Genomic DNA, 72,089 nt, shown 5'->3' with positions numbered 1-72,089 from the left:
AAAAGATTGGATTTTACGGCCTAAACAATGGTGTTTACGGCCATAAACCCCAAGGAAGGGGGTATATAAGTGACACTTAGTCATTTATACCATTTTTCCACCTTTTCAAGAACAAATCTCAAACTCTCTCAAGTATCTTCCAAAGATTTCTCAAGATCTTCAATCTAGTAAGTGTTTCTAACCCTTTAAAGTTAGTATATCACTTAATCTAGTGTTTTAACACACTTCTATCCGAAAAATTTGTCCAAAAGGCTTGATCTTCAAGTTTCACCAAGAACACCAAGAACACACACTAGTGTTCTTGGACTTTTGGCTCATTTAAAGCTTCTATATTGTAAGTACTTCTATCCTAGAGTATCATAGAGCTTGTTATACTTCCATACATCAAGAAAACACCATAGAAACCCAATATCAAAGGTGTTTACGGTCCAAGAACACCTTGGACCGTAAACCCTAATTTAGGGGCCAAAGTGACCCTAGTCCCTTCCTATGCCTTGGTAACTATCATGGATCCCTTCATTGATATGTTAAGGACTTGAAAACATCAAAATACCATAATCCATAGGGGTTTACGACCGTAAACCCAAAGGGAAATGGTCTTAGGACCGTAAACTCCATTTAGGAGTGAAATGGTGCCCTAACCTCTTCTTTAAGCTTATACTTCAAGTGGAAACACTTCTAAGGACTTATAAGGCTTCAAATCAACAAATGGTCAAAGAAGTATGAGTTTACGGCCGTAAACTCATGGGTTTACGACCGTAAACTCAATGAGTTGAGGTCTCAAAACCGTAAACTCATGAAAGGGGTTCCCTTGAACCCTAAACTCAATGGCTTTGTCCTACAACACTTAGATGCAATCCTTAGCACTTATAACACCTATATAAGGTGTTTAACATGTCCTAGGATGTCTTAACTTTGTTATTTAGTTGTTTAAAGACTAATTGGATACATATATGTACTACTATATGTCAACTAGGATCATTGTGTGTGTTCAAGTCTTCACTTAACTCCTAGCAATCCTACTTCTTCAGTTCATCCAAACTACTCACTACAGGTGAGTTCATACCCCTTAATTAACCTTTTAAGTGTTTTTTTAAATGTTCTTATGGGGGGGGATACAAGTTGATCTATTATAGTTATTATATCAATCACATGTGATTAATAACTACCAAACAAGTGGTTTTCTTACTTTTCAACTATTTTACTAAACTGTTTTACATCAAAATGTTTTACAAACTCTTTTACATAACAAATGCTTTTACTTAGACTCTTTTACACTTATATCCTATCAAATGCATGCCTATATATGTATAGTTATATAAGTAATGTTTAAAGGACTTAGAACGGCTAGCTCGCCTTGTTTCCTTTTCCTCGTTGGGATGTGGCTTTAGGGTATCGGTTATCCGTCCGAAGGTCGTCTAAATATTAGTTATATATATCATGTATACATATATAGTCATAAAAGTTCCTTCCAGTCAATTCAATACCCTTGGGTAGCAAGGGTATGCATCCACAACATATTACTAGTAAGCTACAATAGGCGTAGTTTAGGAAGTTACAAATGCTATTACTAGAATAATGAATCATACAATGAGTCAGTTCATTCATGAGTCAATACACGCTAGTTAGAGAGAGAACACACAATACAGCTAGTACACACAGTACATTACAATACAATACAGAGTGATGAGAAACAAAACATACAGGCTAGACAGGGGGAGAACATACAATACAGCTAGCACATTCATTACATATACAGTTTTTTTTCAGTTATGTGAGCCACGTACGGGGCATGGCACTACCTGCCATGACCGTTCATGTATCCAGAATCTCCTTAATTGGGGAGCGTATGGTCTATACTAAATGCTATATGAAGAGATATACTTACATGGATCCTCTTACATGGATACACTTACCTGGATACTTTATCTAGATACTATATAATGAGATATTATTACATAGTATACGTGTAGATTAGATCTGTCTATCCTAGTACTAAAGGATACTCTACGGGACTAACGATTCCTACACCCAGTTGTTAGCAACAGAGGTAAATACACATCTACGGATGCCTACGGTTAATACTTTTACAAGTGTACCTTTACGGGACTAACCATTCTACTCCCTGTTGTTAGCTACAGAGGACAATGCACATCTACGGATGCCTACGGTTAATACTATTCGGCATTTACTATGTCGTGGTTATCCTATTACCAAAGGATAATACTTAAATGATTATATTTCCCTATTACTTTTATTTTGTGATACGTTCACATAAACGATGAGGTAGACTATATATTACTAATAGTAGTCATATATGGGAAAAACCATCTTTATTACAGGAAGACTACTTCCAAAACATCACGGTCTTGGTAGAAGACTACTTTCAAAACATTCAGGTCTGGGTAGAAGACTACTTTCAAAACATTCTGGTCTTGGTAGAAGACTACTTTTATACTAGTAGGAAATATGGGATTTTCTAGAGTTTTCACACTTATATCAAATGTTTCATTTAAAGATTTACATGGCATTCATAACAGCTTTCCAAATCAGGGTAATGACATTAAAATACTTATGAATTCACCAGCTTTATGCTGATCTACACTTTCAAAATAACTTGTATTCTCAGGTCACCAGTAGACAGGTACGATGACCAGGTTTTGAGAAGACGGAGCACATACAAGACTCGTCTTTTATTTTGATTACATATTTTGGTGTCTTATTACTATGAAAGAACACACATGTGAATATAGTATATCAACCCATAAAAGATATACTAACTATAAATACATTGGGATTAAAACACTCTGACCAAGAGTTTATACTTTTAAATAATAAAATATTTAAGTAAGTATACGTGCCTGCATTCATACTAAAATCAGTGTCACAATGACAAGAACAAAAGTATTACGATTGTTGAATATCACAAGTGAGCTTGGGGATGTATGGTCAATCCTGGGAATGGCATAGCCTGATCAACTATGCTGGTCCGAGGAGTGATTAGCCCATGCCCAAGAATGGTTGTGATGTGGCAACAAGTCTAAAAACTTACCAACACAACCACAAAGAAATACCATAGGGGTATTTGGTCTTACAGTAATTACTTATCTGAGAACTAAATAGATTTTTATTAGTATGTCAATAGTCGTTTAGTGGATACACTAAGGTTATATGTATTAGGATGCCATAGACTTAGAATATGTGCATCTTTGCTTTGTGTCCTGTCCTCGTTGGGTTGGGGGCTTAGGGTTAGGATCACTTATTCGAAGGTCTATCCTATCCTAACTACATATAACTGGTATGCACTAAACAAGTATTGAAGCAACTGATAAAGTGTTGGATTAATGTCTAAGTCCATAACTATAATTGGTAAGACTTGACCCGACCCGGCATGGTCCATTTGGGTTGCATGGCATCATGCATTTGGATAGACTATAATGAGAGAAATAACACTTAAGGTTGGTTAATATATTATAAGTTCTAATATATTAATAAGGTTATTTAATTAGTATTGATCAAGAATTAATTTGGAATTAATTAAGTGATCAAAAGGAGACTAATTAAATATATGGGTTGATTGTGTAAATCGTTCATTCTTATATATGTGGGCTTGTGATCCAAGATTCCTTATGTTGGACTAAGTCCATGGGGTGACCCATGGATACTCCATGGAGGTTAAAATCCATGGAGCATAAGGAATGGGTAAATTTATGAGTTACATGGTGTAACCCTAATAGCCACCATATAAAAGAATCTCATGGCTCAAGAAATCGAGCACTAATGTGTGAGTGTGAGGGCTAGACGATTTCAAGGAGTGTTCAAGTTTCTCTCAAGTTATTCCAAGTATATTTGGTGTTGTGTGAACCATTTGAGGTGTCACACTTGGGGCACTAGGCACTCAAGCTTCATGAAGACATTCTACATCAAAGAGGTATGTATTCTATCTTGTTATATTTATTATTTTGTATGCTAGATTAGGATAATACCTTGGATGTTCATAATTGTATGTATAATAGAGAAAACATAGATCCAAGGTATTTAGGGTTGCATGTACACTTAGGAGTGTTAGAATGCTCATAACTCAACACAAGTGTACGGCCGCACACACCAAGTGTGGCCGCACACACACACCCTGGCCGCACACACACAAATAGTGTGTATTTGGACCATACACTCCCTTGTAAAGACATATACCCCTTATATACAATCATATATGGTTGTAAAACTTCAAAATAAGTGTTTACTAGTCCCTAAGGTGGTTTCAATTCAATAATTAGTGGTTATAATCACTAATTATATTCATATATGTTAAATAGGATCCTTGTGTGTGTACAAGTCTTCACTTGACACTTAGCATCCTACATCATTCAATACATCCAAACCACCAACTACAGGTGAGTTCATACCCCTTAATCAATGTTTTAAATGATTTTAAATGCTTTAATGGGGGGGGGGAATACAAGTAGAAAACAGTATGTTATAGTATCAATCACATATGATTTATAACTGTGTTTTCAGCCAACTGATTTCACATACTTCAAAATGTGATACACGAAATGGTTTTCTGTCCTGATATACTTTGTTATCAAAGGATTTACTTCTGAAATGTTTTATAAACAATGACATCAAGTCATTGTTACTTATTGTTTCAAAACCCTTAAATGTTTTACAAAACCTCTTTCAACTTATTATTCAAAACAATATCTATACACTTATGTTCATATATATATGTATTGATATGAAAGCATTCATTCTTCGTTCCGTTCCCACACTCTTGAGTAGCAAGGGTGTAAAAACCTTCCTGGACATCAATTACTTTCCAGTAAACTATTATAGGGATAGTTTAGGGGATACAAAACATTATTCCTATTACAAGGAATTACACCAGAGTCAGTTCATTCATGAGTCTATACTAAATGCTATATGAAGAGATATACTTACATGGATCCTCTTACATGGATACACTTACCTGGATACTTTATCTAGATACTATATAATGAGATATTATTACATAGTATACGTGTAGATTAGATCTGTCTATCCTAGTACTAAAGGATACTCTACGGGACTAACCATTCCTACACCCAGCTGTTAGCAACAGAGGTAAATGCACATCTACGGATGCCTACGGTTAATACTTTTACAAGTGTACCTTTACGGGACTAACCATTCTACTCCCTGTTGTTAGCTACAGAGGACAATGCACATCTACGGATGCCTACGGTTAATACTATTCGGCATTTACTATGTCGTGGTTATCCTATTACCAAAGGATAATACTTAAATGATTATATTTCCCTATTACTTTTATTTTGTGATACGTTCACATAAACGATGAGGTAGACTATATATTACTAATAGTAGTCATATAGGGGAAAAACCATCTTTATTACAGGAAGACTACTTCCAAAACATCACGGTCTTGATAGAAGACTACTTTCAAAACATTCAGGTCTGGGTAGAAGACTACTTTCAAAACATTCAGGTCTTGGTAGAAGACTACTTTTATACTAGTAGGAAATATGGGATTTTCTAGAGTTTTCACACTTATATCAAATGTTTCATTTAAAGATTTACATGGCATTCATAACAGCTTTCCAAATCAGGGTAATGACATTAAAATACTTATGAATTCACCAGCTTTATGCTGATCTACACTTTCAAAATAACTTGTATTCTCAGGTCACCAGTAGACAGGTACGATGACCAGGTTTTGAGAAGACGGAGCACATACAAGACTCGTCTTTTATTTTGATTACATATTTTGGTGTCTTATTACTATGAAAGAACACACATGTGAATATAGTATATCAACCCATAAAAGATATACTAACTATAAATACATTGGGATTAAAACACTCTGACCAAGAGTTTATACTTTTAAATAATAAAATATTTAAGTAAGTATACGTGCCTGCATTCATACTAAAATCAGTGTCACAATGACAAGAACAAAAGTATTACGATTGTTGAATATCACAAGTGAGCTTGGGGATGTATGGTCAATCCTGGGAATGACATAGCCTGATCAACTATGCTGGTCCGAGGAGTGATTAGCCCATGCCCAAGAATGGTTGTGATGTGGCAACAAGTCTAAAAACTTACCAACACAACCACAAAGAAATACCATAGGGGTATTTGGTCTTACAGTAATTACTTATCTAAGAACTAAATAGATTTTTATTAGTATGTCAATAGTCGTTTAGTGGATACACTAAGGTTATATGTACTAGGATGTCATAGACTTAGAATATGTGCATCTTTGCTTTGTGTCCTGTCCTCGTTGGGTTGGGGGCTTAGGGTTAGGATCACTTATTCGAAGGTCTATCCTATCCTAACTACATATAACTGGTATGCACTAAACAAGTATTGAAGCAACTGATAAAGTGTTGGATTAATGTCTAAGTCCATAACTATAATTGGTAAGACTTGACCCGACCCGGCATGGTCCATTTGGGTTGCATGGCATCATGCATTTGGATAGACTATAATGAGAGAAATAACACTTAAGGTTGGTTAATATATTATAAATTCTAATATATTAATAAGGTTATTTAATTAGTATTGATCAAGAATTAATTTGGAATTAATTAAGTGATCAAAAGGAGACTAATTAAATATATGGGTTGATTGTGTAAATCGTTCATTCTTATATATGTGGGCTTGTGATCCAAGATTCCTTATGTTGGACTAAGTCCATGGGGTGACCCATGGATACTCCATGGAGGTTAAAATCCATGGAGCATAAGGAATGGGTAAATTTATGAGTTACATGGTGTAACCCTAATAGCCACCATATAAAAGAATCTCATGGCTCAAGAAATCGGGCACTAATGTGTGAGTGTGAGGGCTAGACGATTTCAAGGAGTGTTCAAGTTTCTCTCAAGTTATTCCAAGTGTATTTGGTGTTGTGTGAACCATTTGAGGTGTCACACTTGGGGCACTAGGCACTCAAGCTTCATGAAGACATTCTACATCAAAGAGGTATGTATTCTATCTTGTTATATTTATTATTTTGTATGCTAGATTAGGATAATACCTTGGATGTTCATAATTGTATGTATAATAGAGAAAACATAGATCCAAGGTATTTAGGGTTGCATGTACACTTAGGAGTGTTAGAATGCTCATAACCCAACACAAGTGTACGACCGCACACACCAAGTGTGGCCGCACACACACACCCTGGCCGCACACACACACAAATAGTGTGTATTTGGACCATACACTCCCTTGTAAAGACATATACCCCTTATATACAATCATATATGGTTGTAAAACTTCAAAATAAGTGTTTACTAGTCCCTAAGGTGGTTTCAATTCAATAATTAGTGGTTATAATCACTAATTATATTCATATATGTTAAATAGGATCCTTGTGTGTGTACAAGTCTTCACTTGACACTTAGCATCCTACATCATTCAATACATCCAAACCACCAACTACAAGTGAGTTCATACCCCTTAATCAATGTTTTAAATGATTTTAAATGCTTTAATGGGGGGGGGGGGAATACAAGTAGAAAACAGTATGTTATAGTATCAAGTATATTTGCATGGTTATTCACACCTTGTTTTGTGATCCTCGGCATCCCAGTCACAAAACCTGAAGGGCACACTCGAGATTGAAACATGCCTTTGAACAGTTCAATGAATCTCAAAGATCTAGGACTTTCAAATCCAATTAAAACCTAATAAATTATTTCGTTTTTCATGGTGGAAATTGGTGAATCGTCATTCACCTACCTTCAATATTTTATAGCTTGGATTACGGCATCCCTCTTCTAAGTTATAAAATAGTTTGTTGGGTCCTAGCCTTAATATTTCATATTGGGTGTCATATTAAGGACTTTAAATCAACTATCTTGAATATCTCCCAAAAAGATGTCTGGTCTAGACATTTATGATCTTCCCAAATCTCTTGAAACAAGCTTTCCTAAATGAAGATGATGTCCCATGGATATCATACTTCTTTCACCTCCTCCAATTATTCTCCCTAACCCACAAGTTCCTAAAAAGTTTTAGGTCACTCAAGCCCTATTGGCAAGGCAAGGTCTAGGTGTGATCACATCTTGGAGATGTAGTCACATATTGACAAGTCGGGAGAGTTGGGTGTCAAAGTCTTGAGAAAGTTGGTGGCTCAACTACTTTCTAAGTCACATAGTGAGTTCTTTTGGGAATCCTATGAAACAGACTAAGACAAGACCCTTAATGATCTTATCTATTTGCTAAGATCAACTTCCTAAAACGCTATGGACATTGAAAATGATGACATTGGATATCCAGTAAAGCTCTCTCTTCCCAATGGAAAGGGATCGGCCATAGTCAACTCGGTTGACCCAATGGTAAAGAGAGAGGCAAAGTCTGAGATAGTCTCATTATCAAGGGTCCATAGGTAACTATTGCCAAAGGAAGGGGCATTGGTTACGAAGCTGCCAAATTTACCTAAGGATGTTAAAGTCAATAAGTTTGGCTCTACTTTAGGTAAAGTCCATTGTCTAACTCTATTAAGTACATGCTGATTCTGATCGCGAAGATGGATTTCAATCGCATGGTTCGGTGATCAGAATTTTGGGCTATTACTTAAGAGTTATGATATTTATATTGCTTAGGAATAGATAACAACAAGGTTTTCATATGGATTGTAAGGATAAGTTTTTCCGCAAAGTTTTAAAATAAAAGAAAAAGGTTTTGATTTTATTTATTTTAAGTATCCTTACAATGGCATTTGTGAAAAGTTGTTGCTTATAAGATTCCATTGATAGCAATATTGGAAAAATGGATTTGATTCTTTCGGTTGTGGTAGTGTCTAATATTACCAAATAAGGAATGATTCTCATCACCCAAGGTTCAATTGGACCGAAACTTGGAATCATGCAAGTTGTACAGTATGATGAATGAGAACTTTCAGCTTGGAAAATTAAGACTAATTCCTTATGTGAATAAGGAAAGGACTAAGGGATCGAGTACACATTCTTGTGCACTGGTCAAGTCCACCACAAAAGATCAAGAAGACTATTCGTCATGATTTACTTAAGTTCAGTAAATATGGTTATACTTATAAGTTTAAGTATAAGTCTGTAGCATTGGAGAAGTTTCAATGTGAGACAGAACGAATAAGAAGAATCAAAGTATGGCAGAAAGATAAAAGTTTCTCAAATCTGAAAAGATGGGAGAGTACTTTAGTATCATGTTTATGATCATCTTAATGATTAAGATACCATATCACAATTGGTCCTCTAAAGTCATCTTAGTGCATTCTTATGACTAAGAAGAGGAGTCATGAATTGTTGAAATGGTTAAATCAAAAAGATGAGTCATACTTCGTTCCAAAACAATTCTTAGAGTCATACTCCAAGATTGTAACTTGAGTGACATATCTTAAAGAGGGTTTGTTAACACTAGTCAAATGTAAGAGTAAAAGGTTATCTACTCTTGTACATTTGAAATTGGTAAGTTGTGATGTTTTGGATAAAACAGAGACCAACTTAGGCCAATTGTGTAAAGTGTTAGTCTTGATAAAGAATCCGCACTATCTCTTGAATATTTGACAAGGGAGTCTTATATGTCAAGAGGACAGTGGGAGTCTTAAAGCTCTTGAAAGTTTCAAGACTTAATCAAGAATAAAACCTAAAGTCCTTCACTAGCACACGACTTGAGGTTTATAACCTATCGTGTTGAAATTTTTGTGCCTATTCAAGTTGGCTTTGCATAGGAGTTCTGAGAGTTCTCAATTGGTTGCACAACTACTTGGAAGCAATGGCAGGCACCTGAGCTGCCAAATGGCAAGAATTTAAGATTGCACAAGTTTAATCAATATGAGTTTGGATTTGTCACTAACCTTGTCTTGTGATTATGGTTTTGACAAATTCACATGGATAAGAACACATACACTATTAAATCTAAGTGTCATAAGGTTTCTCTCCGATTCATGAAAATGATGGTGAGGAAACACTTTCACTAAGTAGATTTTAGCTAGATAGCAATTGTGATATTTGCATTCTCAAAGTCGTTATTGGAGCGTGTGTGGTTTACCGGCACACTAACATGCACTTGTAAGAAGTGGCAAAGGTCTAAACAATTGAGACTATGATTACGGCATCCCTTTTCATAGTTCTTAAATTGTTTAGACACACATGTGAGCTATCTAAGAGAGGTGTATGATTTTGATAAAGTTTTATCAAAACAATCTAGTATCAGAAATCTGAACTTTGGTAAGAAAGTCAGCTGATTTCTGAGTACATGTCAAAGCTAGTGGGAGCATAAGTGTTATGCTAATAATCATCATGTTAGTGGGAGCATGATAATTATGACAAAGGTTGCAAGTTAGCAATGTTAATTATAGAAAACAAAAGTTTCAATTCGTGAGGTTGCACGGGTTGAAAAAGTTGTTTTGCTATAATTAAGGGAGAGGAAATTATACTTCATTTCAATTCTAAAAGCTTAGATTGAGATTTTAATCGTATTTAATCAAGGATATATATATGAATTTCATGTTGGAATGGCTCAACATAAGGAAATTCTATATATGGGTCCATTATTTGCGTTCTAAAATTCGATTATGATTACGGCATCCCTTTTCATAATCTGAATTTTGAGAACTTGGCAAATTGAAATGGAAATATTATAGCAAAAGACTGGTTTAGTCTTTATGTGAGACATCATGAATCGTGTCCCATATGCTTCGGATATAGGATCGATTACATGTGTTATATTCATCCTTTCTAAAATTTTCCAAATGCCTGGGGCATTATGAAGGGAAAAGGTCTAGAATTGGATATGACTAAAATGATTAAGCAATTGTCGAGGACAATCTAAGGTTTACCAAAGATTGGTTGCTCAAGGACAGTTGGAAGTATAATGTTAATTCTGGAAGGACCATATTGACATAATCTGTAAGGAGGCAACTCTTGTTCAGAAGTGATAGTCAAAATGGAATATGGAAATGTTTCAAAGTTAGAAATTATTCAATCTGTGTAAGATTAGGAAACTTAATGAAAGAAGGATGTTTCCAAGGAGCTGATCTCCTTTGGAATGCTCTGTAATGATTGTTGTCAAGTCTTTCTGACTTCGTGCATAATCATTAAGAGGATCAATGCATATAAGTTTAGAATCTAACAGATTTCAGTAAATGCCATGAATTTGGAATTCTTGCATTTGCAGTAAGGATTTGGGACTGTGAAAAGAGGATCATTGGAGTGATGTTCAATTGATCTATTTTACAAAGTAAAGATCATAGACAAACATAGTATGCATACTTGGTGTATGGCATGACTAGTGTTTAGAAAACATAGTGTACATGCTTGGAGCATGGGACAACTATTGTTTTAAATTCAAGTATAAAGTTGATAAAACCGAAACAATGAATAATGAGTAATCAGTATGGTGATAAATAAAAGTGTTTATTTATATTCATAGGGTTTGATACCATATTTTATTCATTTATTCTTGTGTTTCACTTTGCATGTTTTGACTTCCAGAATAACTAAGTCGCTCTTCCTGAATGATTAAGTTATTCAAACCATCCACAGTCGGTCATATGTTGGAAGTATATATGAATCAAGACTGTCATGGGTTGGTTTGTAGAGGTCCAAGTTGGTGGACAAAAGTGGTGCTACAACACTCATGAGTGCTCATAAGTTCTGAGTATTGGATTCAACCCGCGCTCATTTGAATCACTTCATGGATTTTATCACGAGTGATCATGAGACGATAATATCTTATATTCTTCAAACCTAGAGATATGAGTTGTTACTATGAGTTGGTTATACATTGATTGCACGAAAACGCATTGGTAACTCGATGTTATAAAACGTGCCTTTGTGTATGATTCAACAAGTAGTAGAACAAGCGATAGGAGTCGAAGTTTATCCATTCCTTTTACCTTCGGGATAAAAGCGATATCTGTGGGCCCCTCGATGATTTAAAGATGATACATGTGAGTGCTTGGCCAAGCCAGGACTGATTTGATTTGTTCAATCAGTCAGTCATCATGAATCGGAAATCGGGAAACAACAAATGGACAGAGAGAATGATTGATAATCCATGTCTCAGTCCATATGATATCTAGAATGGAGGAATATATGATCCCTTATCTAATGGACAAGTCATTGACAAAGGTCAGAGTTCATCGACAAGGTCAGAGTTCGACAGAAGCTTTTGAGAGCTACGATTGCTGATCGGTTCCTGAAGTCATACGCAATAATAGTTTTAGACTTATCCAAGTGGGAGACTGTTGGATTAATGTCTAAGTCCATAACTATAATTGGTAAGACTTGACCCGACCCGGCATGGTCCATTTGGGTTGCATGGCATCGTGCATTTGGATAGACTATAATGAGAGAAATAACACTTAAGGTTGGTTAATATATTATAAGTTCTAATATATTAATAAGGTTATTTAATTAGTATTGATCAAGAATTAATTTGGAATTAATTAAGTGATCAAAAGGAGACTAATTAAATATATGGGTTGATTGTGTAAATCATTCATTCTTATATATGTGGGCTTATGATCCAAGATTCCTTATGTTGGACTAAGTCCATGGGGTGACCCATGGATACTCCATGGAGGTTAAAATCCATGGAGCATAAGGAATGGGTAAAGTTATGAGTTACATGGTGTAACCCTAATAGCCACCATATAAAAGAATCCCATGGCTCAAGAAATCGTGCACTAATGTGTGAGTGTGAGGGCTAGACGATTTCAAGGAGTGTTCAAGTTTCTCTCAAGTTATTCCAAGTGTATTTGGTGTTGTGTGAACCATTTGGGGCACTAGACACTCAAGCTTCATGAAGACATTCTACATCAAAGAGGTATGTATTCTATCTTGTTATATTTATTATTTTGTATGCTAGATTAGGATAATACCTTGGATGTTCATAATTGTATGTATAATAGAGAAAACATAGATCCAAGGTATTTAGGGTTGCATGTACACTTAGGAGTGTTAGAATGCTCATAACCCAACATAAAGATCATCTTATAATTATCTAATTAGATCGTCTACTTAGTTATATCTTACACCTCTTTTCTCGCGTAGATTAAATGGCTGGATTCCATCTCCCCGGAGACCCGTACTTTCCCAACCACGGCAATGCTGGATGGCTTGGAGGAGAGCTAGAAGATGATCACCCAATCCCTTTGGATGATCATGAAGCTGAAGGATTTTCTGATGGTTCTGACTCGGAGCCAGAAGTCAACAACCAACCCCCAGCTGATTAAAACCCAAACCCTCGTCCAGCATTTCAAGGACCCACTCCTTTGTGGGCGATAAACTTGAATGGGTGGATTCAGGAACAGGGACAACCAATGCCCTACAATGGAGACAGAAGCTTCTACAACCTCACTGAGGGAGGTTCTGCTGACAGAGTCCTACCCATCATGGTTCGTAGGATTGCTCGGAACACAGAGCAGGGTTGAGCAGCTATCGCCCAAGTCGTGGAGGTTGATGCCAACTCTGGCGTTAACACTGTCCGCATTCGCCAACTAGAGTCTGCTCATGAAAGGACTCTGGTCCAAAATGCTGCTCTTCAGAGAGAACTCACTGAAACCCGAGCTGAAGTCAGGGAACTTCGAGCTCAACAAGCAAGATCTGATAGGCGTGTGAGAGACATAGAATGCCTTCTGTCGAAGTCAAGAACTCACTCTGGTAGTTCTCGTCGCCGATAGATTCTCATCAACTTCTCTTTTGGGTATAACCTAGTTGTGTAAAAACTCTAGTCTAATTTCCTATCTTTGTAAACCTTAGACCTGTTAAAGTCTTGATTAGGTTGTAGTTCTGTCAAAATTTTCCCATCTTGGTTGATGTAAAACCTACTTCTAGGTCATTTTTCCCGAACTTGTTACATCTGTAATTCCAGTATCTTTGACAGATATCTAATATTGTGGAAATTATATCTAAATGCTTTCAACTTCAATCAATCGTGTTATTCATTTGTGCTGTTCGGCTATGGAGAGTTAGTCCAGGAGTCATTCTCATCATTTTCCTAATTAAATTCTTATCAATGTTTTCATCTTCTTAAATTATAGTTCAAACATGCCTCCACGTAAATCAACAAGACGTAATCCTCCCATACCAACACCACCTACTCCTCAGTTCGACACAGCAGCCCTAAATGTTGCTGTAGCTGCAGCTGTGGCTACAACCATGGCACAATATCAGGCATCAGGTTCCACTGGAGGAGGAACCCATGTTCATTCTATTCAGGTTGAAGCTCATGTGCGCTCGAGAGAGTGCTCCTTCAAAGACTTCACAAACTGCAAGCCATTGTCCTTTAAAGGAACTGGCGGGGTCCTTGTCCTCTCGCAATGGTTCGAGAAGACAGAGTCGGTCTTTGAAATCTGCTCGTGCCCAGAGGGAAGCAAGGTCAAGTTTGCCGCTTGTACCTTCGAATCAAAAGCCCTAACATGGTGGAATAGCCATGTTAAGTCACTATCTCTAGTGGTGGCTAATGATATGGGCTAGGATACCATGAAAGACCTCATGATTGAGGAGTACTGCCCGAGAGGCGAGATCCAAAAGCTGGAGGAGGAACTGTGGAGCCTAACCATGAAGGGCTCCGACATCGTCTCGTATACCGCCAGGTTCTGTGAACTGGTGGCCCTCTGTCCCAATATGATCCATACGGAGGGAAAGAAGATCGAGAGGTATATATGGGGGCTGATACCACCATACCAGGGGAATGTTTTGGCTTCCCACCCTACTACATTCGATAGTGCCAAGCGATTGGCATAGCGGCTCATTGACCATGGGGTTTGTACCCCATCCGCAACAACGACCCTGGCCATCTCAGAACCCGCCAGAACCGCTGATTCCAAACGGAAGATTTGGGATGACAAGAAAAAGAAGAAGGCTGCCAAGAAGCAGCGGGTCGTAGCAGTTCATGCTGCGATGGCACCTGCCACTGCTGCTACTGCTGCTCCGGCAAGGCAGTACTCAGGAAGTTTGCCTAAGTGCAATCAGTGCAACTTCCACCACGTTGGGGCCTGTCGTGAAATGCAGTGCTCTAACTGCAACAGGAAGGGGCACACTGCCCGCTTCTGCAAGGCTCCAGCAAAACCAATCACCCAAGTCCCCGGAGCTGGTGTGGGCCAAGCTTGCTGCAACTGTGGCGAGGTGGGCCACTACAAAAAGAACTGCCCGAAGGCAGGAAATGCAGGTGGAGTGGCAAGGGTTCTGGCCATAGGCCACGAGGAAGCGGTTGCCGACCCCACAGTGGTCACTGGTACGTTTGTCCTCGACAACTCTTATGCATGCATTCTATTTGATAGTGGAGCGGAGAGGAGTTTCGTGAACCAAAAATTTGCTCATTTACTTAAGCAAAAATCCCGAGCACTTAAAGAACCGTTCACAGTAGAAATGGCTAATGGGAAGACAGAGAGCACTAGCTGCATATTCATAGGGTGTACCTTAACTTTAGATAACCATTCATTTTCGATCGATCTCATGCCGGTCTCAATTAAAAGTTTCGACGTCATCATCGGCATGGATTGGTTGAGTCTTCAACGTGCCGACATCATGTGTTACGAAAAGGCTGTACGCCTAAATCTGTCGTCTGGCGAAACTCTAGTAGTATATGGCGACAAACCCGGCACGAACCTTCGTATTATCTCGAGCATTCAAGCTCAGAAGTTCTTCCGAAAGGAATGTCTCGCATTCCTTACTCATGTGGTCGATGTGAGCCAAGAAACGAAGGACATTCAAAACATTCAAGTAGTACGCGATTTTCCCGACGTCTTTCCAGAAGAACTACCAGGATTACCTCCGCAACGACAAGTCGAGTTCAGAATCGACTTGGTTCCAGGAGCTACTCCCGTAGCTAAATCGCCTTATCGTCTAGCACCTGCAGAGATGCAAGAACTATCCTGTCAACTTAACGAACTGCTCAGCAAGGGTTTTATAAGACCAAGCTTCTCACCTTGGGGAGCTCCAGTCTTGTTCGTCAAGAAGAAAGACAGATCGTTTCGAATGTGCATCGACTACAGGCAGCTCAACAAACTGACCATCAAAAATCGTTATCCTTTGCCTCGGATTGACGATTTATTCGATCAACTTCAAGGCGCGAATTTCTTTTCAAAAATCGACTTAAGATCCAGATATTACCAACTACGAGTGCTAGGGGAGTATGTTCCGAAGACAGCCTTCCGAACTCGTTATGGGCACTACGAATTCGTAGTGATGCCGTTCGGATTAACAAACGTGCCTGCAGTATTCATGGACTTAATGAATAGGGTGTGTCGTCCTTACTTGGATCAGTTCGTCATCGTCTTCATCGATGACATACTAATCTACTCTCGTAGTAAGGAGGAGCATAGTCAACATCTGCGACAAGCCTTAGAAACCCTGCGCGTGGAGAAGCTTTATGCGAAGTTCTCGAAATGCGAATTTTGGATCCGACGAGTCGAATTCTTAGGGCACGTGGTTAGCGAGGAGGGAATACACGTGGACCCTTCCAAAATTAAATCCATTGAGAACTGGTCAGCACCGAAGACGCCTACAGAAATTCGTCGATTTCTAGGTCTCGCTGGCTACTATCGCAGGTTTATTCAGAACTTCTCCCGTATCGCGAAACCTCTTACAACACTGACCCAGAAGGGCGTAGCCTTTGACTGGGAAGAGAAGCAGGAGAGAGCGTTCCAAACGCTCAAGCGAGCCTTGTGCACCGCACCAATACTATCCCTCCCCGAATGGATAGAAGACTTCGTTGTCTACTACGATGCGTCAAATCAAGGACTCGGATGTGTTCTGATGCAGCGAGGTAAGGTCATCGCCTATGCCTCGAGACAGCTAAAGACACATGAGGTCAACTACACTACCCACGATCTTGAACTAGGAGCAGTTGTATTTGCTCTGAAGATCTGGAGACACTACCTGTACGGTACGAAGAGCACAATCTTTACTGACCACAAGAGCTTACAACATATATTCGACCAGAAAGAGCTCAACATGAGACAATGACGGTGGGTCGAGCTACTCAGTGATTACGAATGCGAAATTCGTTATCATCCGGGTAAAGCCAATGTAGTAGCTGATGCCCTAAGTCGGAAATAATATTCTGGTCGTAGAGTCAAATCTTTGACTCTAACTATCCATTCACACTTGTCCACACAAATTAAGGCTGCTCAGCTCGACGCTTTGAAACCTGAAAATGTGGCGGGTGAATCCCTGAGAGGGATGGATAAGAACTTGGAGGTTAAGGGTGGCGGAGCTTATTATCTCATGGACCGGATCTGGACCCCGAAACTTGGTGGTTTCAGAGACTTAGTCATGAACGAGGCGCACAACACTCGTTATTCCGTCCACCCAGGTTCAGATAAGATGTATCTGGATCTTAAAAAGTTATACTGGTGGCCTAACATGAAAGCATAAATTGCTACCTTCATAAGTAAATGCCTTACTTGCGCGAAGGTCAAGGTCGAATACCAGAAACCCTCAGGCCTCCTACAACAACCTGAGATACCGGAATGGAAGTGGGAGCGGATCACTATGGATTTCATTACCAAGTTGCCCAAGACAACGGGTGGACTTGATACCATATGGGTCATCGTCAACAGATTGACCAAGTCTGCACACTTCCTGCCTATCAAGGAAACAGACAAGATGGAGAAACTTACAATAACTTACATTAAGGAGATTATACGACTGCACGGTGTTCCCATATCCATTATCTCGGACAGAGATAGTAGGTTCACTTCTAGGTTCTGGCAGTCGCTACAGAGTTCCTTAGGAACTAGGCTGGACATGAGTACAGCCTACCATCCGCAGACAGACGGGCAAAGTGAGAGGACTATCCAAACCTTGGAAGATATGCTACGAGCCTGTGTGATCGACTTTGGAAAAGCATGGGATACTCATTTACCCCTTGTAGAATTTTCTTACAACAACAGTTATCACACGAGCATAAAGGTTGCTCCATTCGAGGCCCTCTATGGCCGCAAGTGCAGATCCCCTCTATGCTGGGCTGAGGTGGGTGATACCCAGTTAGCTAAAGGACGAGTTCCTGAAAGCACTCTTACAGGTCCGGAAATCATACGGGAAACGACGGAGAAGATCGTTCAGATCCGTGAACGATTGAAAGCCTCCAGAGACCGACAGAAAAGCTACACTGATAAACGAAGGAAACCATTGGAGTTCCAGGTGGGCGACCGTGTTCTATTGAAGGTCTCACCCTGGAAGGGCTTGATACGCTTTGGAAAGCGTGGAAAGCTAAATCCAAGGTACATAGGGCCTTTCGAGATTCTCGCAAGAATCAGCCCTGTAGCTTACAAACTTAACTTACCGCGCGAACTCAGTAACGTACATTCTACTTTCCACGTCTCGAACTTGAAAAAGTGTCTGTCCGACGAGACTCTTGTAATCCCACTCGACGAGATCGAGATCAACGAGAGCCTCAACTTCGTGGAAGAACCTGTAGAGATCATGGACCGGGAGGTCAAGCAAACGAAACAAAGCCGTATCCCGATAGTGAAGGTTCGCTGGAACGCCAAGCGAGGACCCAAATTCACTTGGGAGCGAGAGGATCAGATGAAACTGAAATATCCTCTTCTTTTTACTTAGTTATTTGTAACTACTTATTTGCTTAAATTCTAATTTCGGGACGAAATTCCTTCTAAGGAGGGGATGATGTGACAACCCGAAATTTCTATTCTGTCTAACATTTCAATTCATTAGAAGTCAAAACAGTTACTGCTAATTTTCAGACTTTTTGGAATAAGTTTGAGTATTTTAGGATTAACACTTTAGGAGATATCAGGAGAGAGGATGTCCTAGGGTTTATTGTGCAACAATAAAGTCCCGACACATCAAAAGATTGGAGTTTACGGCCTAAACAATGGTGTTTGCGGCCGTAAACCCCAAGGAAGGGGGTATATAAGTGACACTTAGTCATTTATACCATTTTTCCACCTTTTCAAGAACAAATCTCAAACTCTCTCAAGTATCTTCCAAAGATTTCTCAAGATCTTCAATCTAGTAAGTGTTTCTAACCCTTTTAAGTTAGTATATCACTTAATCTAGTGTTTTAACACACTTCTATCCAAAAAAATTTGTCCAAAAGGCTTGATCTTCAAGTTTCACCAAGAACACCAAGAACACCAAGAACACACATTAGTGTTCTTGGACTTTTGGCTCATTTCAAGCTTCTATATTGTAAGTACTTCTATCCTATAGTATCATAGAGCTTGTTATACTTCCATACATCAAGAAAACACCATAGAAACCCAATATCAAATGTGTTTACGGTCCAAGAACACCTTGGACCGTAAACCCTAATTTAGGGGCCAAAGTTACCCTAGTCCCTTCCTATGCCTTGGTAACTATCATGGATCCCTTCATTGATATGTTAAGGACTTGAAAACATCAAAATACCATAATCCATAGGGGTTTACGACCGTAAACCCAAAGGGAAATGGTCTTAGGACCGTAAACTCCATTTAGGAGTGAAATGGTGCCCTAACCTCTTCTTTAAGCTTATACTTCAAGTGGAAACACTTCTAAGGACTTATAAGGCTTCAAATCAACAAATGGTCAAAGAAGTATGAGTTTACGGCCGTAAACTCATGGGTTTACGACCGTAAACTCAATGAGTTGAGGTCTCAAAACCGTAAACTCATGAAAGGGGTTCCCTTGAACCCTAAACTCAATGGCTTTGTCCTACAACACTTAGATGCAATCCTTAGCACTTATAACACCTATATAAGGTGTTTAACATGTCCTAGGATGTCTTAACTTTGTTATTTAGTTGTTTAAAGACTAATTGGATACATATATGTACTACTATATGTCAACTAGGATCATTGTGTGTGTTCAAGTCTTCACTTAACTCCTAGCAATCCTACTTCTTCAGTTCATCCAAACCACTCACTACAGGTGAGTTCATACCCCTTAATTAACCTTTTAAGTGTTTTTTTTAAATGTTCTTATGGGGGGATACAAGTTGATCTATTATAGTTATTATATCAATCACATGTAATTAATAACTACCAAACAAGTGGTTTTCTTACTTTTCAACTATTTTACTAAACTGTTTTACATCAAAATGTTTTACAAACTCTTTTACATAACAAATTCTTTTACTTAGACTCTTTTACACTTATATCCTATCAAATGCATGCCTATATATGTATAGTTATATAAGTAATGTTTAAAGGACTTAGAACGGCTAGCTCACCTTGTTTCCTTTTCCTCGTTGGGATGTGGCTTTAGGGTATCGGTTATCCGTCCGAAGGTCGTCTAAATATTAGTTACATATATCATGTATACATATATAGTCATAAAAGTTCCTTCCAGTCAATTCAATACCCTTGGGTAGCAAGGGTATGCATCCACAGCATATTACTAGTAAGCTACAATAGGCGTAGTTTAGGAAGTTACAAATGTTATTACTAGAATAATGAATCATACAATGAGTCAGTTCATTCATGAGTCAATACATGCTAGTTAGAGAGAGAACACACAATACAGCTAGTACACACAGTACATTACAATACAATACAGAGTGATGAGAAACAAAACATACAGGCTAGACAGAGGGAGAACATACAATACAGCTAGCACATTCATTACATATACAGTTTTTTTTCAGTTATGTGAGCCACGTACAGGGCATGTCACTACCTGCCATGACCGTTCATGTATCCAGAATCTCCTTAATTGGGGAGCGTATGAGTTTGCGTATATCTATACTGGATTGACTATCCTACACCTTGCTGCTAGCTATAGTGAGACTTTCCAAGTCTACGGGTGCCAAACATCATTTTTCTCCGACATCTTACATTGTCGCGTACTATAGTCGGTAGCAGGATACAGGCCGATCACATGGTACTTTAAATTATAGTTGATTTAAGGTAGTTAGTATAGAAATAGTTATTCATTATAATACTATAGTACTATTTCATTTTCCCATTGCATTCACTTTGTGATTTTCACACAATAGACAGAATTGCTAAAACTATATTTTTTGATAAATGATAGCCAGATTTGGGAAAATACACATTCTTACAAGAGACACACACAGATACTAGATGCCTTGGTAGAAGGCTACTTTCAGTAGGAAACATAGGGTTTTCTAGGATATTCAAAACTTTCATATATTCACACTTCACATACTTACAAATTCATTCTTACAAATATAGACACTAAAATACTTATGATCTCACCAGCTTTAAAGCTGATACTCGCTTCCAAAATAACTTGTATCCTCAGGTCGTCAGTAGACAGGTACCGATGCAAGGTTTAGAGAAGATGGAGCTAGTTCAAGACTCATCTTTCATTTTGATTTATATTTTGGTGTCTATAAACTTGATAGAACGCACTTGTATGAAATTATATTATTAATGCAATGGATGATGTTGTTGCTTGTTTACTACTTTGCATTGTTGTGATACTGTACATGACGTCCTCCACCCCAGAACATTTCTGCCGTTCATAGGTTTTGGGGGTGTGACATCCTTGGTAACACTCCACCGGATTCGTGAGTGTAGGACTACCCCTTGTAACCAGAATCTCTTGTAGGGAGAGCGTGACTATTGTGTATATATCTATACGGGACTGACTATCCCGCACCTCACTGCTAGCTACAGTGGGACTGTCAGGTCTACGGGTGACAAAGTCATAAAAAGATATTGGCCATGTTACGTGCCATATCAAGTCTAAGTACGGTTATGACACTCACAACCTAGATAGCGGAAATTTACTTTTGTAATAATGAAACAAGTGAACTAACCTCAAAGTAATAACCGATTTGATTACTAGAGGGTATTAATAACACCCTTAGGATTTAGTTCACTACTTATTTATTAGTTTTATTTATGTAATAAGGCTAATACATCTCACAGAGATCAAACAGGGTTTTTCAAGGAAACTACATCTAACGATACAAGTATGGTAGATACTTGTACACCTCAAACAAGAACAGATAACCAACCGTCAACTTTTAAGGAAAATATAGGATTTTCCTGGGATAACACAACTTTACATACACGAACTGTTTAACATACAACTAATGGTTAATCATACATCTTTCATAACAAAATACAAGATTTTCTTGGGAAACACTTTTCAAGGGATCAAAGAAACATTTCTCTCACCAGAACTAAACGCTTATGAACTCACCAGCTTTATGCTGATATTTTAAAACTGCTTGTATTCTCAGGATAACAATAGACAGGTACTCTTACCAACTTTTGGAGAAGACGGAGCATTTCGGAGTCTCGTCTTTATCTTTTGCTACTTTTAAACATACTGATATGTACAAACCATGTTTTCAAACAATGTAAATATTCTTATTATAATGTAATGGTTGTGTTTACTTCGCTTACTATGATACAACTGTTGTGATACTACGCATGACGTCACCCCGCCCCCGGACGTTTCCGCCGTCCGTTCGACGGTTCGGGGGTGTGACAGATTGGTATCAGAGCTATTATTTATACTGAACTAAGTATACCGAACCTTACATGGTATACAACTATAAACACAAAGGGGCTGAAGTGCTCTGAACTAATAGTATACTTTTAAAAATATAAGTATTTTTACGAAAAGTATACAAGTATACCTACACACCAGAAACAATATCATGAGTAGAACAAAACAAAAGTATTTTGGATGTTGAACACTGCGGTTAAACCTGGGCAGTTATGTAATCATGTCTAAGGTCAATATAGCCTGATCAACTATATTTATTCGAGACATGACCAACATGTGCTTGGGAGTGACTGTGGTATTGCAACAGGCCTAAAACTTACCTAGTATCCATATAACAAAGTATCAAAAGAACAAAACATACAACTTAAAATACTATAGGAGTATTTTAGCCAGAGCCGAATACATTGTAGAAATTCATTTCTAGTGTTGCTACCTATTCGTTTCTTAGCGATAACTTACTTGCATTAGTAACTTTTCTTTGCTTATCGCTTGGTAGAACACTTTATTATCAGGATGTGATATATTTTGTTTCATATATCTTGAGGACTTACCATCCTCTTCTTCCTGATTGTTTCTAGAACAAGATGCCTCCCCGAAAAAGACCCATCAGAAGAAATGACGACACTCCACCACCACCACCGCCCCCTCAGTTCGATACCGTTATGTTCCAAGCAGCTGTTACTGTTGCTGTGGCTGCCGCGATATCACAGATCAATCCTGGCGGATCTGGTGGGCAGGGAGGTGGTACTCATCCCCAAAATCAGGAAGGTGGTCAGGGGCACCAGAAGGAATGCTCTTATAAGGACTTCATGAACGCGAAACCCACATCTTTCGACGGCAAAGGAGGGGTTATTGCCCTGACTCAATGGTTCGAGAAAATCGAGTCCATTTTCGAAATTTGTTCCTGTTCTGAAGTCAACAAAGTAAAACTCGCCGCTTGCACTTTCGCCAACAGAGCACTGACCTGGTGGAATGGTCGGGTTAAATCCCTAACCCTACCAGTGGCAAATGCTATGGGTTGGGAAAGTTTAAAGGAACTCATGCTAGCTGAGTACTGCCCACGGGGCGAAATATAGAAACTAGAGCACGAACTCTGGAACCTAAAGATGAAGGAATCTGACATTGCTGCCTACACTTCTAGGTTTGAAGACCTAGCACTTCTTTGCCCGGGAATGGTCACCCCGGAAAGCAAGAAGATAGAGAGATACATTTGGGGACTGACACAACCCACCAAAGGAAATGTCTTGGCTGCTAGGCCAAACACCTTTGACAGCGCTAAGTGTCTGGCGCAGACTCTCATAGATCACGGAGTTGATCTTGGTAAAGTAACAACCGCTCCTGAGCCAGCAAAAGGGAGTGGTGAGAAAAGAAAATTCTGGAAGCAGCGAAAGGGCCAGTCTTCGCAGGAGCCCTCAAAGAAACAGCAAACGGTGGTAGTCCACGCTGCTACTACTCCTGCCGCTGCTCCTGCCACTCAAGCACCTACTAGTAAATATGATGGTACCCTTCCTCGGTGCGACAAGTGTAACTACCATCATAATCCCGGCCCATGTCGTGAGATGTCATGCACTAACTGTGGCAAAAAGAGGCACACGGTTCGATTTTGCAAGGCACTAGTTCAACCAACCAATCAGGCATCTGGAGCAGGCGTCGGTCAAGTCTATTATGGTTGTGGAGAAGTCGGGCACTATAAGAGAAACTGCCCCAAGGCAACAACAGCAGGTGGCACGGGGAGAGTGCTAACGATGCGTCAAGAAGAGGCAGTTGCAGATCCCACCGTTGTTTCGGGTACGTTCCTCCTCGACAACTCTTATGCATGCATTCTTTTCGATTCTGGTGCGGAGAGAAGTTTTATTAGCCATGCATTCAAACATCTTCTCAAACATAAACCTCAACCACTAACTGAAACATTTACCGTCGAGATGGCTAACGGTGAGAAAGAGAGCACTAATGATACATACGTAGGTTGTACCCTTACCTTGAACAATCATTCTTTTACTATCGACCTTATGCCAGTCTCCATAAAAAGCTTTGATGTCATCATCGGCATGGATTGGTTGAGCCCCAATCATGCTGATATCCTGTGTTATGAAAAAGCTATCCGTCTCAATCTTTCCTCTGATGAAACTCTCATGATTTACGGCGATAAACTCAGTTCAAACCTCCGTATCGTTTCGTGCATCAAAGCCCAGAAACTTCTGTGAAAGGAGTGTCATACATTCCTAGCCCATGTCATTGACGAGAAGCAGGAAGTTAAAGACCTCGAGAGCATCCCCGAAGTCTGCAACTTTCCCGATGTTTTTCCCGAAGATCTCCCGGGAATCCCTCCTGAACGCCAAGTCGAGTTTCGCATCGACTTAGTCCCTGTAGCTACCCCCGTAGCTAAATCCCCATACCGACTAGTGCCGGCAGAAATGCAGGAGTTATCCAGTCAGCTCAATGAGCTGCTCAGCAAAGGATTCATCAGACCGAGTTCCTCACCCTGGGGAGCCCCGATCTTGTTTGTGAAAAAGAAGGATGGATCCTTTCGGATGTGCATCGATTATCGAGAGATGAACAAACTCACAGTCAAAAACCGTTACCCTCTTCCTCGAATCGATGACCTCTTCGATCAACTTCAAGGACCCAGTTACTTTTCCAAAATAGACCTAAGATCAGGGTACCATCAACTGCGAGTCCATGAGAGTGATGTTCCAAAGACAGCATTTCGGACTCGGTATGGTCACTACGAATTTATACTGATGCCCTTCGGTCTAACCAACGCACCGGCGGTATTCATGGACCTGATGAATCGGGTGTGCCGTTCTTTCCTGGACAAGTTCGTAATCGTATTCATCGACGATATACTTGTTTATTCCAGAAGTGAGGAGGATCATCGACAGCACTTGAGATTAGTGCTGGAAACTCTAAGGACGGAGAAGCTGTACGCGAAATTCTCAAAGTGCGAATTCTGGATTCGAAAAGTAACCTTCCTAGGTCACGTGGTAAGCGAGGAAGGCATACACGTGGACTCTTCCAAAATCAAAGCGATAGAGAACTGGTCAGCACCGAAGACGCCCACAGAAATCCGTCAATTCTTGGGTCTCGCTGGCTATTATCGCAGATTTATCCAAAAAATTTCCAGAATTGCCAAACCCTTAACCACTCTGACTCAGAAAGGCGTACCCTTTTGCTGGAGTGAAAAACAAGACACTGCGTTCCAAACGTTGAAGCGGGCCTTATGCAGCGCACCTATCTTGTCTCTGCCCGAAGGGACGGAGGACTTCGTTGTCTACTGTGATGCATCCAATCAGGTCCTAGGCTGTGTGCTCATACAACGGGGAAAAGTCATTGCTTATACCTCAAGACAGCTGAAAACACACGAAGTCAACTACACAACGCACGACCTGGAATTGGGAGCAGTGGTCTTCGCATTGAAGATATGGAGACATTATCTCTACGGAACCAAGTGCACTATCTTCACTGACCATAAAAGTTTGCAGCATATTTTCGACCAGAAAGAGTTAAACATGAGACAACGGCGATGGGTTGAGCTACTCAGCGATTACGAGTGCAAAATCCCCTACCATCCCGGAAAGGCCAATGCGGTGGCAGATGCCCTCAGCCGAAAGGAGTACTCAGGTCGTAGAGTGAAGGCACTAACCATGACTATCCATTCCTATTTATCTGCGCAAATCAAGGAGGCTCAGTTGGAAGCCTTGAAACCAGAGAACATGCCGGGTGAAGCCCTGAGAGGAATGGAAAAGAACCTAGAGATCAAGGGAGACGGAGTCTATTATTTCATGGACCGGATCTGGACCCCAAAGTTCGGTGGTTACACAGAGGTTGTAATGAACGAAGCTCACAAGACTAGATACTTCGTTCACCCAGGTTCGGAAAAGATGTACCTCGATCTCAAGAAACTATATTGGTGGCCAAACATGAAAGAAGAGATCGCTACCTTCGTGGGCAAGTGTCTGACTTACGCCAAGGTGAAGGTCGAATATCAGAAGCCCTCAGGTCTACTCCACCAGCCGGAGATACCTGAGTGGAAGTGGGAGAGAATTACTATGGATTTTATCACTAAATTACCCAAGTCTCCGAGTGGGCACGACGCCATTTGGGTAATTGTCGACCGACTGACTAAATCCGCCCACTTCCTGCCGATTAAGGAAAACTTCAAAATGGAGAGACTCACGAGAATCTACATCCGAGAGATAGTTCGACTGCATGGTGTGCCTGTGTCCATTATCTCCGATCGAGATAGCAGGTTCACTTCGAGGTTCTGGCAGTCACTACATAAGGCTCTTGGAACTAAGTTGGATATGAGCACAGCTTACCACCCTCAGACAGATGGGCAGAGTGAGAGAACCATCCAGACCTTGGAAGACATGTTGAGAGCATGTGTCATTGACTTCGGTGAGTCGTGGGACACCCATTTTCCCTTGGTCGAGTTTTCCTACAACAACAGTTACTACACCAGCATCAAGGCTGCGCCTTTCGAAGCCCTATATGGCCGCAAGTGCAGATCCCCTCTGTGCTGGGCTGAGGTGGGAGACACACAGCTAGCCAAGGGGCAAGTCCCTGACAACACTCTCACTGGCCCAGAGATCATCCGCGAAACCACCGAAAAGATTGTACAAATCCGGGAACGACTCAAAGCCTCACGAGATAGACAAAAGAGCTACGCCGATAAATGACGAAAACCCTTAGAGTTCCAGGTTGGAGACCGTGTTCTGTTGAAGGTCTCGCCCTGGAAAGGCATGATACGCTTCGGAAAGTGTGGAAAGCTAAATCCAAGATACATAGGACCCTTCGAGATCCTCGCTAGGATCGGTCCCGTAGCCTACAAACTTCGTTTACCGCATGAACTTAGCAACATTCATCCTGTATTCCACATTTCGAATCTTAAGAAATGCGTATCCGACGAAACCCTTACGATTCCTCTCGACGAGATTGAGATCAACGAGAACCTGAACTTTGTGGAAGAACCAGTCGAAATCATGGATAGAGAGATCAAACGAACGAAACAAAGTCACATCCCGATAGTGAAGGTTCGCTGGAATGCCAAGCGGGGACTTGAATTCACTTGGGAGCGCGAAGATCAGATGAAACAGAAGTATCTGCATCTCTTTTCTAATCCATGATTTGTATTCTATGTTCGAATTTCGGGACGAAATTCCCTCTAACGGGGGGATGATGTGACAACTCGAAACTTTTTCCGTTATCCTTACTCAATTTTCGTTAATCAAATTTGGGTTTTTATTTAATTCCGTCAAATTTGATAGTTTGGGGAAGGACTTTACGTTTAAATAAATCAATTCGGATTTATTTCCGTTCACGTTATTATTATTTTTGGTCTAACGGAATATTCTAAACTCAGTTCAATCGAGTTTCGTATTCGAAAACGAGGTTTTCTAAGTCAAAACATAGCATTCGGGCCAAACAACCCTTCGAGAGGAGTTTACGGCCGCAAACTCAGTTTACGACCGTAAACTCTGTTTACGACCATAAACACTGTTCACGGCCGTAAACCCTCCACCCCACCCCTTGTCCGTAAACTCACCCCTATATAAGGGATGAGTGGCCTTCATTTCTCACTTTATACACTCCAGAAGCTTTCTCTCTCTACTCTCTCTCTCTCTCTCTCTCTCTCTCTACAAACTTCGATTTTGCTCAAGGATCCTCAAGAATGTAAGTGATTCTTCACCTTGATTGTGTTTCTATCTCACTTCTAGTGGTAAATCCATGCTCCTATCTCATGAATCTCATCTTTTTCTAGATTTTCTCTCTCACCAAGAACACACACTTGTGTTTTTGGACCCTAACCACCCTTTCAAGCTTCCACTACGTAAGTACACTACCCTTAGCTTGTTGGATACAAGAATCTCTTGTTAAACATCTAGAAATCGTGGCCAGAAGGGTGTTTACGGCCAAGGCAATCTCCCTTGACCGTAAACTCTATTTATGTGGTGCAAAGTTGCCACAACACCCTCCTAAGCCTGGAAACGAGACTTAGAACACTTCCAGAAGGCTAGAAAGGACCTTGAAACACCAAAAATCGCATCTTTCACAAAGTGTTTACGGCCGTAAACACATGGGTCGTAAACACATGGGCCGTAAACCCATGGACCGTAAACCCATGGACCGTAAACTCCTTTTACGACCACAAACTCTCCATTTTCAAATCACATGCGATTCTAACACTTAGTTTTAAGTGTTTCCTAGTCCCTAAGGTGGTTTCCTTCCATAACGAATAGTGTTATGCCCTCACCTAATGTATATATGTACTTCTACATGCTAAATAGGATCCGTTTGTGTCCGAGGCTTTATTTGACACTCAGCAATTCCTAGCAACTTACACTCGAATCCCACGTCAAACAGTGAGTTCTTACCCCTACGCTTTTTCCGAGTTTTTCATGTTTTCAGGGGGGAATACAAGCAAAAGTACAAGGAAAATTGTGCTCAAAATATGTTATTTTGTTAAAATAGTTATATTTTCAGTATGCTTTTAACAAGGAAAACAGTTTTACCAACCGATTAAGAAATCAACTCGTGGAAACAGTTTTCAAAACTAGAATAATGAACTTGTGAATCATGTATTAATATGTATTATTTTATAAAGGATTCATGCAAATCATAAACAGGATTTTCAGTATTATTACTTGTAAATTTGTTAGGCTAAGTTTGAGACACGTCCTTGGTAACACTCCACCGAATTCGTGAGTGTAGGACTACCCCGTGTAACCAGAATCTCTTGTAGGGAGAGCGTGACTATTGTGTATAGATCTATACGGGACTGACTATCCCGCACCTCGCTGCTAGCTACAGTGGGACCGTCAGGTCTACGGGTGACAAAGTCATAAAAAGATACTGGCCACGTTACGTGCCATATCAAGTCTAAGTACGGTTATGACACTCACAACCTAGATAGCGGAAATTTACTTTTGTAATAATGAAACAAGTGAACTAACCTCAAAGTAATAACCGATTTGATTACTAGAGGGTATTAATAACACCCTTAGGATTTAGTTCACTACTTATTTATTAGTTTTATTTATGTAATAAGGCTAATACATCTCACAGAGATCAAACAGGGTTTTTCAAGGAAACTACATCTAACGATACAAGTATGGTAGATACTTGTACACCTCAAACAAGAACAGATAACCAACCGTCAACTTTTAAGGAAAATATAGGATTTTCCTGGGATAACACAACTTTACATACACGAACTGTTTAACATACAACTAATGGTTAATCATACATCTTTCATAAGAAAATACAGGATTTTCTTGGGAAACAATTTTCAAGGGCTCAAAGAAACATTTCTCTCACCAGAACTAAACGCTTATGAACTCACCAGCTTTATGCTGATATTTTAAAACTGCTTGTATTCTCAGGACAACAATAGACAGGTACTCTTACCAACTTTTGGAGAAGACGGAGCATTTTGGAGTCTTGTCTTTATCTTTTGCTACTTTTAAACATACTGATATGTACAAACCATGTTTTCAAACAATGTAAATATTCTTATTATAATGTAATGGTTGTGTTTACTTCGCTTACTATGATACAACTGTTGTGATACTACGCATGACGTCACACCGCCCCCGGACATTTCCGTCGTCCGTTCCGACGGTTCGGGGGTGTGACATCAACTTTGGCCTGGAGACTGAGAAATTCCTTTCTTGAGACTGCAATCTTGTTCTTTTTCTTCGCTTTTGGTTTCGAGGTGGAGTGTTGGCATCCACTCGACTCTTCATCTTCAAAGACCATCATAAATTCTTCTGAGTGGGGAGGCTGTTGAACATCTTCCAAATCAATGTCATCAAATCCGAACATTGGGCCTGAGCTTATCTTGATTGCGGTGTCGTCGTCGTTCGAATCGTGTTCTTCTTCATTTTGAGGGGGCTTTGATGGACCAGCACCACCTTCCATGACTTGGGCTTGTTGAACGGTTGCTTCCATCTGGGACATCCATTGTTGAATCTTCAAGATGTCATGAACTGTTTTTGCGTTGCTGAATGTGTCTGCCCAATATTTTGCTACAATTTGAAGATCCTTCTCTTTTTGTTGTTGTTTTTGGACTTGTTGACCTTTTCCTAGCTTCCACTGCCCTCTTGAACGCTTCAAATTTTCTGATTCCAGACTCAGTACTTGGACGGTATCGAGTCCATGAATCATCAGTGTGGTATCCGTCAAATCCTTGTCTCGCCGAGGTGTTCCTTGGATTCGTGGTTCTTTGCACAATTGTGCTCCCCACACCTAGACCACTTGTAAGTAATGGTGGTAGAATAGGATTTTCTGAGCTTCCTCGGTCTCCTTGACCTGAAGTCAAGTTTGGCATCGGCTCAGTTCTGGCTAGGGCTGAAGAAGTGTCATGCGGTGCAACAGGTGTTTACAGTGTTTATGTGACACGAAGAAGAATGAAGTTCGACTCCTCAGGATCAAAGACGTGAAAGTGTGATGCCCTGGAGACCTTAGGGCGACTCGAACCAATAGGATCCACTTGGGATCCGACTGGGGGCATGTCTCTATGATGTGATGAAACATATACACTTACTGTATCTAAGTGGTGAGATTGGGTGTGAACGGGTGAGCCTGCAGTGGCTCCAATGACTACCAGAGTCTTTTGAGAGACTGCGGTATTAGTCGTGGTCCGCATCTGGCTTTGACTAAGGGTAAGTTTGAGTTTCTTTCTTCTGAAGACATCTCCAGATCTTGAAGGCTCATGAGGAGTGTTATCTAAAACGTTTACTGGGGGATCTTATGTAACGCGTGGTTCCTAGTATGTATTTAAAATCATAATTTGTTCACTTTTGTAGAGAAACTCGACGAGTTGGGAGCCCCAGACTCGTCGAGTAGAGATGATTTGGGATGCGGGTTAAGAAACCTACTCGATGAGTTGGGAGGCCTCAACTCGACGAGTAGGCTGGCAGAAATGAAACCCTAATTTTCAGGGTTTTGTACCCTATTTAAAGGCCTTAATGTTTCATTGTGGCCTCCCTCATCGTTCCCTCCGTCCAGTAAAACCTTAATTCGTGTTTTCTATCATTTTGAGTGTGTGTGAGTGTAAAGGGTGTTTTCTTTGGTGCTTTCTTGAAGGAGATTGAAGTTTGGTGTTGCTTAGTTGAAGGGAGAAGCTTTGGATCCGGGAATTCCTCTGTTGTGGCAGCCATATTAAGGTATAAAGTCGATACCTTGACCATTTATTTGATAGATCTCTTCATTGAGAAGTTTATGGCCTTTAGTAGCTTATTTTGGAGTCATTCTTGGATTTGATCATGTCTTGAAGTTATGACTTCATATCTAGACATTTCATGGCCTTTTGAAACTTAAAGTTGCCAACTTTATCAAGTCTTGGCCCTCCTCCATGCCCTAGGTCTCTTATGAAGCTTAGTTTTAGTGTTTTAGCCTCTTGATATCATGCATGGACATAAAGTTAGCAACTTTATGTGGTATCTCAGCTCTAGGGGACCAGATCTATGGTTAGCAGGCATTAGACGCGCTTGAAAGTGACTGAATGAATTAAGACTAGGAAAACTCGACGAGTTGCTTATCCAACTCGGCCAGTTGGAGCGTGGTCCCCCGACCTTTCTGATTACTGAGCAAACTCGGTGAGTTGTTGAGATGACTCGGCGAGTTGGCTAGGGTTTTCTCGGTTTTATGAAGACTGAAGGAACTCGACGATTTGGGTCAACATGGATTGTTGACCTTGACTTTGACTTTGACCATGTTTGACCAACTTTGACTTCTGAGGGCATTTTGGGTATTTCGGGATTTTGATGGATTGATCACTTGGTTCAGGGATTGAGTAAAGTCGATTTCGGGACAGAGACGTTTCAGCTTTCATCCGACATTCGAGGTGAGTTTTCCTCCTGTAGGAACGGGTCGAAGGCACCAATGTCGGCCCGTATGTATGATTATATGTTCCGGATCTGATGTCGGGCGGTGCCCGAGGAATGATTATATGCTTTCCGGACTACGGTTCGATGTAGGGAAAAGCCCAAGGAATGTTTGTATGCTTGATGTCTTCGTGATTCTTGTATGTGTCTATGTTTATATGCTTTCCGGATTTCGGTCCGATGTCGAGCGGGGCCCGAGGAATGTTTATATGTTTATGTTATGTGATTATCCTATGTGTATATGTTGATATGTTATATGTATACTGAGCTTTGCTCGATGCTGGGTGGGGCCCGATGCCGGACATTGTCCGATGCCGGGCGGGGCCCACGATATGTTTATATGTCAATATGTGATTATGTGATTATGTGTATGGTATGTGGTAGTTTGGGGAGACTCACTAAGCTTCATGCTTACAGTTTTTAGTTTTGGTTTCTGGTACTTCCGGTAGCAAAGGGAAGAGTCCGGGATGATTGCATTGCACACACCACGATGTTTTAGCCTGGGATGTTTACTCTGATATATTGACATATGTTTTGATACGGATACTCTGATCATGATGTTTTGTGATACTATGACTTATGTTTTTGACGGATGTTTTGATAACTATGGTTTTATCTAATAATTAAAAATGAAATTTTTGGACCGTATTTTATGGGTGTTTCAAGTTGGTATTAGAGCCTTGGTTTGAGGGATTCGGGCACACTCCCGGGTGTGTCTGAACTCAAACTGATGACTTGGTATAAAAAAATTTCAAAAGAAAACCATTTTTATAAAAAGGATTTTGAAAAGAGAAAAAGGGTGTGGTGCATGCAATCAGCCGAGCTCGGGTAAGTTCTCCCAAATGACCCATACATGTTTGTTATGATATGATATGATTATGAGAACTGCATGCTAGATTAGGGCTAAGGATCTAGGAAGGATGCCTTGTATGCCTGTTGTATGTGTATGAGAACTACATGCTAGATTAGGGCTAAGGATCCAGGAAGGATGCCTTGTATGTCTGTTGTATGAGCTTATTGAAATGCATGCTAGTACTGATTAGTTAGTGATATGATGGCATGTTTAGGATGTGCCTGGTTTTGGTTACTCGATGCTCGAATGCTGCTTGCTTTGTGCTTTTAGGAGTTCTAGTTATCTTTAATTAACTACTAAACGAATACGTTAAGTTAGATATTACAAGGACTAAATAATTTCAAAAGGTTAGGTCTAGCCCTATTTCGCAGCTCTTGTCTGAGTCCAACCGTTGTAGGGTAGAACCTCTCATTCGAAGAATTATCCGGTCTTAGTAATATGTAATGGATATGTCGTTCTCTAGTCGTCTCTTCGACGATTTTCTCCACCTCTTCCTCCCAAATCTCCAGAAATGTAGTTGAACTTATGATCTATGGAATAGGCTAGGGATAATTTGAAAACCTAGTCCTTAATCTCACTGATTCTTTTTTTAATGACTCGTGTATTCTGCTCTTGAACTCCATCAATGTTCCTCCTTTTTTCCTTGCGTTACTCGGGTTCTTAGATTCTAGGAGGAGTCTAAGGCTTATTATACATATGAGATATAAGGTAAAAAGGCTTGGATTCCCCTCTTGGGGTTGAAGCTCGTTTTCATGCAAATAGACACACGTTTGACAACTTTGGTCCCATTGGTTTAGGTTTATAACATAATAGTATTTATCTCTAGTACTATAGCATTAATTGTTGGGAATTTGTTCAAGTTTAGGTATCAAAAACTTGTAAAATGACAACGAAAGCTTAAAATTTATTCCACCAATGATCACTTTACATGATATTTGCAAAGATAAAATAAACAATTGTAGAAAGATTGAAGGATTACAACCTTTGAAGCCTTTGGATATTTTGACATGTTGTTGTAGATGGCAAGAACTCAAACAAGAGCTACTCTAAAAGTATCCACCATAAGCTCCAACACCTATTAGTATCCTAGTTCCACTCTTGTAGAAACTTCAATCTCTTAAGCTTGAAAACAAAATCCGATTTTGCCTTCGGAGAAAAGGATGAAGTGAGCTTTTTCCTTCTAACACTTAGAGAGAAAAAACTAGAGGATGTATGTATATTTTTGGTTTTAGAAAGCATAAACAACAACCAAAGAACGTGAGTTTAAGTCTTACTTAAATATCTCAAAGTATCCAAGCGAGTAATGTAACACCCTATTTTCACTTTTAAATATAATAAAGTATAAATGTTTGTTTATAAAATTCAAAGTGGAAATATGTTACTTTTTAGCAAAAGTAATCTAAATGAAATTTATAGCCGACGAAATTACGAACGCGTGGATATAAAAAAACATCGAAAACAGAGTTCGTATGAGAAAATTACGATCATCTAAAACTAACAAGAAAATAACATCTTCCAATCACCACTAGGCGGACATTTAATGCAAAACTATTGTGTTATGAGTTTTTTTAAAACCAAATATTTTCAAGGATTTGTAAATTTACAAGTTATTGTTACGGTCTTTTTCAATCATGATGGTGAATCCAATTTCTACCGTCTATAAATAGACGACTTACATAATTTTTTAATGTTACGGTGAATTCATTGTAACCAATTATAAATTGACAACTTATATAAAAAACGGTGTTACCCATAAAAAAAAAATTAGAAAAATAAAACTAAAAAATTTAACCAAAAATCTTTTCAGTTATGGATGCTGAAGTTTAAACTAAAATAAAAGTTTCTCACATTTAAGTCCATGGAAGACAAGGACAAGTGAGTCTTCCTAGTAGGCTAGTAGCCATTAAGCCATCTCCATCACATCTAACAACCATCAATCATCATATTATAACCGTCTCAAGCTGGCCTATACTCATTTAGTATTTAAATCTTACACTACACGCTGCAAGCTTTGGATAAAAAATGACACACTCAAATCAAAAGCTGGTTCTATCTCACAAAACAACTAACTTATAGTACAAATGAAGATGAAAGCAAAACCAGATTAGATTTTTGTTATTAACGGCAATGCCTCCCAATACACTTCTTATACAGGCCCTTCCACCTTCTTCCTCTTTAAACAAACACTAAAACAAATCATATATTAAAAAGAAAAAAAAAAAAAAAAAAAAAAAAAAAAAAAAAAAAAAAAAACACAATCACATTTCACCAACCAACCAAGAAAAGCGAAAACACCACATAATTGAATTTCCTTCTTGTTTTTATGGCTTGTCCCACTTAAGTTCCTTGACGACCTCCCATGTGAAATCAGGATCTGTCCTACCAAAATGTCCATACGCCGCCGTTTTCAAAAACCTCCCATTTCCACCTCTTTTAAGATCAAGATTAATCGAAATCATCCCAGGCCTGAAATCGAAGTTCTCCTTCACAATCTTCAAAATCTCCTTATCAGGAATCTTTCCAGTTCCATAAGTGTCAACAAACACCGACAATGGCTCAGGGACACCAATGGCGTATGACACCTGAACAATCGCTCTCCTCGCCAACCCACAAGCCACAATACTCTTTGCCGCCTGTCTCACAATATACGCCCCACTCCTGTCCACCTTCGTTGGGTCTTTCCCGGAGAAAGCACCACCACCGTGAGCACCCCAACCACCGTATGTGTCGATGATGATTTTCCGGCCAGTCAGTCCGGCGTCACCATGAGGACCACCGATCACAAAACGACCAGAAGGGTTGAGATGGAAGATGGTTTTTTCATCAAGGTAGTTTTCAGGGACGACTGGTTTGATGACGTGTTCCTTGAGGTCAGCTGCGATTTCATCGTTTGTTACAGTTTCATCGTGTTGGGTGGAGATGAGAATGGTGTGGACACGAAGAGGAACCATGGCTCCGTTGTCATTATGGTATTCCACCGTCACTTGTGTCTTTCCGTCGGGTCTCAGCCATGCACAGGTGCCGTTTTTCCGGACTTCAGTCAATTTGGCGCCAAGTTTGGTGGCGAGGACGTGACTGAGCGGCATCAGTTCAGGGGTTTCATCAGTGGCGTAACCAAACATATGGCCTTGGTCACCGGCGCCGATGTCTTCAGGCTTCTTGGTTAAATGGCCATGGACACCTTGGGCGATATCTGGGCTTTGTTGCTCGATGTTCACAAGGACCTTGCAGTTGTCGGCGTCCAAACCCACGTCATCAGAAACAAATCCAATCTCCCGGCAGGTGTCACGGACGATCTTTTCGTAGTCGATGTTAGCTTTAGTGGTGATTTCCCCGAAAACCATCACCATGTTGGTTTTCGTGCAGGTTTCACAGGCGACCTTGCTGTCGGGGTCTTGAGCTAAGCAGGCGTCAAGAACTGCATCGGAAATCTGATCACAGAGTTTGTCTGGATGTCCCTCGTTGACAGATTCGGATGTGAACAAGAAGGTCTCCATTATTGCAAAGCTGAATATTCGATCAAATTGGTCAGTAAGTAAAAAAAACACTTAAAAACGAAGCTACAAAACCTTTAATTACGAAATTGTGACATGATTTCAACTCAAAACTTGGAACCCTAAACAGACTGAGTAAATAATAGGTAACGTGTATACTAGATCCATGAAGCATACGACACAGAACAATTCCTAAGTCCAAAGCATGATGAAGTGATAGATCTGTGCTAATTTGGTGTTAGAACTAGCAGAGTAAACTATGATTCAGCTCCAGATCTGACTAAATTGCTAGAATAAATCAAATTCAACCTAAGATAAACAGTTTTTCATATCAATTTCAAACCTAATGGAAACTCTAACGAGAAGAATCAACAAAAAGCACACACTTCAACAGCAACTTAGCATGTCATAGAGATGATTAAAAACCCGGGAGAATCAACGTAAGCATATAATCCACGGCTAACGAGTTAAACAAAACCACAAATACATCGCAAACCGACACAGTTTTAACATTAGTCCTTGGATTTTTCAATCACCGACAAACGTAGAAACTTCCCGGCGTTGCGGCGGCCGTGAATCCAGAGAAAGGGAGTAGATTAGATTAGATTAGATTAGATTAGTCCAAATACCTTTGGGAAGAGTAGAAAGGAGAGGATGAATCTGTACGGTTTGATCTTCCTCTTCTTGCTCTTCTGAAAGCAAAGGAGCTAAGGGCGAGGAGTAAAGGTCGTGGAGATGTTGCTTATATAGGCGGGGATGGAGGTGGGGGTGGTGTAAGATGGAACGTACGTGCCAGATTCATTCTGTGTGTTGGTGGAATCTTAGATCAACTATCGCTTAGATTACATCTTGGCCCTTGGTTTGCTTTTTTCTTTTCATATTTAGGACTTAGGAGTTGGTGAATGAAAATGATATTATTTTCTTTTAATTTCTTGTTGAGAATGCAAGTGATATATGAATACTTATGTGTTTTTAGTCTATATACTTAAACCAAATAAAAAACTAACAATCTCATGTTGTATTGGTAATAATGATATTAATTGTATTATTGTTATTTAACTTAATTATTCTTATTTAACTATAAGGCTATGGGGTGTGGTCATTACATGTTCACTAGAAAAATATGATGACATCTATGCGTCACATCATCTTCACTACATGTTCACTAGCCTTTGGAAATGGTTATCACTCCATATTGTTTATCTTTTTTTATATTTAGATTAAATAAAAAAAAAAACCTAATTAATAAACATAAATAAATACTTCACATTACATAAAAACACATTACATAACTTAAATTACTAAAAAAACATAAAAACATAAAATTTCAAACCATATTTACTAAAAAAACATAAAACCATAGAAATTTAAACTAAATGACTTAAAAACCATAGAAAATTAAACATAAAAATTTAAACGTTAAAAACCTAATTTTAATACTTGTCACGAACTTGTTGTTGGATTTTCAGAAACGCGGATAGATTTTTCCGGGAACGAGCTTCCTCCGTTGGTTCTTTTTTTTTTGTAAAAAACTTAGAGTTTTGTCAGTTTTTTCCGCAAGTACGTCTTCATTACTCGTTTTTCCGTTTGAAGACGCCGCTTTTTCCCTTTGTCCCTTCCCGATAGTCGACGAAGTTGGACTTCCAGTGGACCCTCCCCTTCGGTGTCGTCGAAGTCTTCATTGAGGTCGATACCAAAACCCACATCGGACTCGGAAGTTCTTGGCCTTTTGTTGGAGTCGGTGGTCGATTCCGAATGCGAAGTCTCCGGTTTAAGGACCCATTTTGGACCCTTACGACAAATTTCTCACGTTTTTTGGTGGTCGAATGATTTACTGCCGTTGGTAACCTTGTATTGTTGGCAAGCGGTTGATAGAATATTGAAATTGTTGCTACCACTTTTATGCATACTTTTCAAATTTTCAAATATGCCGTTAAACTTGGTGCAAGCCGTTCGTAGTTCACATCATTTTCCATTAACCGCATTGTACGTTCGACCTGTTTGCCTTCCTAAAAGCGAGTGAAAGTGATCTAAAACACGAAGCCAAAAACTGTTTCTCGTTTGCGCGTTGCCCAACCTTGAGTTACATGATATAAAAATCCACGATTTACATAAAGCTTCCTCCTCATCTTCGCTCCAAGTCGTTCCTCTTTTTTGTAGTTTTTCCTTTTGGTTGCCTTCTTCTAGATGGTTGTGTTTCTTCGACTCGTTCGTCGTCGTCATTGTCCAGGTTTATAGGTTGGGATTGAGATAATGAGACTTGAGATGGTTGTGTTTGGAATTTTTGAGATGGTTGTGTTTGGAATTGTTGAGGTTGAAATTTTGGAAAAGCTTGAAATTTGGGTTGATTTAATTGTTGTGGTCTTTGTTGTTAAAAGTAGTTTGGTTGATATGGAATGTTGGTAAATAGAGGGTGTTGTTGGATTGAGGATGTTAACATTTGCATGTAACCTTGATATTGATCATTTGGAGTGTTTGAGGTTGGTGGGGTGTTTGGAATGGTTGGGGTATTTTGATTTTGATCCATACTTTGAGAAAAAAAAAATAAGAGAATAGAAAGATATTTGAATGGTTTTGTGGTGTGAAACGGTATAAAAAGTGTTCGTATTTATATAGTTTAGTTTAAAGTAAAAAAGATGTTTTTTTTAAATTGTTAACGGGTCAATTTTTGACCGTTTGCCAAAATTGAATCTTATTGGTCGTAAGGACGCGTAACCGGTTCGAATCCACACCACATTTACGGGCTAGGGGCGGTGTTCATGCGTGAACATCCCTGCCACCTCACCCTTTACGCGTCAAAAACAAAGTCATAGCCGATGGCATAAGCTGAAGAGCGTTGTTTCAATTTACCTTTTATATTTTTTCTTTTCAATTAAGCATTACTTATCATTCCATTTCATTTTTTAATTTTTTTTTTTAAATATGATACACTCATTCAAAGTTTAATATTTCATTCCTACATCATTCACAATTTAATATAGAAAATACTTAAAATTAAAAAATCATTTGTATAATTTATATGAAACACATAAATATACATAAATTCTTAAATACAAATAAAATCACACATTAATATACACTATTAATAGTTTAACCCATGGTTGTCAAAATCACGATCCTGATCGTAGGATTTTACGATCCTACGATCATAGGTATGAAAAACGATATGGATCGTAAACGGATAGTATTTTGGGTAGGATCGCAGGTAGGATCGTAGGATCGGGATCCGATCCGATCCGATCCTACCTTTCCTTGATTTTTTTTTTTTTTTTTTGCAAATGAAATCATTTTACCATTTTATGTCTTTTACCCGTTTACCAAATTACCGATTATCATTTTATGTTGTGACTTATGACTAATATTTTGAAGTTTTTATAACTTTTGAACAAAAAATTGAATGTTTAAAATATTTTTCATGTATTAAAATTATGTTTCATTTTGTAGGATCATAGGATCCCGATCCCGATCTTGCAAACCTAAAAACGATCCTATGTAGGATCCCAATCTTGACAACCTTGGTTTAACACATTCATTCGCAATTAAATTTACACTATATTCACAATTTAATTGATAATATAAAAGTTTACAATATATCCAGTGTTTAAATTTTTACACACTTCGCTAAGACATTTCATTAAACACCATGTGTACATCTTGTTTTCATAATTTCCTTCTCAAAACTCTACCATCGAAGAACATGTAAGAGAAAACGAGGATAATGAATGAGATAGGTAGAGGTAGTGTAAAATATTTGATACGGCGGTGGAACCACCTAGGGATGAGCATCGGAACCGGCATGGGAACCGAACTTGGTGGAAAATAGGAACTGAACCGGACCGTCGGTTCTACCGGTTTCGGTTCCTACCGGTTCTTGCCGGGTCTTCAATGTTGGAACCGATTCTCGAGAAATAGCAACATATTTTGAGAAATATTTCAGTTACGGTTTCGGTTTTTGCCGGTTCTACCGGTTCCCGGTTCCAAAAATCCACAAGAATATCGTCACGGCTCCGGCATGATCGGTTCTATTTGGTACCGGTTCCGGCCGGTTCCCCGGTCCAAATGCTCATCCCTAGAACCACCGGTGGCTACCGGCACCGGTGTCGCTGCTAAGATCCAGATCTATACATGAAATGCACCAAACACAATAGATCTAATCAAATTTGAGAGTGTCATCTTCCCTAGCTCTAGATCCACAAGCATTGGTGATTTTCGTTGGTGGTAGGGAACAGGGCCGGCCCGATAGGGCGGGCAAGGTGGGCGATCGCCCCGGGCCTCGCTACGGCTTGGGGCCCCAAAATTAACATTCTTTGATACTTTATTTATATGAGTCATGTTAAATAGTAAACCAAGATTTCATTAGATGAGTTGGTTAGTATTGTTGTAAGAATCGGTAAGTTTTATAGGCGGGCGTAGGTTCGATTCTTATTATAAGCATGCGCTTTTTGAATTAATAAGAAATAATCACTTTTGCTCTCGTATTGTTGTAAGCATTCTTATTATAGACGCCTCATTTTTTATATATTTTTTAATAACTTACCCTTCATTTTATTGAAAATTGGAATTCAAATTACAAAAATAACCCCTGCATTCTTTTTTGTGTTCATCCAAGTTATTTAAATGGTCCCTCATTCTTTTTGTTTTTTTTTTTGACAAACCACCCAAATACTTATTTTATTAAAATTTTGGTGTTTTTCTAATCCTTATCATGCATGATTTTTCTATATGAGATTTTCTATCTTGCATCGTCTTTTAATATATAAGAACTATTATTTGTATGTTTGTTAACAAAAATCAAGCTAACCTATAGGTTATGCAGACCATTTTTTATTTTTATAGTTTTCATCAATTTTTTTTTCCAAACACTCATTTTTTTGTTTTTTTACCAGACACCAAAGTGACGGTTTTGACAAACCATCAAAACACTTATTTTATTTAAAATTTTGGTGTTTTTTCTAGTCCTTATCATGCATAATAAAGTGACGGTTTTGACAAACCATCCAAACACTTATTTTATTTAAAATTTTGATGTTTTCCTAGTCCTTATCACGCGTAATTTTCCTATATGAGATTTTCTACCCTACATCCTCTTTTAATATATAATAACTATTATTTTTATGTTTGTTAACAAAAAAACAATTAATATATAATAACTATTATTTGATTGTTTGTTAACAAAAACTCAAGCTAACCTTCAGGCTATGCACACCATTTTCAAGTTTTTTTACTTTTAGAGTTTTCATCCAAATATGATTTTTTTTTCCAAACACTAGTCTTTTTGTTTTTTTTTTACCGGACACCAAAGTGGCGGTTTTCAAAATGGTTTGATTGTTCGTTTTTATTTTATTTTGGTTTGTCTTTTTTTTTTTTTGCACTAACCTAATGGTTTATTGGTTTTAATGTTTAACTCACATACTCTAAATCCGCTTCAATTTTTTTTCATACTATATATATTTAATTTAATAACAAGTACTCATGTACTTGTCTCCATACCATCATTGTATTATTGTTTGTGATTACTAAATTTTAAAGGGCCTCATTTTTTGTTTTTGCCCTGGGCCTCAAATCGACTTGGGACGGGCCTGGTAGGGAAGCGACGGTGTGGTGTGGCGTCAACTGTAGGGGGAAGCAAAGGGGATGGAAGGAAAGCAGTGGTTTCATTAATGGTGGTGGGTAGGAGGGTGGTCCTGGTGGAGGCAGTGATTGTGGTAGATGCAATAGTAGTGCTAGAGTTTGAGATTGATCTCTTGGAGCTTGGTCACAGTTTTGAGTGTATGAAGCATCAAATTTGATTTTTAGATATCATGTTAGGATCATCAAAATGACATGTGATTCTCATTATTTACTATTTCACCATCGTGTCACCATTTTGTTTTTTATTATTGATCAAAAAGTAGAAGTATTAGTTCCCATTTTAAACATTCTCTCTCTCTCTCTCTCTCTCTCTATATATATATATATATATATATATATATATATATATATATATATATATATATATATATATATATATATTGTGTTGTTTATCATTTTTTTATATAAAAAATGAAGATTGTTTCAAAGTTTTGTTTTGAAAAGGGAAAGATGTTGGTGATTGATATGAAATTTTATCCTATTTAACTGTCACATTTTAAGAATTATATTTTTATTGTCAAAAATCAAAATAATATGATAAACCGCAAATTGTAATTATTTTATTTGATGATGAGGTAAGATTACATCCGACACGCACATTTAATATTATCAATAATAAAACAAAGAGAAAACCCATTTTATATTTTAGTTTGTAATATAACTACTTTTTTCGACGTTTCTAAATAAAGTTAAACTTTGATAAATATTGTATTCCTTGCAAGTGCAACGTGAGTCAATTACTTAAACCACTCGGTATGATATGCATATTTAATGCTAACAGATTTCGCATGCAGGCAGCACGACGTCGAGAATATAATATTAATGCAACAAATATCCGTGGGTGCCTTTAATTACAGGGAATATGGAATTATCAACCAAATAAGCTGTTTAAAATATGATGTAATGATTACTGATATAATCTTTTGGTTGGTGAATTAGTCAAATATTTACAAGTAAACGATAAGGATCTAAACTAATTTTTTTGTTTGGTTAGACCATTTGTTTTCTGTCCTTTTCACTAAGCCATTCAGGCGTAGAAAGTAATAAGATTAACCATTTTGACTTTTTCACTGCTTACCAAGTTTGACCAACCCAAAAGGCCAATTACATGCCCGTTAAGCCTTTGACTTTGACCATCCAAGATGCTTTACTCACAATATCCATATCCACAAGTATTATATAAAATCTAATCAACAAACATTTTGCTAGTAAAAAAATGCGTCTTTAAATGCAATTCTAATGACTAAAGTAATTTAAACGAAGGTGAAACACAGAATATACAAAAATAAAGAAACGAATAAATCTAAGTATCTAACAACAAACTTTTAAATAACCATCTTCAGTTCCCACTAAGAAAAGGCGTGAAAACGGAAAAATGGTTATATTGGACAGCACGGACATGTTCCTCGATTCACGGTCCGCCATATACAGGTATTGTGGCGTAATCCGATGTTGCCCGTCCTGTGCCCACGTGTCAGTGTCATATATTTGAGGGCATATTAGTCATTTTACATGGACTTACTTAGCACCATAGTAGTTAAGCTAAGCTAAGCTAAGCGTGACAAATATAGTATTGAAGGACGACAAAGGTTAAAATTTTCTTTTTGCAGGGACCATATTCGTACAATTCTACAAAGTACAGGGACGAAAACTGTAAATTAAGAACACATGCATGATGCATGATGCATGATGCATGATGCATGAGTGAGTTTACCTGTTGAGATAAGGAAGAAAGTCCGATCTTAGTTCTGGATATTGAAATAACATCTTGTCCCCAGACAGAAAAACCAGATACACCGTCACTGTGGCCTCTGAATAGAATCAGAGGTGATGCCAAATTCCTGAAAAATAAAAAAATAAAATAAAGATGCAAAATGTTTGCTTTCTTTTTTTAAGGTAAAATGATAATTTGCATTTTTGCATATAAAAATTATTACTATATATGTATGGTTTAGATTTAAGAGAATTGTGAAGATTTGATTACTTTCTGAGGTCCCAAACTCGCAAAGTCTTGTCAAGTGAGCTAGAAACAAGCAAGTGGTCCTCCGGAGCAGCTATCTGCAGGAATTGGATTTGGAAGGTTCAATGCAAGAAATAGCATCCTACTTTCATTTTTTCCTATTACAGCATTGTACTCTGAAAAATTTACCCAACTATAATCTCCTAATAAGAAAAATAAAATGCTATAAACAATTACGTAGACTTTTCAAAATGCAATGCCTTAATGAGAAAAAAGATTGGAAAGTACAATACCGTAATTAAAAAAAAAAAAAAATTTAAAGTAGGATGCTACGATAAACAAATTGCTATATCTTGCAAAATAAACAAATAAAAGTAGATAACCTAAGCAACCAATACCATACCTTTGTGACATATCCATCATGAGCTTGCCATGAGTTGATCAAATTTCCACTCCTAATATCAAGCAACCTGCAGTGACCAGAACTTAATCCAGCTGCAATCCAAGATGCTCCATTAGATTGCATCTTTGAAGAACCACAACAACATATTGAAGAGATTAAAGAAGGAAAACTTGATTCAACGGAATCGCTCCTCCATAAATGAAGCTTTTGACCTTGTTCAACATCAATGAATCTGAATACCACAAAAAAAAAAAAAAAAAGGTTTAATTTGCTTGAAATGTTGTCACAAAGTGATTAATCACTTTACCTGAGAGAAGCGTTTCCAGTGCCTACCACAAGCCTATTTAGAGTTTGTAGGTGATGCATACAAGTATATAAACTCCCATCATAAGTAGTGCTTAAAATCCCATTACTAAGTGAGCTGAAATCAAGCATATTAGCTTGCTCAGAATGCATCTTCGATGTAGATGTCAGGGATTGCCCAGAATTTTCACCAATGACGGATATAACCTTTCCTGATTGGCTATTCCAAATGTGAATTGTGCCATCACAAGAAGCAATTCTTTCTGAGGAAGCCAGGGCACAAATGTCATTCACAACCTGACCAATATCAGCATATACACTAACATTAACCTTTACCCAAACCCAATATAATAAAACAAGGGTAGATTACAATTTTAGTCCCTATGCTATAGTAAGTTTTTGTGGTACTATTTTTAACCTTTTTGGTCCCTGACCGTTTATGTTTAAAGGCCATCATTTAGTTTTATAAAAATGACCATATTGCCCTTGTCTCCTTTATCTTCCTTTTCAAGAAACTCTAACCGAATTCAACCAAAACTCCATAAATCAAAACATCACATAAATTATATCAAACTGTTTTTCATTTTGTATTGTCATGTTTTGTTTTTTACAGTGTTATTTTACATCGGTTTAATAAATTAACAAAAAATATATAATGGAGGGTAAAAAGGTCAATTTGCATGGGTATAACGTACTTGTATAAACGGCATCAGCCTCGGACCAGAAAAGGTTGATTAACTAAAAATCCTAAAAGATACTTTTTTGACCACAGGGGGGTGGAAAGGTAATGTGCTCCAAAAAGAATGAAAAGATTTATGACAAGTTAAACCAAATTTAATAAATAAGATAAGAACTATAAGTAGTAAGAAACCTCTTCATGGGCATGATACCCAGATGAAGAAGCAATTCTTGATAAATCCCACTTGAGGACAGATCCCTTGAACCCTGGACCAACTCCAGCCGTAAAAAAAGTAGATTCATCTTGGCAAACAGCAAATGACCGGAGTGCCCCATGGTGGGCACGGATCGAGTGTATCACAGACGCACTGATTTTCCATGGACCTTCATTGCTGGAAGTGGAAGCCCCAATTCGACCAAGAAAATCAGGTCCATCCCAACTAGGTGCAGGACTAGGGAACCAAACCCACGGTTCCTGCTCTCTAGACATTGATGATGATGATGTCACCTGCCCCTTATGATGATGTGGCGATGACTTTTTCTGACCTTTTTCTCCTTGTGACTGGGGGACTGACCATCCGAATCCATGAAGCAACATTTTAGCAGGATTGTATTCAGACATTGGATTCTTGTTGTGATTCCCCCTTCTCCCACCACGACAACTTTCCTCTGTGTTTTCCCACTAAGGCGTGAAACTAATGTGTAAGTAACATACTTTATTTTTTTTTAATTTATGAAAAAAAAAAAAAAAAAAAAAAATACATCCCACCTTCCAATTATGATTCCACAGAAGAAACTGCTCAAGAATCAACCATGTGGTGCAACACTTACGAAGTGTCTCTATTCCAAGAAGTGAAGCAAAAGGTGGATACAGAAGCAACCTGACAACATGAAAATGCAAGATATTCATATTTATAAGTTAAAGAGGGCAAAAATGGAAAACCTACACAAGATCCATTCTGTTTTGTGTCTGCTCTTCCTCAATTCTAATTTTACAAACTTTCTGGCTTCCACTGCGAGTTTCCTCCGAGAAGGCGAGTCTTTCAAAGAGTTCTTTAAGTTTTGGCATCACATACATTGATGTTAATTCTGGTCCAATCTGTTGGGAAACTGTAACAAGACTTGTAGCAGCCACCTGGCAAAAACAAAACCCTATTTTTATACTTCTAATAATAATAATAAATAAAAGTAAGAAAGACTACAACACCTGAAGTGCAGGGATTCCCAAATTGGGTATCATGAGAAGCTGAATATAGAGGCAACCTCCATCCTGGTAAGCCACACAATGCAGCCATCAATTCATATGACTTCTTGAATCAGGTATATATATATATATATATATATATATATATATATATATATATATATATATTATTGACAATTTAATGGTGTTTACACACCTCGATTAGCTCTTTGACAACCACCTCATTCGGCAATAATTCCATTATTCCATCTAGTGTCATCAGACAATCCATAAGGGCCAACGCACTCCAACTTTGCATAGGTTCAGGCCTACTCACATTACAGACATCCATACATGAGCGTATAACGTTTTTCAATAATGGAAGAATCTGTTTAACAATGAAAGTCTCCCCAAAAAGACCACCTGAATGTTAAAAAACAGTTAGCTTATAACACAATCATTTGTTTACAAAAAAGAACCATGGTTAACACTTGCCAATTCTAACAATGACATCAATTCCATCACTGCAAAGACCCTTTCCGAAGCAGTGAATCAGGGGCAATATTGTCTGGATAAGGAGTGATGAGTTAGTTAATTGATACAGACAGATTGTATAAGTTATAATCAAGAAAAATTGACAAGTTTAGTGGTTATTAAACCTGATGAACAGTAACTGGAACACCAAGCTCTTCACTTGAGCCAATCAAAAGCACAGAGGCAGCCCCAGATGAACTCTTATGAGGAGAAACATATAAATTTGATAAAACCACAGAATGTATAAACTCTAAATACATCTGTTTACCAATCTTGCTCCATAACTCACGTACAAATGAGTCTTGAAGAAGAGAGACCTTCATATGTGAATAACCTGTCGTCTACACTACACAAGAATCTTTATGTCAACAAAAACTTAAATTTGTCCAAATCAAGAATCAAAGAATAAGATTTGAAACCAGCCTGCAGAATCTTCTGGATCACAGGCAAGATAAGTGTCTTCACGGATACCAAATTCAGACACCTCAAGAATTCTTTCAGCATTATATGCGCGCATTCTGATTCTGTGTCAGTTAAAGGTGTGAGTAAAAGAGGTAGGCAGTGGGGCGCACACATTTCAGCTGCAAAACTTCCCATTGATTTCAAAGCTCCAGATTTTGCATAACTTGCAAGATAATGGAGTCGAGATCCATCTTTTGCTAAAAGTTGAAGTGGGGCTAGAAACAGGTATGATGACCTCACTGTTGATGGGAAGTAGGGAGATTCCAAAAGAGACTTAATAGAAGGTCTCCTGATTATTATTATTATAAAAAGAAAGTCATCTTCCCAATTACCTGAAAAAGTTATAACAAAAAGGATAGTAATTCAAAAAGGGTACCTCTTCCAGTCCTTCTGAATGCATGCTTCAACAAGAATGTTCACTTGAGGGGGCAGTTCTTGCATCGATTTAGGCAGAACACCACTAAGTAAGTACTGTGCTAATGAAGTTGGATTAAAAAGTGGCTTTCTCAAATGTAGTTCTGCTAAAATACAACCAGTTGAGAATACATCATTTGCAATATCTACAGAAAGATTTGTTGAAGAAGATAGTTTTTGTCTCCACAGAAGGAAATCTTGGTACCCTGAAGTACTATCATCTGGCTCAATCGTCTGAAGAAGGAAATTGATATCAATAACTGATGCCAATTTCGAGTCTCTCCCATTTTTAAATGTGTCAAATCCAACTTCTTCTAAATTATCCTTTACAAGATCATTTCTGTAGATTGGACTTAAATGGGAAGCATGTTCAATAAATGTAGCTGCTTCCTCTAATGCTTTCAAGTTAAATGTATCAAGAAGCAGATTCTTCTCACTGTTATGTTGACTAGTCTTCTTTATAACACACCAACGAGGTGGATGGGGTATACTGAAGAGCTGGCGCCGCCCTGCTGACCTGGCATTTGTAGGTTCTGAAGGGGGCAACATGACATTTTTTGCAGAAATGGCTGCTTCCCCTGACATTTTGTGGCCAAAGATAATATCTATCCAATGATGAATCTGAGTTGATACACGATCACTTTCCACAGCCTCTCGATGCAATTTAATAAACTCCTCGGGCCCACCAGCCCATGAAGGTACTGCCAGATCAGACATTCCAGAATGTATAGAACGGAAAATCTCAGGATCTTGATAAAATTCAGGAATGCATTCATCTGGGGTCCATTGATAAAGCCTGTGCATTGTAGAGGGGTATTCATTTGGTTCATAGACTGAACGGACAGCTGTACGCAAAACACTTAAAGGCAACCTCCTTGCTTTGTAACTACAAACAGCAAGTTCTGAGAGGCATTCATCTGAAACATGATGTGGGATTTCTGATGTTAAGTATGTAAAGTCCAACTGTTCATCACCTTTTGCCAAACGCCATTTACTTTTACTTAAATTTCGCCAACCCATGTCGTTATTTTCATCAGGTTTTACACTAAAGTCAATAACCCATGGCATAACAGTATGGAAAGTATGATCACCCCATCTCCTACCAGCTATTCTGTTTAACAACAGGAGATAGTCAAAGTTACTCATTTCTCCACTCCACCAACGAATAAAACCAGTATGCCAATCTGTTAGCTTCAAATCAGCATAGACTTTACTTGACTGACACGTGTCAGTGCAACAACCAATCTTACTTCCGGATAAGTTGGAGTTTGATTGTAGAGTATCACCAATATGAAGCCAACACCATAATGAATCAGTTAGCAATATGTTTGATGGAGATATGCTACCATGGGCAATCCCTAATCCGTGCATGTATCTCAAGGGAGAGAGTAGTTGATACATCAAGAACTTGATATGCCAGTTTGACTTTAAGGCGTCAGGGCTGTAGTGAAGAATGTTTTCCAAGGTGTAAGGAGTTTTTGGTAGTATTAAACTGATATGGGTGGATGATTTCATTATGCTCAAGATTGGTACTATGTTTGGGTGTCTTATGCATCCAGGAAAAGTGGTTCCTGTAAATGAGGGTATCCCGATTAAATCAAGAAAGTTAATGCTATCTCTTCCTGTTGGTTTTCCTTGTATCAGAAGAGTAAGTGAGTGAAGTAAATGATCTTCTGTAATCCCAGATGAGAAATTTGAAGCTAGATTCTCTAAAGAAGGAAATGATATAGGCCCAATTTGAGAGACTGGAACCAAGGCTGTAAGTGTCCTCAAGCACGAAAACCTTGTTGAGAAGTAGCAGGTTGAACTGTTGCATTCTAATCCAGGTAAGGATGTTTTTCCTCCACTATCTGCCAAAAACAGAGGTTCATTTGGCTTATCACGAAGATTCCCAGAGGTAACCTCGTGTTGATCTTGAGGTAGAATTGATAAAGGCGTGTTATCCTTTGCTTTATAGTCATTTCCAGCTGGCTTTTCTGGACAATGCTCGTTACTGGAGAAACAGATGGAGATCCAGTTGTATTATAATTAAATAAAACTCTATAAGATGGAAATTAGTTATTAGTTATCTAGTGGTACAATATTCTTGAGAGCTATAGAAATTTGAAACTTCCAAAGATGAATACTCACTCATGTAACAATAAAAACTAGATGCAAATCAATAGGGCAACTTCATATGAGGTGTTATTGTGATCTATTGGTAGAGACTTAGGAAGTTTCCTTTCATTCGGGAAATCGAATTAGTAAACTGTAATGTACAACTGGATCATGTAATGTACAAATCAACAATTTAACTTGCCACAAAAATGGATCATGTAATAGCAAAATGAACAGGTCAATTCTAGTAAAAGAAACAAAAAAATAAAAGGTAATTCCTATTATTAAAATTCCCAAATTATAGAACTGGCGTAGATGATCATACATGTAATTGGTGAAGCAATCATCTTGATTAATCGGCAAATACATCAATATGAAGTGAGGTGAAACCTCCCCATCAGAATTTAGAACCTGCATCAAGACCCTCAGATTTTAGCAATCATACATGACACATAACATAGTTGGCTGACTGTATAATATATATTAACATAGACAGACACAGCGAAGGAAATGATATCACCTGAACAACGGCGTCGGAGCCGAATGGAAGGGCGGAAGCGGCAATGGCATAATTGAGAAGGAGTTTGTCAGAGAAATCGGTTCGAAGTTGACGTTGAAGACAGTCGAAGCACATTTGAAGTTCCATTTACTCGATTAATTTCATGGGAGGGGCATGTTACCACTGCTGATTTCAATGGATCGTTTGTTTACTTCATTTTGGCTGTAACACCAAATTAATCGATTTTGCGACTTCAGAAATCGGGAAACTTGTACAACCAAAAGTACACACAATTACCGATTACTTTTTCTTTTTCCTTATACAGTAACAATATATTGACAAAAATAATACTAATAACAAGATATTAAAAAAAATAAAATAAATAAATAACTAAAGGTCATATATGCTATTTTTTTGTAAGTGTTGATTATTGAACCTCTTTTTAGCATCTTAAGCGCATTTTTTTTTCATTTTTACTATTATTTCTTTTCATACCTTTTTTTTATCGGTTTAAACTTTAAACACTTAATTGGCATATTGATGGTAAATACTAGATGCATCCATGAGCAAATTTTGTGATTAATCTGAAATGGACTAAATACAACTATGGGTCCGGGTAAAACCTATTTTAACCTTGGAGGTAAAAACCAGATAAAAAAACTAAAAAACAACTAATAAAGAAAATATCATTGTTAAATTTGACATATATGGAACGGGTAACATAAGATAAATAAAACTAAAAAACAAAAACTAAGAATATTTAGCTCTAGGGGTAAAATAGAATGAATTAAACAAAAAAAATGGATTTTTGAAGCTTTTATAATCTTATAGGGTTAATTAAACTAGAACATATATTTGAATAAAACAGGATAAATTAAAATAAATATCACATGTTTGAAAATATTTAGAACATGGGGTAGAAATTGTCTAAATTAAACTAAAATTTTGAAATATTTAGAATTTTATATGGTGAAAACATTATAGACTATTCTTTCAAAGAAAAAAAAATATTATAGATTAAACTAAGAAGTTGAAACTTAAGATATTTAGAACCTAAGGTAAAACAAGATAAAATAAATTTAAAGAATGAAAAAATTAGTGGAGGATGTCATTTTTAAATATATAAGTAGTTTATATTAAAATAATAATAATAAATTGTTACTTTGATTTTTGTTAGCATTTATAATATGATATGAGTGTCTTAGGTTTATATCAAATATTTAATTAAAATTTACCGGCAAGTCTTTATTATAATGGTATTGTTAGGGGGTGTTTGGTATAGGGATTTGGAAGGAGAGAAATGGAATTGATTCCATTTCTCTTGTTTTGTTGGTCTTAAAAAAAGGAGAGAAAAGGAAACAAATGAATTCCATTTCTATCCAATTGATTCTCTATTAATTATGGAGAAAAGGTGGGAAAAAAGAAAATACATGTATCAAGAAATACAAAAAAAAAAAGCGGAGAAATAGTTTGTCCCGACTTCGAGCCCTCTCAACTACAATCCAAGTTTAAGCCACTTCATATTTCCAATTATCATGCGATTATTTTTAGGCGGCCTACATGCGTGAAGGATTTTTTTCAATTATCAAAACTTTTGCTATTGTGATTTCTTTCTAGTACTTAATAATAATTAATCATGATGCAATTCTTTTTCCCTTTGCTTGTACTTAATCGGTTTTAAAACCTCTTGCTGCTGCAATTTTGGATCTTGTAATTTATTCTTTTATATTAGAAATATATTTTCTAATACAAGATGTATATAAAATAATATTAATTAATAATAAGATAAATTATTTGATAGCATTAATGTTAAAATGAAAAATTATAAACATAAAAGATGCATATTTTGACAATTTAAGATCTACTTAATAATGCATTTTTATAAAAACAAATGTTGTTTGAAAATGAATAAACAAGATAAAAAACTCAATTTCCATTTCATTGCTTAATACAACCAAACTAGAGAAATGATTCTCAAAAGATTTCTCTATTGGATTCTCAGTGCTACCAAACAGTGAAATCAATTCTCTTTTTCCAACTTAATTCTCTTTCTCTGTATTTCCATTATTTGCTGCAATTTCATTTCTCTATACCAAACGGCTCCTTAGATTCTTCATTCTGTTAGGTTAAAGTTTCAAATCATGTCTATATAAAAGTAATTTATAAGTATATTAGAATGTGTGTGGATTATCGTTCTAGAAAATAATTAAAATATAATTTATTTAATATTCTTTTGTGCTTATGGGTCGTCATTCTGAAACATTTTAATTAAAACAAGTAACTTAAACCTCAATATTCAAAAATCAATGTTCATTGTTGGATATAATTTGTTGCCTTTTTGTCTATAATATAAAAGTAAATTGGTATATATTTTATTTATAAAACTTGAAAGGTCTACTTATATATTAAACTACCGTTTGAAAAGTTATGATTAGAATTTTGTTATATAACTATTTTTAATATTTTATAGATTAGGTTAGTTGTGAAACTAAATATGAGTGGATCATGTAATTTTTTTTCTTTATGTCGTTCTCATCTTTTGATCTCACATAGGGTGTAAGTGAACCGAGCTACTTGTGAACTATTCGGAATCAACTCGTTAAAAACTCGAGCTCGAGCTCGAGTTAAACGATCCCGAACCGAGCTTGAGCTTTACTTGGGCTCATTTATTAAACGGGCTCAAGCCCAAGTTTTAATTACCGAGCTTGACTAGGCTCGCGAGCTTAAATGGACCTATATATATTATAATATAAATATATTTTTCACTTTATATATTAATTTCTTTGAAATCAAAGAACGTGCCTTCATTATTCATTCTCTTGTTTCCATTTCAGTTTCCGACTTTCCGCATACTTCACATGCACACCATCTAGGGCTTTGAGTATTCAATGATTGATTTCATTACGTCTTCGACATTAAATTTTGTAGACATTAAATCAATGGAATCTATCTTGTTAACTTCTAATGACGTAGTATTCTCTAAAATGTATGATAAATGATTAAACGAGCTTGAGCCAAGCCTAAGCTCGTTTAGGCTCGCCTGACAAATGAGCCGAGCCGAGCTATGCTCAAGCATGTTATTTTTACAATAAGCCGAGTTTGAACTTTGAAACTAGGCTCAAAACGAGCCGAGCTCGAGCTCGAGCCTAGATGAATTCAAATGAGTTGGAGTCGGGCTTGGGTATGTTCAAGCTTGGTTTGGCTCATTTACACCATTCTCACATTTCTATCCTGGACTAGAGTAGTGGTCTAGGAGTGAAGTTTGTCCTTTTTAGGAGCGTGTTTGGGCTAGTTGAGCACAGGTTTCAGTTTTGAACTGTTTTCTCCATCTCTACCCAAACAGAAGTCAAAAAAGCTTAAATTAAAACATGAGAAATCGTGATTTATGAGTGTTGAAAGACCAAAAGAAAATGACCATATCTCATGGTGTTTGATGAGTGATTTGTTAAAATACATTGATTGAAACGCAAACCTTGTTACATACATACATACATACATACATGCTGCTTAATAAAACAAACATTGATTCGAAACCACTATACAATTACATACCAATCATATACATTGATTCATTAATCCTTGTTAAGTGTAGCAAGAATAAAGTCTGTTAACCCAGAATTATGGAGCTCACTTACTACTTAAATAGATATTGACACGGCCTCCCTCTGATAACCAATAATAAAAACAATCCCGAATCAAGAAACCAATCTTAACAACAACCTCAGTCACAGGTCACAACCCGTGCCATTTCGATCCGGGTTACGATATTGATATTGAGCAAGTTCATTGTTGAGCAACCTCTCTGAGTCGGCCACCCTCTTACCAAAACCAAACTCACTGCTGCTTGCTTTTGCTTTTGGTTTTGCTTTTGGAATGGGAATGGAATTCTGATGCTGCCCTCCTCCTAAAAGCTTCTTGATCATGTCATCTAACTCTGCTGCCCGTTTCTGTAAGTTGCTTTTATCCGCCTGCAATGCATTATGAATTATGAATTATGAATTATGAATTATGAATTATGAATTATGAATTATGCATCATCAAAAATTCAAATGCTATAACTATAAAGAAAGGAAATAGAAATAGAAATAGAAATAGTACCTTGAGCATTTCGTTTTGTGCTGTCAGCAACTGGTCCCGCCCTTGCAACTGTACCACACTCATCTTACCAGCAAGTATCTCTGCTTCTTTCCTATCTATCTCCGAAATGCATCTGTAAAAATAAATAACTTTATCCATTTTTTTTTCTTTTTTTGCCTTTATAGAATGAAAACTATGTTTAAAAATGGAACAAACTTTCCTTCATTTGTTTTTTACATTGCAGCATAGTATTTTAAAAATCTATCCAGCTATAGGCTATAGCAATGTAAACCAACTTTTTTTTCTACTATAATTGGATAAACTTTTCAAACTATAATCTCCATGTCCTAATAACAAAAAATTAAAATTATAATAATTGGCTACATTTTCAAAGTATGATTAATGTCACAATAAGGAAAAAAAGTTTCAAGTAGAAGGTTGTAATAAAAAGAAAATCAAATATGCTATGATACACAAATAAATGAAACTAGCTTTTACTACAAAAACAATAACACGCACCTGTCTCTTTCTTCATGTAAATCATTAATTTGTCGCTTGAGTTTCCGAATCTCTTGCTCCTGATTCAATTATTAAACATTATTATATTATATTATTAAATTCAATTTCCAGCACTCACACTCACAAACTAATTGACTGACCATGCCTATGAACTCCTGCGTTTGCTGAGCAGCATTCTCAATCAGTTTTTGAAGCTGCTTTTGGTTTATCAAGTTCTACATCATTCACACCAACACACACACACACACATATTATATTATATTACTCAAAATTCAAAATTAACTAACTCAAAACTTACTGCATATTTAGTCATGTCTAGTTTTACCCCAAGCAGATCCCTGATCACATCATGTGTCATACTCTCTGCTGTCGCCAATTTAGTGTTTAGCATACATATCTGTTAACATAACATAGCTTACATCATCATTCATAGATGCAACAGTGTGTGTAAGTGTAAGAGAATCTATATGATGATAACCTCTTTTTGTCGACTTGATGCTACTGATTCTAGGTCATGTAGACGAGCCTTGGCCAATGACAATTCCTGATCCTTCTCTGTGTTCATCTGTTGGACTAAATTCCCAATACATCTGAATGGTGAACTACCCCTTCCTCTCACCAACCTTTTTTCCAATAACTCTGCTTCTAAGCTACTAGACTTTGATGGACCTGTCTTCATTAAACTAACCATTGCTTCCAACGACTTGTACTGTTCAAACAAATTGCATAATCAATCATGTTGTTATGCTTGGTGTTAATTCATAACATTCATATGCTTTTGTACCTTCTGCTGATACTGTAATGCTTGAGCTTCTGCATGGATTACAAGTTCAGATATATACTCTTTACATTGCTTCATCTGCAAAACAATTCCCAAAAATGAATCATATAATAAGCGAATATGTGATGGTTTTCCATTTTTTAGGGTCCAAATGTTCCACCTCATTAGCTTGTTCTGCTCTTTCATCTTCAAGATCTTTTATCCGTGCTTGAAGTTTCCTGTGACCCCACCAAAGATACAATTAAATCTAACAGTAAGAAAAGGATCCTTGAGATTTTACAAGAGAATACGATCCAGACCTTGATATTTGATACTCATATTGGTCAAGGTTACTGTTATCAGAATCCATGCAGTCTCTAAAGCTTTCAACAGTTAACAGTCTTTGACTTAATGATTGGAGTTCCACTTCCAGTGAATCTCTTATCGTGTGTTGTCTTTGTAGCTCCTCTTCCATTTCATTCACCTAAAGGAATGTTAAAAGTATAAGAAAGAAAACCCAACAGGTTCTTGAATTTTCTTCATTTCAAAATCACTGAAACTAACCCTTTTCTCCAATACGTTTATGGTACTGTCAAGTTCTTCAACAGAATTTTCTAGAATCTTAATCTCCTCATCCTTTTGTTCAGCATATATTTTGTTTGCCTCTGACACCTGGAAAATGGTAATTTATAAATAAATTATAAACAAACACTAATATAATATGTGTCACAAAAAGTGGTTACCTGGCGTGCTTCAACAGCAATAGCTTCGTTTTCATCAGCTATGGTGTACGCCATTTCAAGCTTTTCTTGTAAAGAATTAACTTGTTCACATAGCTGGTCTCTCTCGCTGGAAACCCTCTTCAAATCATCTGTAATCCCTTCTAAAGAAAATAAGAACTGTTCTTGTACCGAAGAAGCTCCACAATCAATTTCCTTTTCTAAAGATTTAACAATCTCCTTTTGTTCTTCGAGTTTCTCTTCGGTTTCTGACTTTTTATGATATAAATCCTCTAAAAGACTTCTCAATTCACCATTTTGGTATGACAGTGCATTTACAGTTTCTTCAGCATGTTGTAGACAAGATTTTGAGGCCGAAAGAGCAGATTCAGTATCAGATAAACAAGATTCGAGTTTTTCATATCGAATCAGCATATCATCAAGCTGAGTCGTTTTCATCTTTAGCTCATGTTGTACTTGTCTTAAATCTGTGAATAACTTTTCAGCTGCATCTTTCATGTCTTTTCTTGTAGAAGCTGATTCTTGTAACAAGCTAAAATCAAAAAGTAAACCATTTAACAAAGTGTTTTTCCGTTCCAATTCTTTATTTAGCTTTAAGTTTTCACCAATAAGATCAACTTCACCCAAATCTTCTGATTCCTTGCTAGCTGCCAGTGCACTATAATTAACCTCTTCTTCACTATCATTAATCGTGGAAAGGTTTTGTCTGAATCGAAGGGTTTCAACATGTTTTATAAGTTCTTCATGAAGTCTGGATCCCAGTTTGGATTTCTTGTTATATTCTCCAATATGGCATTGTTGTACCACAAAAGATGCAAAAGAATTTTCCATTCTTTCAGCATAGATATCTTGCAATGATGATCTTGATTCATTGATGTCATGGCGGACACCATGGAACATTGCCAATGCATCTGAATACATTAAGTGGCATGAATTCTCAGCCTCCTTTTTCAGGTGATGGAAAGAACCTTCTAGAACAGACACCGAATTTGCAAGTTCTTCAACTAAGCTTGCCTTATCCACCATTACATCTTCTGCAGCTTGTTTCCATCTACCAGCTAACACTTTTGCTTCTTCATTTGCTTTCATCAACACATTCAACATATTATCAGCTTCATTCATGGTTGCACGCGCCTCCTCAAACTTGCTGAAAAAGCAATCCGCTTTAGAAGTCTTTTTCTCATCAATCTTCATAGAGTTGTGTACATATTCTTTGTCCTTGAAGACTGAAGCCAATTGAACATCTAATTTGATGAACGCTTCATAAGCCATCATGAATTGCTTCTTCAAAAACAAATGTGTCTTCTCTGATTCTTGATTACTTGAATATTCTATGTTCTCTTGCAGATCTTCATCATCAGAAAGATTAGAGCTAGAAGTCGAAAAATCATCCAGGTCTTGAAAATAAGCCTTCATGTTATCAAGTTTGTTATTTATTGAAACAAGTTCAGTTATTATACGCTGCACCATTAACAACTGGTTTTCTTGCATTTGATGCGTACATCCCATTCCCTCCACCATTTTATTAGTTTCTTTGAGCTCTAATAAGTTTTTCCTCATCTCACAAATCCCTTCCATGAAGTCTTCAACCTGATTTTCAATTTTGGTCCTTTCGTCATGTTGTGTTGACTGAATTTCGGTCAAAGCAATTGTTGCAGTCCTTAACGAATTCAGTTTCTCCTGCATTTCTAGTATTGTAGTTTGAGCATCCACCAGGTTGTTTTCCAGTCTTAGAATTGTTTCTTCTTTCTCAATACAAACAATTGCAGCCTTCTTAACATGTTCAGTAACCGAAACATTATAGTGTGGAAATGAACAAGCAATAGCTTCTATTTGACCAGATGCATCTTTGAGAGATTTAGAACCATCTAACAGAAAGCTTGTGAGCTCTAAACTTGCCCTCTCCCACTCAGTATGCAACGTATACACCTCATCCTCTTTTGCTTCTATAATTCTTCTTAGCTTCTTGTTTTCTTCAGACATGCTACACAATCTTCCATGATATTTCACCTGAAGAGATGCTAATTCTTCTTGTAGATTAAGAATCGCGTTAGTTGCTTCGTTCTCAACTTCCTCATCTACTAAACAAACTTCGTTCTTGAGAGACGAATGTGACAATCGATCCTCAAGATCATCAGGTAAGTCTACATCTTCAAGGTCTTTAGCCATCTTGTCCAATCTGGCTTGTAAATCCATCATGCTGTTGTTAGTGACAGGTAGCAGGTTTTGGTTTTGGTTTTCTGAAGTATGGCTCTCATGTGTTTGTGCATTGTTGGTGTTGTTTAAGGTTTCTAGAAGCCTATCATTCTCTTGGCGAATATATTGTAGCTCTTCAACCAATCTGGCCTGCTCAGATTTCATGGCACCCAACAAGGCTTTTGCTTCCATTAGCTCTTCTATATTGTCAGTTGATTGCAACATGTTGTCCCTTTTGAGACAATTACTACCAAGTACTACTCCTTTCTCTAAGTGGTTACAAGCTTCCATCTCATCTCCTAAACCAATGCTACTCAACAAGCTTCCAACCTGCAAAATCAATAAATTATGTAAGACTCGAATTATTGAAGCTAAAGATGCTTTGAATTGATATAACAAGGATTTTGAGCTAAATTTGGCATATCAAGAATTCTTCGGAGTTTAGATCTTTTAGCTTTCCGCAATATTCATCAAAAAAATCCCACTTTAAATTCAAGATGAATATAGCATGCTTACAGGATATGCTGCGGTTTGGTTATAGCTTATGTATTTGCTCAGTTCTGTTTTCAGTTCATCAACCTTCCTGCAAATTAGGGAATTAAATTTGAAGATTAGCCACAAGCCTCAAGATCATATACAATCTTAGGCCCAGAAAAAAGAAAGATAATCAACATAAACTAGGAAACTATATCAATCAGTATCACCCTGAATTTCAAGCTATATTACCATAATTAACAGCCTAAAATTATGTAACCAAGTACATGCACTATATCTAACAAAGACCAAGATCCATATATTTATTATATATGCTTCAGTGAGTTTAGTCAATAATTTGGACTGACTGCTAATGCACCGAGCAAAAGACAAAGTAAGATAGATGCACAACTTTATTAAAAAGTTCAATAGATAAGAAGCGAAGAAAGTCAAAGCAAGTGAAAACTCAAGAAATGTATAAGGTAAGTGACATAAACTACATAGCAGAGATGCTAAAGAAGACTATAAGTTGAAACGCACCTAATCAATTTGGAATTGGCACACTTGTACTCCTCTAACTCCATTGATGATTTGTCATCCTGCATTAACTGAACCTTAGCGTTTAGTTTTCAGTGAATATCCCAAAACTAAAGTTAACCATGAGAGGATGCACCACAAACCTCGTTTTCTCTTTCAGTTGGAAAATTTTGCTCTACATAACTTTCTTCAACCTCCAGTGTTTTCAGAAGCTTTGCATAACAAGGAAAAAAAAAATGTTTCAGGGTTCTTTCTCAACTATATATGATTTTTATTTTTATTTTTTAAAAAATCAGTGTACCTGATCATGCAATGCTAAAACTTCAGCTAACAATGCTCCACGCTCACTGTGTTGATAGCAATCCTGGAACCTGGTGACAATAGGAAAAGATGTTGAGGATATAAAAAAATTCAAATTTTTGAGGCATAAAGGTGATGCAAACCTTGTTACTTGAGAATTTTTATCAATCCTAGCTTGTAGCTGTTGAATTTCTTCCATTAAAGCCATATTTTCATCCATGAGATAATGGTCAGTAGAAATGATGCCATTTGCAAGCAATTCCAAGCGTTTAATTTTTTCCTCCCGAAATCTTAGCAACATTTTGGTACACTGAACATCTTCTTTTTCTTTTGGAAGAGCCTGCAGTATGAATATGATGAGACCATAAATAAATTGATCTCCTGTGTTGGCATCAATAATAACATCAAGCAAAATAATGACACAAGTATCAATTACAATAGATAGAATTAGATGGTAAACTAGAATGAAAGAATCATAACGTACAAGTCCGTTTATCGGTTTGGTTTGAGACTGTATGGTCCTAAAAGCTGGAAAGTTGTCACAGACATCTTCGCCACAAGCCTCTTCTTGTCTTTCAAAAGATTCATCACCTAAGCTAGGCTGGAATGTCGGTCCAACATGAAATACAGGTTTTGAGATTCCTTGATGTTTAACTAATAAGGACATCTGCTCCTGCAATTTCACCAATATAACTTGAGTCAAATGTCTATAAAAAATTCGACACATTTGGCTCAGCTTTTCAGCATACCTTTAACATTTGAATTTGTCGTTGCAGTGCTGTGACATCGCCTGATGCATCTTCATTTACTTTTGCCTAAATAAATACAACAAGTTCATGCATTTGGGATTTCAGATTTGTATTGGAAGAGAGATAAGACTTGAATGTTCGTACATTGTTCTGAATAAGCTTGGCACGCTGAGCAAACTTTAGAGTGCTTAATGTCTCATTCGCAGCACTGCATACAAATATGTTATAATCAATCACACATACAGAATACAAGAATAATGCCAAAACATTCACATAGATATAGCCATATTTATAGGAAACAAATACTGACCACATTGAGGGGCTGACATTTGCTATGATTGTCGTTTTTGAGTTCCCACCAAGAGAATCCTGCATTTAGATAGAAAAAAAGTGGTGGTGTAAATGAGCATGTGAGGAAATCATATTATGGAAAGACAATGCGTATTCATGCTTTAAGCTGCTGACCTGGAGGAGAAATGTAAGTCTTGAGTCCCTGTAAGGTACATGTCTATGTTTCCCATGTGCAACATCAACCAGCGACATTATTACCAAACTACAATCACAAAAACCAACCCGTGTTTAAATTTGTGTATGTCCCAAACTCAACAGCATGCATTGTAATTGTATGCCTCCATATATATGTTCAAATTTGTGTCCGTTTGAGTTTTGAAAGAATAATTATGTGTATTACTTTCTAAGGCAATCATCTCAATATTAGGTCTAAACAAGGAAAGTAAATCAATCATTATCACTCTGAATGGCAACCTATTTACAACCTATATTACCAAAATCAACAGCCGATAATTATGTAAGAAGATACATACACTTTATCTAACTGTCAGTAGCTCATAGTTCAGTAGTGTTTTTCATAATTAATTAATATATACATACAATTGAAGTGTTGACCACCTACCCGAGAGTTGATAGTGATTTGTTTATATAAGATGCCTCCTTCACACGTTCTCCTGCTGCAGAGCTTCTCTGCCTAAATGACAGTTAGTTTCAGTTAAGGAATGTCATAGTTATGAAATATATATCTATAGAGAGAGAAGATGGTTTAAGCTACCAAATTACCTTTCAGAACCAGCCAGGTCTACCAAATTTAACCTTCCAAACCGAAGGTGAGTCACGGAATCCTTTTCCCAACGACTTTCCACAATGCAGGTGAAAACACTATGTGACCGGCTGCTCTCACTGTTCATATCTGTTCCTGCCACTTTCCTGTTTGCAGCACCCTGATACACCATGCAAACTAATTTTAAATCCGATATAATCATAAATAAGCAGTAACAAAGTCTAAAGTTTCACTATATTGACACACCTGCAGTAAAAGCTTGAGGACTTCATCAACGTTTTGAACATTATATTCTGTAAGATTTTCAACATATACTCCTTCCTTCAAATCTTCTCTCACCTATAAAATAAAGAGATCATCATGTTGGGCAAGAAAAACTGACATTTATGCACGGAATGAAGAAATGGATGATACTCACTTGGAGATTAGTGGATGAAGGCTCCAGGAGATCAGTGATTTGCTCATTGTATATCTCCAAAAAGGAACATTTGCAGCTATATTTTAGTCTTTCATCCCTCCTGTTCTCCTCCTCCTACAAATAATTGTCCGATACAGTTTAGGCATCAAAGGGAATGAGGGTGTGTTATAGAATCTAGTCATACATGGTACAATGTTTTATAATACATTTCTTACCAATTTAATCCTCGTGAATAAATATTCAAAAAGGCGTGGAGTTATCCCACAGTCGTCAACAAGCTTGCCATCCTCTTGACTTATCTCACCCATCATTGTATATGTTTTGCCACTACCAGTCTGAGTTCATGAAAATGGAAGATTAAGAAATCAAAACCAACTCCATAGTACATCGAAACAATATAACAGCATAAGTTTTTCCAAGCCATACCTGACCATAAGCAAACATACAACTATTATAACCAGACATGCAATTATCAACCATGGGCAATCCAGCAACCCTGAAAAGCTTTTCCTGAAAATAACTCAAACATGCGGTTAGTTTTCTTTACTAATGTAATAAGTCAAAAGTGGAAGCAGATTATGAGATTATAGTACCTGTGATATCGTCTCACTCACTATGTGATCGAATGTGAATCTGACTTCAGGTTGGCCAAGCCATGCTAAGGTCTGCAAACTCTCCTGCTTCAAGCACCGAACATACCCTTGTCCCATCTTCTCCATGTTGCTCAATGGTCTCATCCTGATTAATACCTGCACATTAAAAAAATCTCACCCCTTCAAGACATGGATGTTGTGTCATAGTCTCCGCTTTTGTAAAATTCCATACATTTAATAAAGTTTCATTCATGGAAGGTATAAAAGGTAACAATGCAACTGACCTGAACATTGTGATCGTTCCAAAAGGAAGGATCCTCGACAAGCTCAAAATGTGGAACCTCAGTAGGTGGCGGCTCACAATTTACGTTTGAAATCCTTCTCGAAACCCTAGCGCTGCTCGCTCCTCTTTCCCCTGTACTTTGAAGAGCCCTTGGTCCTGTACAAGCCCCCAATTGACCGACATAAGTGGTCCTCGAAACACTCCTAGCTGGTGTACTATGCGCCGAATCAAATTTCCTTCGGTTAGAAGTAGAACCAGCTTCTAGAGATTTATCCTTAAATCCATTATGAATCATAACCTCTTGAAGAAATTCCTTGGAGAATTGCGATGGATCTGGTATCGCATTCAACGGGGTTCTTGAAAAGGGAATATCTAATGGATTCGAGTTCGACAGTGTCTTATCGAACTGATTCTCATTTCCCTCAGCTTGACTGCTCTTCGAACTGTCTTTCACCATTTTCAAATTAAAATGAAATAATCGATCTTCTTGAAAACTAATGATCTTGAAGGATTCAATAATGATGAATCATAGTGGCGAGCATGAAAGCAATACAGGAAATACAGAAAGGTATCATCATCAGCTAAAAAGCTGAAAGCGGGACGATGATAAGAAAGAGAGAGAAGCGCCTGTTTTCAAATTAAACAGTGATCGATCGGCTGGGTTTAAATTGTTTACTTTTAACCCTTAAAAACTCTCTTAATTGTAAAATGGACCCCATCTATTTTAAATGTTGGATTATATAATATATAATGCGGCATTCGATTTTCAAATTTCTCATCATGAGTGTTTATGCTTTTAGTATGTTTATTTTAGATTGAGTAAATTATAAGCTTTGTATTTTGAATTATATGTATACTTTACAAAATTATTATTTTATAATTATTGTTTAAATTAACTTTATTTTATATTAATCAAGCACTTATATCTCTAATCTCTAATCCTAATAAAAACCTCTCCTAGAATCCACTTGTCCAACTCTTAGACTATGACTCCGCCACGTGGCATTATATCAAACAATTCACAAAAAAAATTTCCGCCCATATACACATTTCGTCAGTATCCCTTGAATTGAAGATTGAAGAATTCAATATCCTGTATCCCTTAAATTGAGGAGCCGAAACTAATGTTGATCAATTATCTTCCAATCTTCCAATTATCTTCCAATCTTCCAATTCAAATATACCGTAAAAAATCCCTAAAAATCAGGTTAAAAATAAATGCATAGGCATATATCAGTTCCTATAATCGGCTTTACTTGCACATACTATTATATTTCAAACAATTAACGACCTTCTCTCTGATTACTGATGAATTCCAAGGAACAGACAAAACTAAAGACAGTCGACGATAATAACAAAAGGTTTGTGCTTTATTTCGATTGCAACCCATTTATATCGTTTTATTAGTCAACAAACAAATGTACATAGTTTAATGTTTCGAACATGGTTATCTACTCTAATATTCTTACTCAAATATTCATATTTTGATTAAGTTTTTATGTTTTTATTCATCTGCTATAAGTTTTTTCATAAATTATCCATTTAAAATAAGTTTCCAGAAGTACCATGTCTATATTTATGTGTATTTCTGTATGATTAGTTTATAGTCAACAAACAAATGTGTATGTTTTTTACTATTCGAGAATGAATTTTTCTGAAAAAAACAGTTTTACAAAAACAGGGTTTGGTTTTCTTGCCAGAATGTACATACTTCAATGTTTCGAACATGGTTATCTACTCTAATATGAACATGGTTATCTACTCTAATATTCTTACTCAAATATTCATATTTTGATTAAGTTTTTATGTTTTTATTCGTCTGCTATAAGTTTTTCATAAATTATCCATTTAAAATAACTTTTCAGAAGTACCATGCTATTTATTCATCTGTTTTTTATTCTATTTTACTCAAAAATTAATATTTTGTTAAAGTTTTTATTTTTTTTCTTTTTTATTCAAATTTACCATTTTGCCCTTTTCGCATATATTGTGTTTAGTCATTTCTATTTTCTGTTTTTAATATAGCATTGTTTGTGTTTTTATTCCAAATATCGTAGAATTTTTTTCATAATTTATACTTTTAAAAACTATTTGTAGAAGTACCATGCTATCCGTACATATGTTTTTTTATTCTATTTTACTTGATAATTCATATTTTGTTAAAGTCTAATTATCATAATATAGCATCATACTTTTCTTATCATAATATAGCATCATACTTTACTCAAATATCCTCCACCATACAATCCATGTACAATGCTCTCTTTTCTGTTTTATTCCTTTGTTTATGATTATAATTTTTATATTTTTTATTCAATGATGAACTGGTTCAATAAAAAAAATGATGAATCAGATCTAGGGAGAAATTAGATGTCTTTCAAAAACAGTACATATATACTGTTAAAGATGATTTCACTAATACTCTCTTGTAGTTACCGTTTATTTGGCATCAACCTTATACAATGAATTTTGATATTTGCATGGATATGTCTGCAACAAATATCACTTTAATAGCTTATTTGGATTTAATAAGGGATGATTTGAGTCTGAAGGTTCGTGTCATAAACTTTTGGAAGCAGATGTCTTTCTACAACAAGCATGAAATATGGTCTATTGAATTAATCTTGGTCGATGAACAAGTATGTTATATATATCTTTACGTATGTGTTAAATATACATATTGAATTTCGTTTACTGTTTAATTCTTATAATATATTGTTGTTTTTTAGGGGAGCAAAATACAAGCAGCTGTCCCTAAAAAATTGCTCTATCGATTCAAAAATGTTTTGAAAGATGGGAAGTCATATTACATCACATGTCCAAGCTTTGCAGCTCTGAAGCCTAATACTTTTAGGCTAACTCCCCAAGATCAGAAACTCACATTTGTGCAGGAAACCGTTGTTAAAGAATGTAACGACCCGATTCTCAGGTATCATTTAAATAAGAGTTATTGGATGAAGCTCTACTCGACGAGTCAGTTGACCTACTCGTCGAGTAGCAGCGGGGTGGGATCGCATGTTAAGTGACCTACTCGATGAGTCCATATTGGGACTCGGCGAGTAGGAGCTGGCAGATGAAACCCTAAATCCCGGGGTTTTGCACCCTATTTAAGGAAGCATAAGCCTCCTTTGGCCTCTTTGCAGTCCTTTGAGAACTCAGAAACCCTAATTCGTGTGGTGTGTCATTCTTGTGGGTGTAAAGCTTTGGAGAGGAGACCTTTTGAGGAGAGGAGCCTTGGGAAACAAAGGGCTAGGAGCAAGGAAGTGTGGGAAATCAGAAATCTACCTCAAATAGCATCATTTGGAGGTATCAAGTCGTCACCTTTTCTCCTTTTTCTTTCTAGACCTCTTTTGGGTTGAGATCTAGGGTTTTTATGGTTTGGTTGTGAGGGTAATGTGGGATATGAGCTAGATCTGAAGTTGTAACTTCATATCTGTAACCTTCTTGGGTTCTAGAGTCATAAAGCTCTGATTTTGGTCGAGAATGAGGCCCTCCTTGTGCATAAATCCCCATTAAGAACTTAGTTTTGGCATTAAGAGCCTTATTAGTCATGCATGCACGTAAAGTTTGCAACTTTACGTGAAAAGCATGCCCTAGAAGCCTGTATCTGTGATTTGGAGCCGCTGCATGGCTCAAAACAAGTCTGTATGGAAAAAGGACTGAATGGACTCGGCGAGTCGCAAGGTTGACTCGGCGAGTCACATGAAGATGGCCGTGAACTCGACGAGTTGGATGAACAACTCGGCGAGTCCGATGAAGATCACCATAAGACTCGACGAGTTGAAGAACAACTCGGCGAATCGGATGAGTTTTCCCTAGGATATGTATGCGTGTGTATCCGTCGAGTGGCAAGGAGGGAACTCGACGGGTGGCCTTAAAGTTTGAACGAGAATCGAAGGAACTCGACGAGTCACCCCGATGACTCGGCGAGTGGAATGTGCTTCAAGGAAACTCGGCGAGTAGCCGAGGGTACTCGGCGAGTTGGGGTCAACATGGACTGTTGACCTTGACTGAGGACTTTGACTTTGATAAGGGGTTGACTAGTGGGTTATGGAGTACCTTATAAGGTTAAGGACTTATGAGTATAATGTACTATGATCATAGGTGGTGGAGCCTGTGTCAAGTGATCCGAGAGTTGGAGTTTATCTTCCGAGTCGACATCTGCGAGGTGAGTTATCCTCACTATATCAATAGGGTCTACGGCACCAAGGCCGGCCCTTTATGATTTACATCCTGGTTTAGGATGGTTGCTATGTTATTGCTATGCTAGATTACATCCTGGTTTAGGATGGTTGCTATGTTATTGATATGCTAGATTACATCCTGGTTTAGGATGGTTGCTATGTTATTGTTATGCTATATTTCATCCTGGTTTAGGATGGTTGCTATGTTAGATTTCATCCTGGTTTAGGATGGTTGCTATGCTAGAGATCAGTTAGATCGGTTGTTATGGTACGCTACATATGGATTTGATCTGCTAGATCGGAATCAGGATAGATAGTACGTTATGCTTTATGATCCGTAAGGATTGGTATGCTAGTGACCTGTTAGGTCGGTACTCTAGTTACGAGAGGATTCTATGGTTGATGATCAGTATGACAGATATGTTTGATGTCTTTATATGCAGTATATGATAGTTATGCGAACATGGTTACTTGCTTGTTGGTTGGGTTGAGGCGGTCCTGCTTTGTGCTGTAGGCCAACATACCCTATGAGCGGTCCGGGGAGAATGCAGGCCCACGAGGCGGACCAGTCATGCCGAAGGCTCGGGATAGATTCAGATAGACTGTAGGCCCAGTAGGGCGGTCCAGTCAGGCCGATGGCCCAGTATGTTTGGATAGATTCAGATAGACTGTAGGCCCAGTAGGGCGGTCCAGTCAGGCCGATGGCCCGGTATGCATGATTGATTGATTGATTGTTACTGATATGGTATTGTCAGTGTGGTATTGGTATTTTGGGGGTAGCTCACTAAGCCCTCGGGCTTATAATTTTCAGTATATTGTTTCAGGTACTTCAGGAGATCGTGGCAAGGCGAATGCGTGACCGTACCGCTCCCCATCCTTATGTTATGATTTTGGGACACTCTGATGGATATTGATTTGAAAACATTTTGTAAACAATACTATTTAACTTTTATTTACGATTTAAAAAGTTTGAATTTGGCGTGAAATTTATGGACGTTACAAGTTGGTATCAGAGCCTTGGTTTGAGTGAATTGGAGGAACACTCGTGTGAATCCAGTCTCAAATCAAGGAGATTTTTGGGAAGTAAATTTTACAAATGGTTTTCAAAATAAAGGATGGAGGATGCAGAGGGTACGATCAGCCGGAGCCTGTAAGTAAACCCCAAAATACCATACAGTTATTTGATATTCTGATATGTTAGAACAGCATGTTAGTACTAGGCTAGGGATCTTCAGGAATCGCATGATAGATTTGCCTGATTATATGATACCTATTAGCCTAGGGTTTCTTGTATATGGGATTGACATCATAACTGTAGATGTTTTGTGTATACATCACGGTTGTGTATAGTTAAGATCTTATAGCCTGAGAATGTCTGACTCGACCTTAGGGTAGGGTTGGATATTCGAAAGTCTATCGGGTCCAGCGTTATGCGCGGTTAGCATACACTAGCGCTGCAGGGGCTGGTGGAAGTTCCATGGAGGTGTGAGTGGTGCAGAGCTGTGGGATCAGTTGTGAGATAGGCGATGTCCCCTAGTAGTGAGGGTTGAGCGCACATTATGTTGAGTATAGTATTAGGGAGTTGTGGTGATACTTGAGACAAATATGGGTAGGTGTGGAAGGTAGTATGGGCCCGTACTACTGGAAGCACATGACCCATACGCGTAGCAAGGAAGTCACAACCCCTAGGATTTGTGAGTTTTGGTCTCCCGATATTATGTTGTGTATCTGATGTCTTGAATGTGTCTTTCAGTATGGTGGTGACGAGACGTTTTGCTGCTGGGTCCGGATCAGGATCGGGATCCGGATCAGGGTCGGGACAGGGGGACGGAGGGCCAGAGGTGCCGGTAGCACTTGAGCCCGTGGTTCAGATGGGGACTTAGGAGCTGGATGCCAGGATCCGGGAGATTCTGCACGGTGAGGTCGCTGCGGCTTTCCGAACGCAGCTACCAGAGATGTTTGGGTCGATCAAGACCGCGATGGTCGAGTATTTTGATGAGCGATATGCAGCTCTGGCAGAGACAGCAGCCGCTGCAGCCACTTCGGCTGTAACTGCGGCAGGGGTTGGAGGAGGAGCCGGCAGGGCTTTTCAGTACCGGGACTTCGATAATACGAAGCCCCCGACATTTGATGGTACACAGGATGCGATCAGAGCTATGCGGTGGTTGTCTGACGTGGAGGGCTGTTTCTTCACGTGCTCATGTCCTGCTAACCAGAAGGTCAGGTGTGCTCTGAACCTGCTTAGGCTCGAGGCAAAGGACTGGTGGAGATTGACGACAGGTTCATATTCTGATGATTAGCGGGCTGCTGTTACTTGGGAGCAGTTATGGGATATGTTTCGCACCCGCTACGTTCCGCGCGTGGAACGGGAGCGGCTTGCTCAGGAGTTTTTAGCATTGAGACAGGATGGGGAGTCTGTGATGGAGATTACCCGGAGGTTCACTGAGAGGGCTATGTTTTGCCCGGAGTTCGCGTCAGAGCAGTCCCAGATGACTCGTTATCTGAGTATGCTCAAGACGGATATACGGCAGTTTGTGGCTACACAGCGTTGTGAGACCCTCCTGGATCTACAGGAAGCCGCAAGGCGGCGTGAGTTGGAGATAGAGCTGCAGCTGAAGGAGCAGCTGAAGGAGCAGCATCAGGTACCGGCACAGTCTCAGCCGGCGCCTAAGCGGTCTAAGACCGCTGATGCACGGTCTGGGGGTCAGCAGAGCCGCACTTGTGGAAAGTGTGGCAGGGTTCATTCGGGAGTGTGTAGAGCAGGAGGGGGGTGCCACAAATGTGGAAAGGAGGGGCACTATGCCAGGGACTGTCGTCAGTCCGCCCCTCCAGCAGATATGAGGATTTGTTACCATTGTCATCAAGTTGGTCATGTGAAGACCAACTGTCCCCAGCTCGCCGCCAAGTCGGCGCAGGGTCCCACGCCAACTACTGGGAGGATTTTGTGGTATTTTGTGATGCGTCCATCACAGGCTTAGGGGCAGTCCTCATGCAGAGGGGACGAGTGATAACTTATGCATCGTGGCAGCTAAAGCCGCATGAGACGAGATACCCCACGCACGATCTTGAGTTGGGAGCGGTGGTCTTCGCTCTCAAGATTTGGAGGCACTATCTGTACGGGGTCCGCTGTACCATTTACACGGATCACAAGAGATTGAGACATATCATGGATCAGCCGAACCTGAACATGAGGCAGCGCAGGTGGCTGGATGTAGTCAAGGACTACGATTGCGAGATCCTTTACCACCCTGGTAAAGCGAATGTGGTTGCGGATGCTTTAAGCCGCAAGTCAGCTGGGTCTTCCACCCTCGCGGTATGTATGAGGATAGCGGTGGATTCTCCGCTTGTGAGTTTGATCAGAGATGCCCAGGTAGAGGGCATGCGACCGGAGAATTGGAAGCTAGAGAGGATCAAGAGTGAGAATACCCGGTTTGTGCAGGATAGTCGGGGACTATTAACCCGATGCGGTCGGGTTTGGGTTCCGATGTCGGGTGGGGTTAGGCAGACGGTTATGGAGGAGGCTCATAAGTCTCGTTTCTCTATTCACCCGGGGGCCACCAAGATGTACCGGGATTTGAGTTTGAGCTATTGGTGGCCGTGCATGAAGCGAGAGATCGCTTGGTACGTCGAGAGGTGCTTGACCTGTAGGATGGTCAAGGCTGAGCATCAGAGGCCGCATGGAAAGCTGCAGCCTCTAGAGATTCCCATGTGGAAATGGGAACAGATCACGATGGATTTTATTATCAAGTTGCCGAAGACGGCAAAGGGGTTCGATGTTATATGGGTCATCGTGGATCGATTGACCAAGAGTGCCCATTTCCTAGCTATACGGGAGAGTTCGTCGGCGGAGAAGTTGACCGACCTGTAAGTCCGCGAGATTGTCTCTCGCCATGGGGTTCCAGTTTCCATAGTTTCCGATCGGGATGTCCGATTTACTTCCCGTTTTTGGCAGAAGTTCCACGGGGAACTAGGTACGAGGCTGCATTTTAGTACAACGTTCCATCCGCAGACTGATGGGCAGAGTGAGCGGACCATACAGACCCTCGAGGATATGTTGAGGGCGTGCGTCATTGATTTCGGTGGGAGTTGGGATTCCCACCTACCGCTTGTAGAGTTCGCCTACAACAACAGCTATCATTCTAGTATTGGCGTCCCGCCTTTCGAGCTGTTGTATGGGCGGAAGTGTAGGACCCCAGTCTGCTGGGGCGAGGTTGGGCATAGGGTGATGGGGCGGACAGAGGTAGTTCTGCAAACTACCGAGATGATACAGCAGATTAGACAGCGACTGCAGACCACTCAGAGTCGGCAGAAAAGTTATGCTGACCGACGCCGATCTAAGCTGGAATTTCAGGTGGGTGA

General features: G+C 38.3%; 3 protein-coding genes across 4 annotated transcripts; all 3 read right to left on the bottom strand.

Annotated features, from left to right (window-relative positions):
• Positions 1-35,406: 35,406 nt before the first annotated feature.
• LOC145120060 (S-adenosylmethionine synthase 5) lies at positions 35,407-37,424 on the bottom strand. The gene is made up of 2 exons (XM_079055845.1): positions 37,291-37,424; positions 35,407-36,674 (listed from the first exon to the last, which is right to left on the bottom strand). Exon 2 carries the CDS (start codon positions 36,662-36,664, stop codon positions 35,489-35,491), a length of 1,176 nt encoding a protein of 391 aa, XP_078911971.1. The 5' UTR covers positions 36,665-36,674; positions 37,291-37,424; the 3' UTR covers positions 35,407-35,488.
• A 5,996-nt stretch (positions 37,425-43,420) lies between these two features.
• LOC145119160 (protein serine/threonine kinase) lies at positions 43,421-51,110 on the bottom strand. Of its 2 annotated transcripts, none has more exons than XM_079054784.1 (16): positions 50,847-51,110; positions 50,652-50,737; positions 48,192-50,222; positions 47,777-48,104; positions 47,479-47,694; positions 47,315-47,387; positions 47,037-47,242; positions 46,844-46,906; positions 46,584-46,771; positions 46,406-46,517; positions 45,830-46,318; positions 44,963-45,255; positions 44,656-44,887; positions 44,277-44,350; positions 44,007-44,133; positions 43,421-43,753 (listed from the first exon to the last, which is right to left on the bottom strand). In XM_079054784.1, the coding sequence occupies exons 1-16, from the start codon at positions 50,970-50,972 to the stop codon at positions 43,604-43,606; spliced, it is 4,794 nt and encodes a 1,597-aa protein (XP_078910910.1). In that variant the 5' UTR covers positions 50,973-51,110; the 3' UTR covers positions 43,421-43,603. The 2 variants fall into 2 exon arrangements, with proteins under 2 accessions (XP_078910910.1, XP_078910911.1); XM_079054785.1 differs by having other exon boundaries at positions 47,777-48,101.
• Positions 51,111-54,326: 3,216 nt separating this feature from the next.
• POK1 (phragmoplast orienting kinesin 1) lies at positions 54,327-64,184 on the bottom strand. Its single transcript, XM_079054956.1, has 29 exons — positions 63,548-64,184; positions 63,264-63,419; positions 63,097-63,180; positions 62,886-63,005; positions 62,671-62,784; positions 62,499-62,591; positions 62,252-62,412; positions 62,091-62,162; positions 61,643-61,730; positions 61,488-61,546; positions 61,322-61,385; positions 61,178-61,243; positions 60,913-61,101; positions 60,572-60,768; positions 60,430-60,499; positions 60,272-60,340; positions 60,132-60,199; positions 59,634-59,700; positions 56,925-59,447; positions 56,746-56,853; positions 56,502-56,665; positions 56,363-56,420; positions 56,206-56,280; positions 55,900-56,130; positions 55,720-55,818; positions 55,562-55,636; positions 55,422-55,480; positions 54,924-55,035; positions 54,327-54,793 (listed from the first exon to the last, which is right to left on the bottom strand). Exons 1-29 carry the CDS (start codon positions 64,001-64,003, stop codon positions 54,551-54,553), a joined length of 5,940 nt encoding a protein of 1,979 aa, XP_078911082.1. The 5' UTR covers positions 64,004-64,184; the 3' UTR covers positions 54,327-54,550.
• Between the last annotated feature and the right edge of the window lie 7,905 nt (positions 64,185-72,089).

Source organism: Lactuca virosa, chromosome 6, assembly GCF_052849685.1.
Source record: "Lactuca virosa cultivar CGN04683 chromosome 6, Lactuca_virosa_CGN04683_v6, whole genome shotgun sequence".
NCBI lineage: Eukaryota > Viridiplantae > Streptophyta > Magnoliopsida > Asterales > Asteraceae > Lactuca > Lactuca virosa.
This window is presented reverse-complemented; position numbering and strand designations above follow the sequence as displayed.

What these genes read in the sequence shown, in the direction of transcription:
- LOC145120060 (XM_079055845.1), bottom strand. Translation starts at nt 36,664, where the DNA reads ATGGAGACCTTCTTGTTCACATCCGAATCTGTCAACGAGGGACATCCA.
- LOC145119160 (XM_079054784.1), bottom strand. Translation starts at nt 50,972, where the DNA reads ATGGAACTTCAAATGTGCTTCGACTGTCTTCAACGTCAACTTCGAACC. An exon ending in GCTCCGACGCCGTTGTTCAG is followed by an intron (nt 50,738 to 50,846) that starts GTGATATCATTT and finishes GTCTTGATGCAG; the next exon opens with GTTCTAAATTCTGATGGGGA. An exon ending in CGAGTTTGGGACCTCAGAAA is followed by an intron (nt 44,134 to 44,276) that starts GTAATCAAATCT and finishes TTTATTTTTCAG; the next exon opens with GAATTTGGCATCACCTCTGA.
- POK1 (XM_079054956.1), bottom strand. Translation starts at nt 64,003, where the DNA reads ATGGTGAAAGACAGTTCGAAGAGCAGTCAAGCTGAGGGAAATGAGAAT. An exon ending in TGAGTGAGACGATATCACAG is followed by an intron (nt 63,181 to 63,263) that starts GTACTATAATCT and finishes AGTTATTTTCAG; the next exon opens with GAAAAGCTTTTCAGGGTTGC. An exon ending in GACTTACATTTCTCCTCCAG is followed by an intron (nt 61,547 to 61,642) that starts GTCAGCAGCTTA and finishes ATCTAAATGCAG; the next exon opens with GATTCTCTTGGTGGGAACTC.